Source organism: Primulina huaijiensis, chromosome 11 (assembly GCF_012295235.1).
Source record: "Primulina huaijiensis isolate GDHJ02 chromosome 11, ASM1229523v2, whole genome shotgun sequence".
NCBI lineage: Eukaryota > Viridiplantae > Streptophyta > Magnoliopsida > Lamiales > Gesneriaceae > Primulina > Primulina huaijiensis.
In genome coordinates, this window is record NC_133316.1 from 21,424,398 (window position 1) to 21,485,345 (window position 60,948).

The following is a 60,948-nucleotide window of genomic DNA, read 5'->3' on the forward strand; positions in this document are numbered from 1 at the left end:
ATTTTATTTTTTATTTAAAAAATTGTTGTGGTAGTTTTTGAAATAGAAATAAAGTATTGTAAATTTTTAAAAGAAAGATACAGAAAACCGAACAGAAACCAACAAACGAGACGGTCTCACGGGTCGTATTTTGTGTGAGACGGATCTCTTATTTGGGTCATACATGAAAAAGTATTAATTTTTATGCTAAGAGTATTACTTTTTATTGTGAATATCGGTAGGATTGACCAGTTTCACAAATAAAGATTCGTGAAACCGTCTCACAAGCGACATGCTCTTTGTTTAAACATCACATAAAGCTTATGGCGTAATTGTTTCTTGGAAAGCTAATATGATTTATCGGTTCCATCAACTAATTTAAGACTGGTGAAATAGTTAAACAAATTTTCCATTAAGAATGTAAATATTCAATGTGGAAGCGTTCAGAATTTTAAAAGCCAATTACTTACCACTTACTTAATTAATTGGTTTGTCGTTTTTAATTAATGACTTAGCTTTTATTGTAATTAATTAGTGCTGTTTATACCACTAATTAGGTAGATAGTATCGATAAAATATTAAAAATTTAATTACATGCAAAAAGAAAAATCAGATGGTTCATATCGCCTATACTTCTTCCATTTGACAGTTACTTCTCTTATCAAGTTTTAAAATTATAAGCTTTCAAGAGAGGTAAATGTCAAATATATATTAAAGTGTAGGGAAAATGAACTAAATTACCCAAAAATAACCATCAAATTGAATGTGTGACTTAATTTGTAATTATTCATTTTTTGGTTAATTAATGCTATTTTTTATTAAATTTATTCGTTTTAGTTTTTTATTCCTGTCAAGTGTAAACAACATACAAATAAAATTTCTAATTTTTCGTTATCGTAGGTAATTGTATGCAAATCACTTACTGCATCACGTTATCAAATTTTATAGTGATTTTATCACTCAATTATATACATTAACTTGTAGAAAAATAAAAAAGTTTAGATTAGATTAAAATCATGTTTTGTCATGTAACTAATTGCACATTTCTCGTTTTTTTGTTGTTCTGTCGTATAATTCATGATTTTAGTCTATTAATTATATTTTTAATTCAATTTTAGTTTTTTTATCGAAAGGTTTACGTGAGTCAGAAAATGATGTTGTGATGCCGAAAATTACATATGTAGATCCGGACATTGCTAACGTGTCTATAACAATCAACACTCATGTCTAAAATGACTAAAATTGAAGAAAAAAATACAAATTTGTGAAGTAAAATCATGAATTTGATATCATGACCTAAATGAAAACATGAAAGTTACAAGCCACGATATATCTGTGTATGTGAACTTTTCTTTAACCTAATATTGTAGGAAATGTTCCACGTCTGTACATATTTTTCCCAAAGTCGTGAATATAAATTATTTGACAGCAATAAAAATTAAAATAGTTAAATTTAGAAGTTAATAGCTTATGGTCCAGAAGTGATGGGAAAATCAAAACGGTCAAGAACCCTACGAATGTTCTGGTTAACAACCAAAATAAAAAAACTCCATATTTATTTGATAGATTATATTTATATTAGTGTCTCTCAAACATTTATAAATCTCATTAAACATGTTTTAAAACCCATTCAAAACTCCTTTTTGTAACTAATTGCGAGCCTTAATTATATCTTGTGTTCAAAGGACCATATCCATTTTACTCTTCAAAACTTCACGTTTCATGCATGCAAAAATCTGGAGAAACAATATCAAAACCTTGGTTGGATCCATTTGATGGAAGATTAAATCCTAAGAAAACATAGAAATTTAAGCTCTGAACATTAACAGAAAGAACATCGTTACAGATATATATAGCAATGGGAGAAGAAACAAAAACAAATGAAGATCTGCAATTGCATCTCCTGGAGGAGCAAGCGGCGGCGGCACCTTCAAAACCAGAAAAAACTCCGACTCAAAAGGCTGTCCGGAAAGCCTTCAAGGGCACCGCCCACCTCGCTAATCTGCTGCCCACAGGCTCCGTGATGGCTTTCCAGGTAATGTCGCCTGTTTTCACACATGAAGGCAAATGCAAATCATTCGTCAGCCAAACCACCACCATCGCCCTTCTTGCCGTTTGCACCATCTCATGCTTCCTTCTGTGTTTCACCGACAGTTTCAGAGATGGAAGGGGAAAGGTACTAACACACATGAATACACACGCACACACAAACATATATGCGGTGGCTGGCTGTCATTCCGAAAATCTAGTCGCGAGTTAATACATTTTTGGATAAATTTTTAGAAATTTTCCTATAAAATAATGCTAAAACTTAAAAATTTCCTCCAATGTTGTGCCCTGATAGAGCTAGATTCAATTTTGAATGATCCACAATGTCGTGTGTAGCTATTAATGATTTTAAAAACTAAATCGTCGTACTGAATTCTCTTGTCAATCACTCAAACATTACAACAACATTTTAACGTTGAATGCTATTTAAAAAATGCAATATGTTTTTCCGTTTATTCTCTTTCGTGTACGTTGGCTAAAATTTTCGTCAGTATCCCGAACCAAAATTCGCCTATTTTCCTTTGAAAAGGTAAGGTACGGAGTTGCCACTTTCCGTGGGCTCTGGATCATCGACGGCTCAGCCAGGCTTCCACCGGAGGAGGCTGCAAAATATAGGGTGGGTATCGTGGACTTTATTCATGCCTTATTGTCCATTCTGGTGTTCGGAGCGGTGGCCATGTTCGATAAGAATGTGATCAGTTGCTTCTATCCAACGCCGTCGGAGGAGGCCGTCGAACTTTTGACGGCGTTGCCCGTGACGGTGGGAGTGATTTGTAGCCTGTTGTTCGTTCTTTTCCCTACCAAGCGACACGGAATTGGCTTTCCTCTCTCACGCCTTTAATTTTTCTTTTTCAAGAATGCTCAATTATTTTTTATATATATTTTTCTCATATTATATTATTTGGAGGAATGTTTCAATAGTTAATTTTTTCGATCTTATATGTAGTAAGCATGATTAAAAAAAAAATAAGGTTGTTTAAATAATTATTTGGTATATCTCGTTTTGTACTTGTCAGCATGGTTTAATTTGGCGTGGATGACTATACATTTCCTGATTATACATCTTTATTTCATCTAATTTTGACTCAAATTCTACAGGTTTAGATCGATCCAGAGTTAAAAATTAGTATAATATGAAGCACACGGAAAAAATTGTTTTTATACAGAACACACAATCGAGCATATATTAATATTTCTTTTAAATTATATTTATTATGATAAATTTATTAAAATATATTTTTATAATCACTTTTATTAAATAAAACAAAGGTATTTTAAAAAAAATTGGAAAGGAAAATAAAATGTATTTATATTAACCAACATAAGTGGTATTTTGTTTGGTTTAATTTTGTGTTTTTCTAGACAGGCCTTTTGTTTTTGTGTTAAAAATTATTAAGTAATGTAAGTAATGTGGAGCATATAATAATATACAAACGTGATATATTAAATTTACTCATTAGGAGTATATAAACTTTAAAAAAAATAACAAATTGTAACACATTTAATTTTTTTAAAAATAAAAGGCTATCTTCTGTTGGCCCAAGAAACATACAAAGCCCACAAAGAGTAGTCATTCTATTGTGCAGCACCTCAACAATTTTAAACAGCTTATGGGGTGAAAGAATATACTCTAGTTTTTTTTCAAAAAAATCGTGAATTTGATCTCTCTCGAATTCACAGTTGCAGGGCTTCGATTTTCGTTATGGACAATGTGTAACTATATAAAAATAATTGTTTAAAACCTAAATCTAACCTTTATTATCTATAATCAATGAGTTGTAACTTTTTAGCAAAAACTTGTGTGAGACGATCTCACGGGTCGTATTTTGTGAGACAGAACTCTTATTTAGGTCATCCATGAAAAAAGTATTACTTTTTTATGCTAAGAGTATTACTTTTTATTGTCAATATCGATAGGATTAACCCGTCTCACAGATAAAGATTTGTGATACCGTCTCACAAAAAACTTACTCTAACCTTTTTTAACATGTATTTTTTTTTTTTTTGGATACATAAAAATGTTGGTAATCTCGATGTGGAGCCTACGCCTATCAATTCAACGTTGAAACCTAGAGAACTCCGCAAACCACAAGAATTTTTCAGCCCCTATCAAAAAAGATAATCGACATATTTTTTTTCTGTTAATTCTTTTTTCATATCCGAATACTATTTACAATCATGCTTGAATTTTTTCATAACTAAATGTCGTTTCTTGACAAGATATCATTGTTTATGAATGGAAACATTCGTGGATTGATTTAAGCCATAGAGTGAGAGTCTAATTGTTGATTTTATATTTGAAAAAGAGGCACTGAATCTTCAACTATCAAGACTGGATCTTATCAAAAGACATAGATGGACCATTAATTTTATTTAAAATCTGTTTTACGAATATATATAATTTTTATTATTAAAAAATTTATTAAATCATAAGGTCTCAAATCTCAATCAGAATTCATGTATGGGTTTTGCTACAGCAACAAAGTACGATGGAGAGTCTTATCCAGTTCAATAAATGCATCTAAAAATCACACGTTCATATTAAAGATAAATATGGAAAATTATCAAAATAGTTCTCTACATTTGCTTATTTTTTTATTTAAATCATCTTTGAAAATTTTCATTTGGAAGTTTTTCTTTTTTGAACATACAAGTGGTTTTTCTTTTTTCTTTTTCTTTTTCTTTTTTTTTTTAAAAACACATACAAGTGGTTAATATTGTTGAAAAATTATTTAAAAATGTGAAAAATATTTGTGTTGAAAATGTGAATGTTGAATGTTGAAAATTAGGTAAAATTAGGTGTTGAATATTGAAAATTAGTGTGTGATGATGTAGGTAATGATGTATTTTATTTTTGGATTATTTGTAAAAATTTTCTATAAATAGATCTCTCATTTATGAAGAAAATCACAATTGAATTGAGAGAAAAATATTATAAAGTGTGTAGTGTGATAATTTTAAGAGTTTGAGATTTTTACTTTTTACCATAAATTTTTACTTTTTCACAACAAATATAGCGTTTTAGAAGCTCAATAACCTACTTAAAGTCCGATTTTTTCATCCCACTCAGGAAAAGTTCTGTAAAGTCTGAATATTCGGGCACATTTTTACCCAGCTCAAAGTATGCCAACCTGAACAAAAACCAGAATGGCGATGAATGAAGTTCATTCCTTATAAAACTCTCGAACTATGTTTTACATGATAATGAACGAATCTCGAAGTAGGCATCTTTCAAATTCGTAAATTACTAAAGATAAGATAAAATCAATAGAATTTTAATATTTTAGGAAATTTTTCTTACTAGGGTTCTTCTCATACAAGCTATCCAGACCTTCTTAATTTTATAAATAACAGATATTCTCCATGATTTTACGTATTCACTCCTTACTTACATAAACACTATTATTCTCGCATACTCAAGTTTGTTCTCGAAACTTATTTAAACATTGAAAAGACAACTTTTTTTTTTAATGTCCTCTAACGTTTGTTGTCCGTATAGCTTTTACTCGGTTCAAACCCAATCAACAAAGCTCTGCTCGGTTCACTCCGTACCAATAAACTGGACTTGATTGTTTTAGCTCACCAAACCTAATCATAAGTACCTCAAATTTTTTATATCATCAAAAAGCTTGGTGAAGAAAAATAGTTTGCGACGNGACACTTTCTAAAAATATCATTTTTTTTATTTAAATATAAATTATCATGTCCACATCTCTTCAATTTTTTTCAAATAAAAATTAAGAATGCATATTACTTTATCATAAAGAAAAAACTCAATCACGCTTAAGTTTGAAGCTAGACAAAAACGATCCACTTAAGAGAAAAACAGAAAAAAGCAGTTAAACTGTGGTTTGATCGAATTAAACATAATTAATGCGTTTTATTAAGTGTGTTTAAGCAAATTAATAGCATATATTTATTTTTAAATTTTTTAATTTTGAAGGTATGTCTTTTTATTTTATAATAATAAATTAGGTTTATAATTTATATGTTTATTTTTTAATTTTAATTATGATTATGATTAAACATGGCTGATAATGATTTGACAAATATTTATCATTTTTTAATATGATCTAGTTGCAAAAACAAATAAAGATTGTAATTTTGATATTTTTATGTTTTTATAAATATGAGAATCAATGCATCAGACTTAAATTTATCATATTTATGTATTATTTTATCTATTTATTGGTTTAATATAATTACAATTATATTAAAGATTTAAAAAATATTTTTTCACATTTAAATATATGTTAATCTCTTTTAAGCTTGAAAAGTTTAGAGTTCGACGTACACGTTTCACGTTTGTCAGAACTTGCATTCAAGTACTAAAAAAAAAGGGTGGATTGGCTCCATCAAACCGCGTGGCTCACACATGACCCTTACAAGTACGAACAAAAACCTGAAATCATACGAGTACATCACCATCACGTTCACCAACTGTCTTTCTTATCTTACTTTTACTAACTTGTCTTCACGCCTTCAATGTATTCACACAGATTAAAGACTGACTGCTTCGTATAATTAAATTTCTTCTTAGATTACACTTTGCAAATTGTATAAAAACTAATTATTTTGTTTTTAGTGTTTTTTAAGCCTAAATTTTGCTTATGCTTCTAATTTACTTTCATTCAAATTCAAAAGTTAGTTATATGTTGATTCTGATTAAAGTAATTATGATATTTTGATCAGTATATAAATTAAAACTTTTCTAGACATTTTTACTCTTAGTATTTTTGTTTAATATATGATATTTTATCAAACTCTATCTTTTACAAAAAAAAAAAATTGGTATGTTCTAGTATTAAAATAAATTATCTAATAAACATTCTATTTTACAAAAAATTAGTTTTTCACTTTTGTTTTCAAACACTTTTCGTTTCTGATTTGTTATCACTTTGATGTGACGCACATCTATCGTGTAAATTTATGTGAACATCGATGAGGTGACAGTCACCTATTGAATGTGATGAAATATAAAAAAATTAGACATCAAATAAATGTGCTCCATACATATAAAAAAACTATATATATAAAACTCTCTCTGTGTGTGTGTGTGTGAGTGAAAGAATTTTAGGGAAGGATAAAGTGATAAACCTCATTCTTTTGTTATTTAATTATTTATATATAGGTATTTATATGTAAATATAAAATGTAAAAGATATTCCATATATATTGCCCCACCGCAACTATATCTTTCCACCAATGTCCCTAGATGTCGCTCTTTGGGCTAATTGGACGGGTCCCTGTGATGTGTTGTCAATATATTTCGGTTCCTCTGTTTTATAAAAATTGTCAATTTAAAATGACAATAAAATTGATGACAATCATAACTAATTCTATGTAATATCCAAAAAAATACAATGTGTACAAGGAAGTGTTGATAGAGAGAATCGAATTTTTTAACCATTAATTAAAATCTCATCTACTCCATCAACTCGACAACCTCTTGAATGTAGTTTTTTTTTTTTTTTTACAATAATAGAATCGAATTTTCTAACCATTAATTAAAATATCATCTACTCCATCAACTCGACAACCTCTTGAATGCTGTTTTTTTTTTTTTTGGTTAAAAAAAAACTTTTATGAGTATATGTGACATAATGTGCAATTGATTAAATAAGAGTTACAAAGATGTTTTTGTGGTGTAGCAATGATTCGTCGATTGAACATGGACAGATGGAATTTAAACTTTTTTTCGGTGAAAATGTTCGACATTGTTTCAGATGCTAGATAACATTGATAACACTGTAGATTAAAATTTATTTTAATAAATCGAAAGGGTTTATCTATAAAAACAGAATAAATCGAAAGGGTTTATCCATAAAAACATAAACTTTTTCGAAAAAAAAAATCAAATCTTTAAACTTAGAAACAATGCAAGTAATTTATCATAGAATAGGTTTCATGTGAGACGGTTTCACAAATCTTTATCTGTGAAACGGGTCAACCCTACCGATATTCACAATAAAAAGTATTATTCTTAGCATAAAAGTAATTTTTTTTATAGATGACTCAAATAAGAGATTTGTCTCATAAAATACGATCTGTAAAACCGTTTCACACAAATTTTTACTTTTATATCATATTATGAAAATACTAATTCTTTGATCTCAAGAAAATAAACCGAGCAAAATTCCACAAAAACCAAATCGAAAATCTACGTAAATTGAGTTTTACCCTTCTCATTTTCAATTATTGATCAAAGGTGGGGTACCGTATGACAAGCCTTTTGGATTTTGGTTTCATTTAAGAGAGGGGGACCTCTTTCAATAATATCACATTTAAAGGAGGAAAAAGCTGGACACAAGGGGGACTCCAGAATTTAAATGACATACATTAAATAGTATAATTAAGATTAATAAACATATTTTTTTGAATAGATAGAATGACGTCATTTTAAGAAATATTGTATTTTCAGAGCTTAAATAATATTCATTTAAACACGACTATAATTTTTTTTATTTTTTTTTAGTATATTTATAGTTAATACATATGTTTTTTGTGGGGAAAAAAAAAAGACAACAGGGCCTTTGGAATTGTCTCCACCATTTCCATCTCGAAGAGATTTATGGAGCATTTGTTATAGATGATACTTCTAAATAAGTGATTAAATTTACAGATTATTAAACTGATTTTTTTTAAAAATAAAAATAAAAACTAAAATCACTATATTTTTTTTTTGTTATTGCAGACACTTCTTAATTTACTCGGATATCAACAGTTTTGCGTAAATTTTAAATGTTTTTATATTGATGAAGTCCCATTTAGTTACATTATTTCCAAGTCCAGCATTAAAAAAATTTGTGTCTTTTTTTGAGGTACTAATAAATGGGTCATTTAATGTTGGGTAAAATGGTCCCAAGATCCATATCGTATAAAATGTCCCCACCATTATATCAGATAAACTTTGTTGGTCCATGACAGTTACTCAGCATCTTGCAGACTGTGTGCTACACAAGTTAATTTGAGGCCATGGAATTGGACCTTTTTTTTATATATATAATTTCAATTAAATATTTTATTCAATTATTGTCACTGAAAATTGTGTGTAACGTGCGAGACTGGGAAATTATTACAATTGAAAGAAGTCTAAGTCTCTATCTTACAACGTAATACTCTCTTTCTGTTCCACAATAATACATTCAATTGATCATCCGAAAGAAATTAACCAATCGAACGCGTCGTATTAAAACATACGAGTTGTATTACACTTGGTATAGCATAAAATCAACCAATAAAAAGTTAATTAGTAGATGTGTGTACATCATGTATGTGTGTGTAAAGTGTGAGATTGAGCATTCTATATATATTACCAAAGTATCAATCCAATTGCTACACTTCTATTGTTATTCCAGTGCAAGTAAAAAAATGTATTAACTTGCAACGTGAGAAATAAACACGTGACTTCGACTTTAACACCAACCAATATAAGTTTTGGAGTTTTTTTTTTTTTTTAAATCATGCAGCGCATGTTGGATAAATGAAGAGAAAAGAATACTGAAGAGTGGTGAATGAAAAAAAGAATGGGAGTTGTCCCATATTGAAAAAATAGGCAAGTCAAGTCTCTCTTATAAGCCCAAGTTTAAGCTGAAGGTTTGGTCTTCAAGAGGTACCGTAAGTTTTTCAGTAGCACTTGCCGCCCTGGTGTGTGCCAAAAATGCGCGCACAAGATGTCCAGGTTGCATTCTGATAGAACTAGGTGCACGACTGCGCGTATTGTCACGCGGGTGTGCACGTTGCACTGATTCTGAACGCACCAAACAGTGTACGCGTCCTTTGGCTAAGGTTGCATCTACTCCAAGCTGCTTTTTGCATCAAACAATGTGTCTTTTGACTATTCGCAGAGAGTTGTGACTCTTCTATGTATCCGGTCCGTAAAGTTGTGTCTCTTCTACGCATCCAGTGATCAATTATAAATAATACCTCTCATACATCATTTTTCTTCTTCTTGCCATCTTGCTGCATATTACTTCACTTCGTCCTTGAAAGTTGCTGCGTAATTTTGTTCGCTGCTTTCGAGAGTTTGTAGTGCTGCAATCTCTCGACTTGAAGTCGTTGTATCTTAGAGACGATTGTCTGCTATGTAAGGGTAATTTCGTCTTACGGATAAAGGAATATCTTTGACTCGACTTGTTATTTATGTACTTGTTCAGAACCGAGAGAAAGATCAATAACAACGCATAATGCATTAACGGAATAGAAAACCGCGTCATACAACTTTGTTTAGAAAAATCAACTTCACAATGGATTTGAAATCTCAGCTAGTACTTATTTTCTGAATTATTAGAAAATATTTTCTAATCCACCCAAATATGGAGTCAATTCAAATTAATCTTTCAAATGTCTCCTCAAATCTAAATCTTAATCCAAACGAATCTTTATTGAAAATACGAAAGTATTTTTTTACCATCAGTAAAATGAGAACAAAAATAATATCATTTAGTAGAAATAATGAGCTGAGTCTATTCTCTCTTCTTGATGCCATTTTCATTCTCATTTGGAAAGGTTATAAACGGTAACTAGTATGAGAATCTCTAAAATAAAGGTGATCATTTCTATTATCTGACACCAAAAATGTTGGTCGTATTTGGATAGATGGATTTCAAATGTAATTTTATAGTTTAGAGAAAAAAGATTGCAAACTTCAAATCTACTCACGAATATTCTATGTTTATATATTGTTTCATGTTAATTATGAAGAATCTCAATTTCACCCAATACTAGACGCATTTGAAATTTATTATATTATGTGTAACTAATGTGTAAATGAGTAAAATATAAATTTAAGATTTTATCTATTGATTCATATTGAACAATAAACTCTAATAAAAATATATAGATTTCAAATCTATTCATGCATCAAAATTCAAACTCCATCATAAATATTTAAACATGGTCGTTCTATCATCGAAATCTATAAGATTTTTATTCCTTCAAATGAGGCTGACAATTGGCATTCCTACAGGTGAAAAATCAGAGGTTACTATCCTCAAATTAGCCGCTCCCTGTTATAAATTATAATCCACTTAATGCCACCAAACTTGTTTGCGAAGAAAAATTGAAAATTTCAACTACGTTAAAATTTTCTTTTATATATATTTATATAATATATATATATATGTATATATATAAACATAGTTTTTAAAAATATACAACGTTAAAATGCCAAAAATGAATTTCTATTTCGACAATGAGTTTACATTTGACATTTGAGCACATAATTAAAATTCACAAAACCTCTTGTATGATCGTCTCATGATTCAATTTTGTGAGACAAATCGTCTATCCGACTTGATCCTACTTATGAAAAATATTATTTTTTTATATCAAATATATTATTTTTCAGTACAAAATATCATTTTTTGTTAGTTATGTTATAAATAAATATAGTTTAATATATGTTGATTTGAGTGAAAAATATTACTTTTTATATCAAAAATATATTGTATAATGTATGATGATTTGTGCAGATGTAGACCGGGTCGACTCTTCTCACGTATATAAATATATGAAACCGTTGGACAGACGTCATATTCATTAGAAGTTGTATTTTCAAGCACTATTATTTGAGAAAATTAAATTTACCTTATTTTTGAGATTTTATAATAACTCGAAAAAACTTGAAATACACACAGCCGGAGAAATCATGCTGAATATAATAAATTTATATGGTTAATATAAAATTTAAAAACACCTCCACCGGGGCCCATTGACTCCGGTGACAATTAAATTTACCTTATTTTTGAGATTTTATAATAACTCGAAAAAACTTGAAATACACACAGCCGGAGAAATCATGCTGAATATAATAAATTTATATGGTTAATATAAAATTTAAAAACACCTTCACCGGGGCCCATCTCTCCCGTCACCGGAGTCAATGATCGTGTGGCAGCAATTAATCAACATTTAGTATAATTTTTTTTTGGAAACAATAAGTTTTTTTTTAAAATCAAAGTATAAAATATTTTAAATAATGTAAAAGAACATAATAACTTTATACAAGATAATGACGTATATACATGTGTGTGTATTTTTCTTTTTAGGATTTGATTGATAATTAATTTATATCACTAGGTTGAAAGTTTTTCAAAAAATAGTCACTAAATTTTATTAAAAATAATTCCATCTCAATTTGTTATTTAATTATATTTAAATAGCATGTGAAAGTTTTAAATAACCTCTGCTCTAAAATTTCAAATAATTAAATATTTATAGTCTTTTCGACTTCAATGAAATAAATATCATATTAATTATTTAGTCTTCGCAGACTTTATGCTCCTCCTATTTATGAACGCGATACTTTAATCTAGGCCGTGTTTGTTTCGCTTTGAAATCATAGTGAAAAAAAAATACAATTTCGTTATTTAGCTTACACATTTTTTTATTATTATGTTATTAGTCAATTCATGGTTTTATTTAAATGACTTGTATTTTTTTTCAAGTAAGTTTTTTCACCTAAGATGGTCACGTCATCGATTTTCGGTGACATATTATCATTTTACGACATCGTGTCGGCAATTTTAAAAAAAAACTAAAATTGTAATACAAAANATATATACACACACACACACTCAAACATAATTGGTCTAAAGGAATTTGAAGGGCCAATTTAAAGAATAATACAAAAAGTAGTTCGATAAAATCTGAATTGTATGGTATAAATTTCTGTATTGTAAGAATCTATTATTTTGCGTGATTCTAAATATTCGGAGCATCCTTTTCTGTCTTTTGTCTATATTTATTCAATTTACAGTTCTAACGGTGTTGTGCACATTTTACATATTTGATTAATGAAAATTTGCTAGTACCCGTGACTTTTTGGATTCAAACTCTAATAATTCACTTCAATAGAATAAAAGAAAATGACACTACAACTTATATTATGAGAACAATGTTGGATCAAAACAATTATATAAAACAAATTTAATTATCTTTATAAATACTATTGTAAATATTACATTTAGTATAGAAATAATCAGTTGTGATTTAAAAAAAAGTTTTATTAAGAATCAGTTAATAAGTTTTTGTATGGTCTTATAAATTAAAATTGAAGCTCATCATAAAAATTGGAAAAATTGCAATTTTGTTTATGTTTGTTTATCCATTTGCAATTTTGATCCTAAAAATGAGAAAAAATACAATTTTTTTTGTTTGTCTATTTGCGATTTTGATCATATTTTTTTAACAAATTTCAGTTTTAGTCTTGTATATTTAAATTTTTGGCAGTTTTAGTCTATTTTTGCAGGAGTCTTGATGTGACACTACATATGTTAACGTCATGTTGGTGTCATATTAGCACCACNAAAAAAAAAAAAAAAAAAAAAAAGAAGAGATAACCGGTTGAAACGGGATTTCGATAACAAGGTGTACGACTGAGCAGTCTTCTAAAAAGCCCGCTTAAGCTTGAAGCTCGACAAAAACGCCCCGCTTCGGAAAAAAGCGGTCAAACTACAATTAAGCGTAATTAAGACGTAAAATTAAAAGGCTTAAGTACAATTAATCGCATCTGTTTATTTTTAAAGTTTTTTATTTTGAAGGTATGTCTTTTTATTTTGAAATAATAAATTAGGTTTATAATTTAGATATTTTATTTTTAAATTGTAAGTATGATTAAACGTGTCCGATAATGATTTGACAAATATTTAGTATTTTTTAATGTGGTCTAGTTGCAAAAACAAATAAAGATTGTAATTTTGAGATTTTTATGTTTTTATAAATATGAGAATTAATGCATCAGACTTAAATTTATCATATTTATGTATTATTTTATCTATTTATTGATTTGAGATAATTTCAATTACATTAAAGATAAAAAACGTTTTTTAACGCTTAAGCACGTGCTAATCTTGCTTAAGCTTGAAAAGCTTGGAGCTCAACATCCGCGCTTCAGGGCGCTTCACGCTTTTTAGAACCTTGCGACTGAGTGGTTGTCGCTTTACCAAAATATATAATTAATGGCAACTGTGGAACTTAAATATTTTAAAGCGTACAATACTTAGATCACTACGTTTTGATTACTCTATCAAACAAAGACAATTATTATATCCATGACACAAACGACTAAAATCCCACCAAGACAAAAAATATATGACTAAAATTAAGCTCTTCCCTTATAAATATTGAAATTTGTAAGAGACTTAATAAATATTTAGTAAAACGTCTTAAAATAATTGTAGCTTAACGTCGGATCGAAACTTTAATCAAGTGCAACCGACATTTTAAGTGACGGATGATTACAAAAACAGTGAATAAAATAGAACTGGGACCAGAAGATAATTAAGTGATAATAAACCATGTTGAATATTATTGTACCAACTAAAATAATGCCCATGGGTCCTTATTTTTAATTTTTTATATATATAATAAAAAAAAATCATTATAGTGCTACTGCAGCAAGCATGTGATGCATGTCGTAATTAAGTTTTGGATTTTTAAAACTTACTTAGTCCGGGTAATAAAAGTGGGACCTATTTTAAAACCGCGATCGGATTTATGGATTTAAAGTTTAACATTTCAATTTATTTAATTATTTGGATCAATTTATATCGGATGAATTTCAAATCACTGTCTTTTTTAATTTATACATATGTAATTGCGATAGATTTGAAATGTTATAGTAGATTTGCGTGATTTCAAATTAGTTCTTCAAACTTTATCGACAAATCAAATTCTTTCATGCGAGTACAACATTAGAGTACTAATTTAAAATTTTGCCATAATTCATGATATCGAATTTATTTGCATTGTTAAATAAATTCACATTATCTTTGTTTATACATTCAATGACCACCGCTATTCAACCAACGTATCCGGACACAACGCGACGTGCGGTTCTCTCTTATTTATTGGACTTTACTTTCGACTGAGCCGTTTTCAAAACTAGCGGACGGTTAAACATACATCTCACTAACCCACAAATTACGTAAAAATCACATAATGTCCTTATTTTTGAGATTTTATTCGAAAGTTTTTAACCATGGAGTTTTCTTCCATGGCATGGTCTTGAAGACACACAAGTTACGCCAAGATTCCTCTTCACAGTCATGCAAACACTTCACGCTCTGCGTATGAGCTGATTGACACGTGTTCCTTTATTGGATTCCATTAATTTTTGTTTTAACAGAAGCTAATGATTCCCCTCGAATATTCTCCAAATCAATCCACCCATATCTACGAAATCATTCTGAAAAACACAAATTTATTCTTCTATATACATTTTGAAAACTTTCCGTTCAAACACCAAAAAAATAAAATTTAAAAAACATACCAAAAAAAACATTTACCCAAAAATATAATATTTAAAATCTCAACAAATAAAGGAAATAAATATAGATTTTTAAATATAAAAATTCACATCGAGATACCAAAAAAATTAAATTTGCCCAAAAGATTTAAATTTATTTATATTTTCCACATACAATGAAATTTTTTGGCAGTATAATAAGTTTTTATAATATTTTTAAATTTTCTTTATTTTTTCGGATTGAATATAATAATTTTCAAAATTTATATAGAAGGATAAATTTGTTTTTAAAAGGATTCCATGGATATGGGGAGGTTAATTTGAAGAATATTTAATAAGATTTATTCGAGAGCAATTAGGAAACTATAAGCAACCGTGAAATAAAAATAATCGAAGCCGATAAAGTAACACATGTCAATCAACTATTTGACGTAAAATTTAATATTTTTCACAGATCAGATCAAATTAAAGATTTATCTTACAAAATTATAAGTTATTTCAAATTTGAGTAGGTCTCTTGTGAGACGGTCTCACGAATCTTTATATGTGAAACGGGTCAACCCTACCGATATTCACAATAAAAAGTAATACTCTTAGCATAAAAAGTAATACTTTTTCATGGATGACCCAAATAAGAGAATACTTTTAACATAAAAAGTAATATTTTTCATGGATTACCCAAATAAGAGATTTGTCTCACAAAATACGACCCGTGAGACCGTCTCACGCAAGTTTTTGTCCAGATTAGTGTTAGTTGTTTATGTACTTTTCGATTATTATTAGGTCTGGCAGATAAAATGTGCAAGCTTGTACGAGTTACCCCATCCATCTTTCTATATTCCTTCTAATGGGATATCAATCAAGAATCGAGGACAAAATGTACAAACGGATATCGATCGACATATGCTGGTGGCTATAGAGACAATTTCGTGGAATATCCGTCGCGTAAAAGCGACCCATTAAAATAATAATATAATATAATATAGACACATAAAAATAAAAATAATATAGACACATAAAAATAAAAATAATAGGCCAAAAGCAAATCGAAAAGTCAATTTAAAGATTCAGACAGAAATTAGATCTATAAAATCAAAATTGTATGGTAGAAATTTCTTTAGTTTTGACACCTACTTTTATGTGGTTCTTGATTCTCTTACCATCTCTGTCCATTTTTTGTGATTATTTTTAAATAACTTCACAGTTCGAACAGTTTTTGTTTTTATATAGAGGTATTTGATGATATAGTAAGTTTTTAAACTTTGGATAAAGTGATGTTGGTTTTTTGTAAAAAAAACCTATCTTAAATTGCAAAATAATTTGAATATTTAATGGCTCACATATAAATAATTGTTTTTTTTTTTGGAAAAAAACTTACGAATACTCTCCATCTTTATAATTTTTTAAGTTCAAAATAATGTAGATTAAATATTATAATGTTTTGTAGGTGATGGCTTATTTCAACAGTTGCATGTTCAAAAATCAAAACATCGTAATATGTCCATGACCAACCGGTTTTTAAAATAAATGACATTACATAGCTATTTCAAGCCAATTATACTGTAAATCTAATTTATAATGGCTGAAATCCGCTCACGTAGATCACATGTTTAAAAATATTAAACATACTAACATATGTTTATGTTCGAAAGTTTGTTATTTTATTGAAATTGAGGATTTTTAGTCGAATGTCCGATGCTTCGCTGATGGAAAGAAATCAAAGACGATTGGGATAAAATATTTTTTAAAAAAATTCAAATAGCTAGTGGGACAGTGTTTGAAGCCAGTTGAATTTATATTATGTTAATGGATAATCTTTAGTTTGTTGGACTTCCGTCGGACTACAATATTCACATAATACTGGCTTTGAGACGACTTACTGTATCCACATTACTATACATGTATTTCGGACTGGGAAAAATTTATAATTTGGTCGGTAATGTTGTCAGTTTACTTATCGTCTTAGTCAACTAATTTGTATTTTAATAATTTTAGTCTTTTTTCATCGGAATGATAATGAATCGTCAAAAAAATGATGAAATGACACTGAAAATTGTTGACGCGTTCGATGTCATGTCACAACTTTAATGAAAATAACTAAAATTGAAAAATGGAGTGAATTCAAAACAAAATAACTAAATGAAAACATGTAATTTACATGAACAAAAATATAATTTTTATTTTTCAGACTTTTTTTAAAATCTTTTAAAGTTTTTTTTTTATTTTGTATTTTTAAATTTTGTTTTGTGCTTTGTCATATGTACTAACTTCAGGTAATCTTCTTACCTCAACTGCAAAAGCCAAAAATCAATATGATTTTTTAAATTTCAGATTCACCTTGACTTGAAAATTTAAAATTTTCAGCCTAACGAATATTTTCTAATTAGAAACTTCATACTCGTGTTGAATAAAATCACAGGTTTAAATAAAATTAGTGCTCTTTAAAAAGAAGTTTTTAATGTTTGACGTTTTACGATGTATGACGGGACAAGCTATAATGAGAGATTTCCCTCTCAGAGCAGCTTTTTAGTTTCATAATTCCAAGAATTACTCTCTTTACAATGTAAATTACCTAAAAAATTATCACAAATAGTAGTTTCAAGTCAATTATGTAAGATGAATATCTAATTCAATTCGATCTACGAAAAATATTAATTTTTTTTGCAAAAATATTGTTTTTTTCTACTGTAGAGATGAACTAAATCTACACGTCTCATAAATATATATCGATGAAACCATATTATAAACCCCTTACTCATTGAACAAATGATAAGTGTGTGTTTGTCACAATTAATTGCAGGCAACACCTATTTTGCCATGAGTAATGCTATATGTACAACCAAATTTGTACAATGATTCTTACAACAAAAAAAATTCAATACAGAAATTTCATTTATCAACATCTCATGATAAATTCAATGCAAAATCTCACGATTTATTGTTGTAAATATCATTATACGATATTTTGATTGTACCTTTAACATTATTCTTTTGTCATTTAAACTATTTCAACTTCAACTATACCGACGATCTTTTCCACTGTGATATTTTCCATGTTAACTTTTTTGGTTCTTTTAATTTAATGTTTTCTCATAATAATTTTTTATAATAAAAATGTTATAATCATTTAAAAATTTGAATAAATATTAAATAAAATATTTTAATAGCTTTAAATATTTTGAAAATTGAATATTTGAAAAATGGATATGATAGTGATAATGAAATACATAATATCAAAAAATATATATTTTTTAAATATTTTTTATTAAATAAAATTAGAGTACTTTTATAAGTTTAATAAGTATTGTTGGTATTTTAAAAATTTATTGTGACGACAAAATTAGTTATTTTATGACTCTTGTTTCTAAGACTTAATAATATAACATATATATAATATTAATTATATACTTTTTTTTAAAAAAATTATTATTATTTTGTTTGAATGTTTGAAACAAAAATTAATCATTCAAACATAATAATAATATTAAAAAAAACATAATAATATATATATGTGTGTGTGTTTTACTTCGAAAGTACAGTGAAAGCTGCAACTTGGACATGGACAAGGACAAGAACACGAAGACGTGGACAGTGACATATCTTTGGTCGATATAGACCGTGGAATTTATGAAGCCTATTTACCATCTAAATGTATTCATTAAAAGTTTGACATTGAATTACTTTTTATTGAAATAATAAATTTAATATGCTCATTCAGTTTGGATAAAAAAAAATTTACAATGAATTAAATAAAATCACAGATGTCACTCTAAAATTATGGCAAAACAATCATTTCTCCCCCTTTCAAGAAAGACCCGGGGCCGGGGGAGTCCAAAAGTAGGAAGTATTCGTAATTAGAGTATTTATTATATAAATAATCAACGATATAATTTTATTACAATGAATATTGTGATATAAGTATGTGTTTTTTGGATTTGCGTCTTCTAAGTAGTCAAATTTGATTTTTAAACTCGTAATTTGAGTTTTTTTTTTTTTACTATCGATCATATTTCGATATAGTGCAAACATGAAGCCATGTTTGATGTACTTGGTAAGAGACTCAGAACCTAATTTTTCGATTTGTCAAAATCTACAAACAAAAATTCAATTTATCGACGTTTCAACATATTTTTTTAATGCAAAAATGTCAATCATTTCTCTTTGTTGTAATTAAAATATAAATGATTCAAAATACATTAAATAGTAAACAATTTATAATTTAATTTGATGTGAAATTTGTCAGGAAAATGATTTGTTCTCGCAATTTAATTTCGTTAAAATATGACATTGATAAATATTCATATTTATTTATTTCTTTATATTAATATAATCAGGTATATAGCTTGACACAAAGGAATTTTGTAATACTGAGAAAGGCAAAATTGATAATGTAAATTGTCCTATACTGATTTTGGGTACTCTAATAAATGGTCAATATTTAGTCTTGGCTAAATAATTTATTTTTTGTGCATTTTTAGTTGATTCTTTCCGAATTATTGACATTGTACCAGACACTATCGACACAACGCCGAGTATTGGTAACATGTTCGATGTCGTATTAGTTCTCTGATAAAAATCACAAGAGTGAAAAAAAATAAATTTATTGCAATAAAATCGAATGTTGATCAATTAAAAAAAAAACCAAAATCTATATAGATCAATTTACATGGCTAATAATTTGGTTTGATTAGGTTGTCTATATGTGTATTTTTCTTCCTTTTTTCACTTTAAGATATATTTGTAATTAAATTGGCCGTCGCGCCCTTAGGCAGATCATTTTATCTTTTTAACCGCAAATATATGTCGGTTGCTCGATTATATTGTTTCTAGTTCACAATTTTATTTTGTGTCAACATTAAAGAAATTTAATATATATTTAATGTAGTTTTTTTCGTAAAAAAATTTATGACTTCAGAACCTGCAGTCTCTATATTTTGGTGCACACTGGGTAAATATTCGTACTAACACAATAGAATGCAAAACCATGGGATGGAGATGAATAAATATTTTAAAATATTTTGTGGTTAAAAATTACAATAACTCGTTCTTGAAATGTTCAAAAATGAACCGAGCATAGATAAATTAAATCGAGTTTGATTATCAAATCATGCGTAAGAAACTCAAAATAATACCTCTAAAACGATTAATCATTTTGTAAATCATTTAAAAATATGCAATTTTCAAATAATAAAAACAATTTGATTGAAGTATTTTATCAAACATTTGGTATTTTAGTATTTGAAAGACATATAAAACGCTTCAACAATGCATATTAAAAATAGTAACAATAATTAAATGTAATAAAATAAGAGACACAAATTTGTTTATGATTATTCGGGGACAAAACTCTTACGTTACCCCTTCTTCAACTTAGGAATGATTCATTAGAAAACTTTGATTTATACAACTGTTTGTACAAACTCATTTTGACTTAAAACTTATCCCCTATCTAATCGAAACTCCTGGCACATCTCGATTGTAGGCCGCAACCTCACAATCCGTATAATATTTAATGGATCTTATGTCAAGAATACAAACACAATATTTAATGTCTTTGAGTGAAGACTATCACTCAACTTTTCTTGAAGCTCAACTCTCTTTTGTGTGAATGATTGTGTGTATGAGTAAATTAATCTATTACACCGTATATACTCTCAAATGCATTCAGGTTCCAGTTTTCGAATTGAGGTAGCAACTTCACACTTGAGTTAATATGTTAAAATATAATAACACGTTTTCTTATCATCAAAATCAAGATTGTTAAGATTTCCGCAATTCAACACCTTGTTCTTCAGATAAACTACACTGGGCTAGCCATGTGTGATTATAAGCTCAACAGAGAAGCAATTGGTTGGGAGAATCGAATTCCTGAGTTCTGACTATTGGCAAAACACTCACTCACTCGCTCTACCAACTCGGACCCTTGAGATCATATTTAGGGATTGTTTGGGAGAGATTCTACTTATTTTAAAGTGATTCTACATATTTTTTTTGAAGTAGTGAGAAAAAAGTAGAGAATGTTTGGAAGCAAAATTTTAAAACTAGTACAAGCTAAAGTTTTAGTGTAGAAAAAAATTTATTCCAAGATTTTATAAAAAAAAATTTACAACAATACCCAAAACTTGCATAACATTTATCTTTTTAATTTATCTAAATTTTGATACTCACACCGTCACACAATCAAAAACGTATTTATATAATTATTATTAAAATTTGAACATGAATGCTTGAAAATTTATATAAAATTTAATAAAAATAAAAACAAACGAAAATTTTTGTATAAATTCACAAAATATGTAAAAAAATAAATTTGGAAATGTAAATTATTAAAAAAATGATTTTTAAATATATTATGTTTGTAATAAAATATGATTTTGAATTTAATAAATTTCTTTCGAAACTCTTAAAAACTCATGTATAAATAAAATATAATATATATACATGATATTTATAAAAATTAGAAGTAATTATGGAATATGATAAATTTTTTAAAGATTCAAATATCAAATTGTAACTTTAAGTTATTAACAAAATTACAGAAACAGAAAAATCTCAATTTTATCCTGTGAAAATCCAAAGCAAAAACTAGTTTTCATAAGAATAGGTCTATTGTGAAACAGTCTCACGAATCTTTATTTGTGAGACAGGTCAACTCTATCAATATTCATAATAAGAAATAATACTCTTAGTATTAAAAGTAATACTTTTTCATGAATGACCCAAATAAAAAATCCGTATCACAAAATAAGACCGTGAGACCGTCTCACATAAGTTTTTGACTTTTCCATAAACACCCCAAAATAGTTTTTGCTTTAATTTTTATAATTTTGATTAAAAATTATAAAAATTAAAGCAAAAACTAGTTTTCATACACACCCCAAAATAATTTCATCCCGTGAGAATCCAAAAAACACTTCTTAAAACTCAATCAAACAATCCCCCTCCCAATGTATTCTTAGTTACAGTTGAGTGGTCAAAGCCCATCCTATATTCAATATTTACTGTACTAACAGATAAACACCAGGCTACCTCTATTATTACTTTTCGAACCAAATTCTCTCCCCTTAAGCTACTGTCTGATAAAGCCGTTAACCTCCCCTGTGTTTATCCTCCATGAGAGAACAAAAATAAAATTGAAACTATTCACGAGCAAACACTTCTACGGAGATTTTTCAAACTTCAAAAAAAGGGCATCCACAAATCATAAACTCCATGTTGAGTTATTAATGATTATATATATAGGACAAGCCAAAACAAAAGCTTAAAAACAAAATCTGCATAGCCCCCTTGAGTCAATTTGTGGTGCATATCCAATTCTTCCATTCTCGACCTTGTCACACCTGTACGCTCCCAAAAATAATAAAAGAAAATTACAGCAGCGAATTAAATCCAGACAGACTTATATAAATCTGAGTTTCTTGTTATTTTATTTTATTTTTTTTTATTGTTGTACACAGACACGCAAAACGTACGCACATGTTGTTGATTATATGAGCTGTATTTCATGAAATCTTGCATATAGATTGAGAGAGAGCTTGAGACTTAGTGAATCGAGTTAGTTGAAGCTCTGGAATGCTAGCTGTTTCGCCATTGAGGAGCGCAAAGAATGAAAGGGAAAGTGAAATGGAAGGGTTTTCAATGGAAGAGAACGGGTTTCTTGATTTCTCAGGTGGCAATTTGCTGGACAACATTGATTTTGATGACCTCTTTATGGGAATCAACGACGGAGATCTGTTGCCGGATTTGGAAATGGACACGGAGATTCTTGCTGAGTTCTCAGTCAGTGGAGGCGAAGAATCAGACAGGAACTGCACCACTTGTTTATCAGTTGTCTCGGTTAATCATGATGATTCAGGAAAAGATGAAAAAGTTTCAGTTTCAGTTTCCGCTTCAGCCTCGGCTTCGGACCTTGCCTCAAGATCGTCCAGCTTGATTAATCAAGGAGAGGAAATCGTTAGTAAAAGGGATGCACATGCTGCAGTTAATCCATCCCCGGAGGAAAGCCATGATAATAAGGGAAGAAAGTCATCCGCTCTTTCGAAAAATCCTCTGGGCAAGAGGAAGGTGAAGGTATAAAAAATTTATATTAATTAGTAGATTCAGATCTTCACTTACCGTTAAAAGTTCAAAATTAATCCTAAATCCACGTAAAAAACAAACTAGAACAAGGAATATATGCTGTAAAAACTAGGTTTGCAGTGTTAACTAATTTACTGCAAGTACGAAAAAGGAAAAGAAAAAGAACTCGTTTTACTAAAAAAACTTGCTTATCTATTCGGAGTAGTTTTAGGTCTTTTCCTTTCTTATTCATGGATTTGTCACACAAATCATGGGAGCCAAAGGTCACGTGAATCTGGGGTGCTTTCTATTGAAACCGATCCTATGTAAATGCACCTACTTTTAACTCATTAAAAGCTTATACACAGCGGGATTTATATGGGTTTGATTTGATAAGAATCCGAAATGATTAGATATATATATATATATAACATGAACAAAGGATGAAGAGATTTCTTGAAATGTGTGTTTAGGTGGATTGGACACCAGAGCTGCACAGAAGATTTGTTCAAGCAGTGGAGCAGCTTGGCGTGGATAAGGCAGTTCCTTCGAGGATTTTGGAGCTTATGGGAATCGATTGTCTCACTCGCCATAACATTGCAAGCCATCTTCAAGTATGTATATTAATTAATTCATTAATTCCATCTCCATGATTTCTTTTCATGGTTCATTTTATGTGTTCTCTCAGAAGAAATAGGATCCAAGTCCATAACAAAGTTCTCCCTGCCAACCCATTAATTTAGATCCTGGGTTCGAGCGAGAAGATAACTTAATTCCAATTTCAAAATTTTAAGATTTTTAAAAACAATTTTTATGTTAATTTATTATTTTCTGTATTGATATTTAACTAACTCAGTATACCTTCTGCAACTTAGTATTTTTCTGAGAATTGTAAAAGGGTGTAAATTAAATTAAATTATTTCAATCCTTTTGTATGTTTTGGGGCAAAAAAATTCATGTGCAACATATAACACCAAAATTTATAATCTAGCTCTATCTATATATATGAATTATTAGAGATGTTGAAAGAACAATGAAAGTTTTTGGCATTTCCATGATTAGTCTATCTCCTTTGTCCCGTGTCTTTTGTCACTTCCCACTAAAGCCTTCTTTTTATACATTCAGATTACTTTTCAAATGAACTCAAAATTGTCAAGATTTTTCTTTCTATGGATTGAACAAAAATAAAAAAAAGAAACTTCACTTTAATAATTTAAATAAAGTTGACGTCATGAATTGAATACAAACAAACAATTATTTACGTTTTATGATTGATGAAATCTTCAGTACTCTAAACCCAAACTATATATCCCAATAATTTTGTCTTCCCACAGTAGGTATATGTTGTCCCGTTTCGAGTAATAATTTAGACGTAATTTGAGGATTTTGGATACTTCATATAATTTTCTTCTGTAAATTTCTTAAATATTATGTGAAAACACTTAATACAAAGTTCCTGAACGGGTAGGTTTGATAACATTGGCGTGGCGGTATTACAACATTATAGATATACATATTCAACCAAATTGAACAACTGATTATACAGAATAAACATTGGGATGTTTAGCATAAAAAATTTGTTTTATTCTTATACAGAAATACCGGTCCCATAGGAAACATTTGCTAGCTCGAGAAGCTGAGGCGGCAAATTGGAGCCAGAGGCGGCAGATGTACGGTGCCGGATGTGGCACGGGGAAGAGAGACATAACCCCTTGGATTGCACCCACCATGGGCTTCCCTCCTGTGTCACCAATTCCTCATTTTAGACCCTTGCATGTTTGGGGTCACCCATCCGTCGACCAATCATTTATGCACACATGGCCTAAACATCTATCGGCACCCCCACCACCACAATCTTGGCCTCCACCACCACACCCCTTGCTACGTCCACCATCTGCCGACCCTTCTTTCTGGCATTCCCACCACCATGTAAGTCAAAAGGCATAAAGGTCTCCAGAAAAAAATTTATTTTGATCAGAAAAGAAGTGACTTTATCTGAATCTTGATTTTATATGTACATGTTATTTTCCTACGGGATCCGTGCTTCCATGCATAAGTGTTTATACGAACCACATTCTTGAACTTGTCTCTATAATGCATAATTATATTTGTTTTTGTGTGTACATAGGTGCCAACACCAGGAACCCCTTGCTTTCCACCACATCTGCCACCCACGGTAATAACACTAAACCCTACTACAATTTTTTATTATGGCTTCAATGTTTAGTAGCATATCTCTACGGACTTTGTTTTTGGTCATTCTCAAGTTTCCATGCATGCATATAAATTAAACGTTCGGATACAAACAAAACAATTTAATTATACCAATTCATTAATGTTGCAGAGATTTCCCACAGCTAGAGTTCAAGGGATACCACCACCTCCTGCCATGTACTCAACCGTGCGATCCGGACAAACTCTGCCCCAACCTCCGTCCGATGTCCATCCGGTAAACTTTATATGATTTTTCTCCTTTAATTAGTCATACCCACAATATTAGGAAATATATCATTATTTCAAACGAAATATTTATGTTATATACATATATAATTGGGCGTATATCACTCAAATTTATTTATATAACATCGGCCTTTTTGTTTTTTTGTTTTAAAACAGTCAAAGGAGAGTATAGATGCAGCCATTGGAGATGTACTATCGAAACCATGGCTACCGCTGCCACTTGGACTAAAGCCTCCATCTACTGACAGTGTAGTGTCGGAGCTACAACTTCAAGGAATATCAAATATACCACCAACATGCTCCAACTAAGAAAAGCTTAACTAATCAAGCTCTTTGCAGCTTTTTTTCTTTCTTTCTTTCTTTTTTTTTTTTCTGGAGTTTTTCAGATTAAAAAAAATAAAAACCCTAAAATTCGACGACATTTCCGGCACACAGATCAATGAATTAAAAATCATGGTCTAATGTTCATGTTTTCCTCTTTCATTTGTGTGTGTATGTGTGTGAGGGTGGGCATTGTTCTTGTTCCCATGGGTGCAAGAACATACTGTGTATTGTGGACTTTGGGCGACGCTACTTTTTGTATGTAAAATATTTAATCTAAAATAATAATAAATAGAGTCTCTTTTAACGGCAGATTGATTCTTGTTTCAGTATTGATTGGTTTTTAGTTTAATATCTTGTATGGATACACATTAGTTTATGTTAAGACCAAAATTTTTAATTCAAATAGAGACTAATTCATTTGTACACAATCATCCAACACTATTAGTGAAAGAAATGGTTTGGGTTATTACAAACTAACTAAGACACCGTTTGTGCATGTGATGATATTTGACATCTTTGTATTAACTCATGTTTGGTTCAAATTTTACAACAATTGGAGTTGAAAAATATATATCAGTTATCTTATATTTCAATTTATCATCTCATCTTACGAATCAAACATATGGATACAAATTAAAACAGCCTCAAAAGTTCAATAAACTCATAGTGAATAATCCCATATATTGAGAAATGAGCAATATAAACAATAAAATATATATTAAATTGATCACTTACACTTTTATGGCACACTTTAAAAGGCCTCGTTTACAACTCAATTCGATATCAATGGATTCCTTATGCAAACTTAACCTAGATTAATGATACTCATTTCTTTATCTTGTAAACATTATTTTGATTTATCAGTCAACTTTATTATTCTCCAAATAATTAATAAGTCATAATTTCATGAAAAAATATTTAGGTCTTTTCAATAATATTGATTAATAAAAATAGTAAAATTCAATAATGAAACATTTCTTTAGAAAATATAATACATATTTAATAAATTAAAGTATTAAAAAACCAAATGATCTAACTATATATATATCGCGGTAAAGAGACCATTCAATATATTGACAGCTCTACTAACTATAATGTTGTATTAAAATTGATAGATTTGATAATATAGATTTCAAATTCATAATNAATAAATAAAAATAGTAATGAGGATGATGTGGCCATATGGAAACCACAAACAAAATGTGGTTATTGGGTTTCTCTTATCATCTGTCCCAAATCGCATGTTTCCACAAATATAATAAACAGAATTTTCCCAATCACAGTGAAATGTCACATATTTCGGCGCACAGTCTGAATGCTACAAAATCTATATATTTTCCAGATAATGGGGCCATATCTATATTTTTTTCATTTATTTGTGACTTAATTATTTTATAGTCGATTTTGAAATGATGAATACGTTGAAATGGACTACTGAGAAGAGCTAGGTCCAGCACAAAGGGCCCTAAAAAAAGATGGTGCTTTCTTATGGATACCAAATACAGTGACCAGTGTCTCTTGAGTTTGAACACACATACATAATTGTTACAACGAACCAGACCCGTTACTTGTCAAATAGATGTGTTGAGTTGATAATTTTTTAACTCGTGCAAATGACGAGCTAACACATTCTGCCCCGCTAAATGATGTGTTGTGGCAGGTTGCGGACCAGTCTGTTCCAACCCGTCAAATATAACTAAAAATTGATGAGTTGGTCTCTCTGTCAAATGACGATTGTAGCGGGTCTAATTGCATGCGTTGTTTTGTGTATAATATAATATTTAAATATTGAGATTTTTTCCTTTATTTCACTTGTATTTTATGTATGTGAGCATCTCAGACACTAATATTTCCAGATGTTTTAAAGTATAAGTTTTGTTAGACAAAATTCCCGGGGTGCATGTATATCTTAAGATATATGTTAATTACTAAGAGTAGATATCTGCATGTAACATGAACTAAGCTACCTTATTTTAATTATAAATGAACTGGTACATGTGTCATATTTCTAAAATAGATTTTTTTTAATTCTCGGATATTATATTTTAATTATAAATTTCAAATTAAAAAATGGTAATATAATAAATTTTAATATAAAAATTCGAGATAATAGTTAGATTAAATTTTAAAAAGTTATGAATAATATAAAGTTCATGGAAAAATAATAATTCAGGAATAGCTAGAATATTGTATAGTATTTGTTAGATAAATGAACAATTTTAAGCAATTTATCATCATAGATTTTTTGTTGTAATTTTTTATTTTAAAATTTAAATAGATAATTATGTGGACATACTTAAAAACATTATTAATGAGCTCTCATTTATATATAGCATATATTAGAGTTAGTTTACGTTTTGATGTTAAATTCCAACAATACTGATCATCTACAAAATTTTGATAGAAATATTTTATGCCAATAATTAAGAAGAAAAATTTTATTTCAACAAGACGTTTAATTTGATTTTATAGCTATCTGATATATGATAAGCCCATCATTAAAATTATTAATGCGAATGCTGCTTGATCAAATCTCTTAGTACCTCTTTCAAAAGCTATGTGTATAGTGCACAACCATTTTTAAAATAGTACTATTTTATTTTTTTTTTTATGTTCGTGACATAGCATATTGCACTTATTTGAGTACTAATGAGTCGGGCTATTAAGTCCATGAATTCGGGGAGGTGCATGTCTATCTTCAAATGTTGTCTCATATCCAAATGAGTTTTACATCTTCCCTACCGTCGATCATGTCTCCAGTTGGACAGTATTACCCGTTCAGATCTGACGTCACTATTTTACGGTCCACCTAACCAACCAGATCAAACGGCGTAACTTCAGTAGCTTGATGCACTAAAACTTCTCAGGATATCACTCATTACACTTAAACCAACTAAACTAGCTAGCCACCACCTTAATTGTTACATTAAATTGTGTAGAGAAAAATTTATTAATGGCATCAACACATTTCTAATGTCGTCGAAAATTCGTGATAATGTACTAGCTTGCTACTCCACCCCACTTTTCACCCCACTTTTCTTATGATGCTATTGTCAATTCTATGGTATTCAATGACTATCTCAAATCTTTTAAAAAATTGATTATATATGCTAAATCAAAAGCTTGACATAATTAAGGAATAATTTGGAAGATTGTACAACGAGCATGCTAGCTAGGAAAGGTATTTGGTCTCTAATTTTACAACCATATCAATGATATCATTGTGATTTTATAGTTAAAATTATGAATGAAAAATTTATATATATTTAATGATGATATATCTAAACTTCACAAACCCCTCATTTCGCCTTCAATTATGATTACTGGATTATTGTGTAATAATGTTACATGTATAACTAAATTTGTACAACAATTCTTGCAATACAAAAATTCCATTTATCAAAATCTGATAAATTCAATGCAAAATCTCTTGAAGTAAAATAAAATCTCACTATATAATTATTATAAATATCGTTATATAATATATTTGTTATACATTTAGCATTATTCTAAATCATAAAAATATATAACGTTTAAAAAATACCGAGTACTACATATATCTATCGCATGTATTGTACAAGTTATATTATCTATATTTCTATACGATTTAATGAATCAATAGGGTGGTAAATGTATTTTTAAGTGAACTTTCAAAAATAACCATGCCAATTAAAAATAGATCAAATATACAATTGAGTAATTTCAATTTATTTTCATACAACTTTCCCCACAATTTCCCATCACGTCGGCAAATTTTAGTAACTTTCACCCATGTATAATTGCTTGAGGTTGGTTTCTAATTTTTTTTTAAAATAATTAATAACGTTTACATATAAATGATCTTTTAATATTATAATTTAATAATATACGTTTAATATATAATATTTATTGATTTCGTCGCGTATTCCACTAGTATATATTAAATATAAAATATGAAGGCCAAAAAAAATACCTTCATACTTTTAAATTTCTAAGGTTTATTTTTCCCTGATATATATCACTTATTTTAATACTTGATTATAAAAATCTTCTTTCGCAAGTGACTAAATCACCACCTCAAAACCCTAAAAAGACTGCAAATTTGCCAAATATGGAAATAAATTACAACTTAAAGAATTTCAATTCAATTATTAATCATAAAGTAACTTTTTCTCTTGTGCTGTTATTATTATATTATTATAATATTAATTCATGATCACAAGCTTTTCAGGACACTTACTGGCGCAGTCATGCCTGTTCATAACTCATTAATGATTGTTTGATCGGAGAGATTTTGGAGAGGCGACGAGTTTAGTTCGTGAATCACTACTCCTCAACAATCAGCGTTTAAGTTTGACTCGAAACTCTCTGCTGATCACCTCTACTTGTTCGGGCATCGGCCGTGGCGCGTAGAAATGGCGAGATCTCGTAAGTCAATGTTCAAATTTCTTGCTTTACATAGTGCAGGAGTATTTCTGCTGCCTTATCTAGCAGAATTGTGGCTTGGATTTTTGTTATTATTTTTCTCGTGACTACACTTCTGGAGTGGAGGTTGTGTGGATACCGTGTAATTCTTTTTACCTGTTATTTCGTGCTTTAGTTGGAAGGAGACTTGGCCTAGAAGCAGCTGCTGATCATGGAGAGCTTACATGAACCCGATCCTGTGTTGCAGAAAGTTCTATCTTAAAGCGTGAGGTTAAATCTGCAGTTTAAATTTATCTCCTTTTGTTGAGGACGTCGTTTAAAGTTGAATTCAGTTGTCTAGTACTGGTATATTCTCTTCTTGTTTTTATGAAAAAAGAGGAGCATATCGTGTTTAGGTCCAATCATCTTGTGGATCAATCCTAATTAGAACATATGTATAGAGTATTCAGTAATAGTTTTTGAATTCTTTTCCCTAAAGTGGCTAATTTTGTTTGTTTGGATCCGGATCCAACCGATCTTACATCTTAAAGGCAAAACATCAAAGCTTGTTGTCTGATCTATTTTTCCATTATTTTTCAGACATAAATTCCTTGTACTAGATTCTAGACGACAACTTCCATTTTTGCCTGGTGTGGTTTTAGGATATAACAATTTAGTGTCCATGGCTAACAAATTTTAGACCAGTTAATTTGTTGTTGAACTGGAGTTAATTGCCTCTCGAAACTAGTAGTTATTAATCCTTTTAACTGTTAGTATATAATTGTATTGTGAGCAAAAGCATATCACATCAGTCTCACTCATTCTCATTCGTTACCGTTCTCTGATATGCGATTCCATGTGGCTTAAGCCTCTCTAGTCTTAATATTCTATACAGTACTGTATTCTATCCCATATATTCTTAAATTTCATATGCATGTACGCATAACGTCCCACTACCGAGGAACGCCAAATTTTTATGGCTGAGAGTATAAACTAGTTCTGAATGGATTGGAAAAATTCTTAGACTTTTTAACTGGAATATGCTTGACATTGTTATCTGATGATCTTTTTGTGCAGATTGGGATGACTAGCTGGATATGGAGATGGACTCAAAAACTATTGCTGAAATCTCAGCTTGTGCCGATGAGAAACTGGAAATGATTACTCATGTTAGTACATCAGTATCAGCTGAAAAAATATTTGAAGAAAGCAATTCAAACAAAGAAGTAAAGGCAGCCTCTGTTTCAACCTCAGCCTCAAACCAATGTTCAGGATCATGCTTTATTCGGGGAGAGGAAACTGTGATTAAAAGCAAACGAACATTTGTGGTTGATCCATCTTTTGGAGAAGCTGAGAAAGGAAGTGAATCTTCAGTGCAATTGAAAAATCCTGTAGGGAAGAAGAAAGTGAAGGTAAGCAAATGGAATTTGTAAAACCAGATTGAATTGTCCTGTTATGTCTTCTGTGATTATGGAACGTTTTCTCTATCAAAGTCATACTCGTTAAAATTTTCAACTCATACTATATGCTATATGCATCACCCCATTGCTATTCTGGTCCTTGCTTAAAATTAGTTTATGAACTTTCGGCAAAATGTGATTTTGAATTTTGGTACTTCTTAGAGTTCTATGGATTTGAATGAACTTATTTACGTTTAAGATTTCAAGAAAAGATTGGTGGTTTCTTAATTTGTACGTAGGTTGATTGGACGCCTGAGCTACACAAAAAGTTTGTGCAGGCAGTGAAACAGCTGGGTTTATATGAGGCTGTGCCTTCAACGATTTTGGAGCTCATGGGAATTGACTTTCTCACTCGCCATAATGTTGCTAGCCATCTGCAAGTATGCGCATTTTTTAGGATATTTTTTCGTGGTACTTAATTTATCATTTCTTTCATTATCGTCCAGCGATCACTTGTTCCTTGTCTCTGAAATGGCAATTTTTTTGTAGTTTTTTCAGCAACAGCGGTATGTTCTTCCCCCCATGTAATGTTTTTATTTTATTTTTGTATAAATGTGCTATTTCAAATTGTTATTCAGTTATTGATTACAGCTATCGAGATTGAATAATAATTTACTGAAATAATTACTTCAATCCGTAAATTCGAAGTTTTCTGCTATTGTCGGATCTTGACATGCCAAATGTTGTCCTAAAATGTGTTAAACTTGTCTTGATAGCAGAAAATAATGTTTGCAAAATAATTTAGTGACATTGGCAATCCTTGATATTCTTATTGATGCATGCTGATCTTTTTTCACAGCTAATAAGCTTCAATAGGCTCGTATGTGTTTTTCCTGTTAGCAGAAATATCGATCACACCAGAAACAAGTGCTTGCTCGAGAAGCTGAGGCTGCCAGCTGGAGCCGAAGGAGGCATGGTGTAGCAGGCAGGACAGATGCAAAATCTTGGGTTGTACCTACCACGGGCTTTCCCCCGGTGACAACATTTCCTCATTATAAACCTTTACATGTATGGGGTCATCCATCTGCCGACCAATCATATATGCACTTGTGGCCTTACCACCAATTCCCCTCACCTGTTTGGGCCTCAGGTCATCCTTCGCCGCCATCACTATCCAGCGACCCTAATTTTTGGTATTTCCACCACCGCAATGTAAGTGTACTCAATACACAAATTTGACTAGATAAATTTTACTGGCCTTTAATGGCATGTATCATTTATGTAGGTTCCGGCACCAGGAATGCCTTGCTTTACGACGCCTTTTACACCCATGGTAGTTGCAATATCTTACTCTATATATTGTTGTATAGTTCATATTCATTTGTTTTCTTCCAAAGAATTCATGGACTCAAATCTGTGTGTTGGTGTTGTCCACGTAACAATCATGCAGACATTTCCCTCGCCTTCTGTACAAGGCATACCATCTACTGGCATGTACAGAGTGGACCCTGTTGTTGGTGTCCCGACTGTACACCCTGGACAAACACTACCTGAACCACCATTTGACTTTCATCCGGTAAGATTTCCTTTTCGTGTTTAAGAATTTTAAGAAGCATTTAAATGTCAGAACACTGCATATGGCAGCCACATATACATGGAATTAGCTTATAGATTCTCTTTTAGAAATGCAGTTCACTGTTGCACTTTGATTACTTGTAAAGTGCTGGAAACCTGGAGGTATGGTGGGACGTGCTCCATGGACTGAGAACTAAAAGTAGTACTTCCTAGATTTCAAATAATATCACTTACCAAAAAAAGAGGACATAGATGTTAGGTGAGATTTTAATAAATGTGGGTGGGGCCCACATTAATTAAAATATTAAAAATAACAAATCCCACATCGTGATTCTTTCAAAGTTGGCTTAACAATTTTGTTATAAATTGAGCCTTCCTTGTTCGCTTTTAGTATCCCAAAATCAAAAGCTTTTTAGCTTTGATAAAAAGAGAGTGCATAGAAAAAAAGAGTGTATTTTTTTTTGAGTGCGGGAATTATCTTTGTGTGAGTTAGAGAAATTATTTTCTCGGTATACTCGGGTTGGGAGTGTGAGAAATATTGAGTGTATTGGTGTCTACACTTGTTGTAATATTTCTTCCAGTTATAAAAGTTGCAGTGCTCCGTGGACGTACCCTATATTGGATAAACCACGTAAATCTTTGTGTTCTTGTTGATTATTTTATTCCGCATTTTTGGGTACTATTATCATCGTGATCGGCATCGCTTCGGTGTAATTTCCCAACAATAAATGCATGAAACCGAGCGTGATGAAATGGTTGTCTTGTGATCAATCTAGTCTTGGATATACAGTGTTGAGACCCCATTCATGTGCAGCTTGCACCATACGAAAAGCAAGCAATTTTCTTCGAACGCTTTGATTATGAACTAAAAGTGTGTCCAAAAGTTTTGCTGAACATTACTCTCTTTCTTCCCCTGACTTTGTCATCATCAATGTTTTATCAGCCAAAGGAGAACGTAGATGCAATCATTGGTGATGTTTTATCAAAGCCATGGCTTCCTCTACCACTTGGACTGAAGCCCCCCTCAACTGATGGTGTACTGGTTGAGTTGCAACGTCAAGGGATATCAAAGATTCCACCATCTTGTGCTTAACTGGCTGCTTCATTCTTCGATTTTGTCACGCCACTAACAAAAAACAGACAATTTTTTTGTAAAAATTCAGCTGTGGTAAAATGGAAATCTTTCTGCATATTGGTTTTTCGTGCCGATTCCCCGTTAATTGCACACGGCGAGATGTCAGATTGGCTCCAAAAGGGTGACATTTGTACGTTCCTCTGTCTGGGATTGAAATGTTGTTTTGTAATAAATGAGCTTAATGCTTTAGCTTATAGTAAAATTGAATAGAATAAGTTGGGGAATTACTTATTTTAATCCAAGTTAGAACTGTATTTTAAAAAATTACCTTAATTTTATACTACATAGCTTCTTATAATTTAACGATTCTAAAATACCATTTCTTTATCCTTTTCTCAATCACAATTAACACAAAACTCGTATGAGATCGTCTCGAATATCAATTTTATGAGATAAACATTAAACTCAATACATTAAAAATATTATTTTTTATTGTAAATATGGATCAAAACAATCTGTCTCACATATATTAGATGTTAAAAATAATGATTTCAGAAATATTAATTTTCTATTTCTTTTTTATTACATTAATATATTAATAATTCATAACAAATAAATTAATTAGACTATCATTATTAAGAAATAAACTAATATTAAGAATGTTCCTGCAAAAATAATAATAAATAATAGAAAAATATTGACGATAATACTACTAATGTTACAAATATTAATAAAACTAAGTATAATAATAATAAAAAATTAAATTAGCGAAACTAGGGTTGAACAAATTTATAATAGAACAAAATAACCTGCTAAACTTATTCATTGAAAATTATATATAAATTTTTTTTACAAAAAATAATTGGTTTATTTAGTTTGATTATTGATTATTTTTTATATTAAATCGAATAAACCTATTTTTTTTGAATAAAATTCAATTTTATGTTTGATTTTTCAATAATAATTATGATTAGTACAATAATATAAAAATTAGGGGTTAAGAATATTTCTATTAGAAAACAGCTAATCGATTTGATTAGAAATTAAATTTGGTTTTATTTTATAAAAATGAACTAAATCGGTTTACTCAGTTCGATTTAACCATTTTTATAAAAATGACCGAAACAAAATAAATAAACTGATTTAAATAATTTTTTAAAAAATAATAGCGAATTTTAACTTATTAAGAATATCATGAGGGTGTTGCCATGTGCACTCAAACAATTGATTCTATTTTACTAGTTACATCTTCAGTGGAGTTTCAAATGGTATCGGAATAATACTTGTGTGAGATATAAATTGTTGAAGTGCTTTAAACAGAGGCGGACTTGGGGTGGTCAATATGGGACCACCGCACGAGGCCCCCAGCTAGATAGAGCTTCAATTAAAATGGGGTTAGGGGTATATTGAGTTGGATATTTGGGTTTTGAATTTTATCTTCAAATTTTCTAAAATTTAATAGTGGGTAGTGGACTTATCAATCGGACACTTAAAATTTTCATGTTGACCATTACATTTAAAAAGAACCCACCAAAATAGAGACTATCGAATGCACATCCGACAGATTGATATAACGATATTGATTATTAACAATGTGGAATATAATATTTTTTTATTATAGATATTAGTTTATGTAATCAAATAATGAAATTATTTTTATATCATTAATTTTAGTATCAGTTTTATATAAATACAAAGATTTTTTTTTGCACCGGACCCTTCAAAGTCTAAGACCGGCCCTGGCTTTAAAAGAATACTTTTTACCGAATTTTTTCTTGCTAGAGTTTCTGGAAATTTATTTAATATGTGGTGTGCACTCGAGATAGAAATCATGTATAGAAACTAGGATTAATTCACACCCACACTCATCATGTTTGTGAACTAACATCTCGTAATAATGCAGGCAAATGAAGATTGCAATTGTTACGGCTATGATGCTCGAAAATTAAATGAAGCTTGATGTGTGCACAAAGATCGTGTCTCTGCCATGTAAGACTCGAGTAGCTGCTTTTAACTAATCTTAAGTGCATGCTTATTCTTTCTATGTTATTTAGTACACATCATATACTTTACCAAGATCAAACCTTTGCAGACTGGATATTGATTACTCGCCAACCGGTCGTGAATTTGTTACTGGATCTTATGATAGAACTGTGAGTCCTCGTTAAACTGTCTTTTGCTCTTTTGATATTGTGGCCATATACTTTTCCATGTCCAAGTAGGATGAGGAAGGATAGAGGTGTTACATCTTTCAGGAGCTATTAGTTGCCAATAAAGATCTGAGTTCTGGCTATATTTTATGTTTTGCAGGTGAGGATATTCCAGTATAATGTGGTCACAGTCGAGAAATCTGTCATACCAAGAGAATGCAAAGGTTTTAACATTTCTAGTACTTTCAGACATTTATCTTCCTGTCAATATGTATAAATTATTATAACTTACAGCATTGAAGCTTTACATTATAGTTTAAACCCGTTATTAATTATTAAACATTAAATGTAGCCATGCTGGTGACTTGTTATACAAAAATGTCCGTCACAAGAATAAAAGTTTATGCATATTTTTTGTAATTGGTTGAACCTTTACAGGGTTTTCTGTGTTAAATTCAGTTGATATGCAAGTTATGTGATTCTGGAAGTGATGATACAAAACTTCGTCTGTGGAAAGCTAAAGCGTCTGAGCAATTAGGAGTTGTATGAATTTTGCCATTTTTTACCTTGATTTATATTTTTCATCTAAATATTTGTGGTCAAATGATTGTGGGATAAGAGTTGGGATAAGAGTTTCTGAGCATGAAGACTAATTTTTTCATCTTTCCTTCTCGTGTTTTGGCAGAGGGGAGAGTTTGTGGTTGCCTGATTGGCATTCTTGGCTCTAAATTTTGTAGTGTATATTTTATGTCCTTTATGCATCTTTATAAAGGAGTTATGTTTGCTCTTAAAGGGGTAAATGGCTTCAAATGTCTAGATCAAGCTAGAGAGCAAACTAGTTCTTTCAGTGTTATAGTTGGGTCATGGGTGTGACAGTTCTGTAATTTTAAGTCGATACTCTTACCAAATATTTTATTCTATTGTCTGTGGCTGATGACTCACAATCTATTTTTGCAGCTTTTACCAAGAGAGCGTAAAAAGCATGAATAATTGGAAGCTGTCAAGAATCGATACAAGCATCTTCCTGAGGTTAAGCGCATTGTCAGGTATAACTGATTTGTTTAGATTATCTGGAAGGCTGTGTTTTTATGTACATCTGGATGAAAATCGTTTCTTATTGTAAATTGGAGGATGATAGCTATATTTTGTCCATCTATGAGACTGCTCAGTGCTCAATCTTCTGGTTGTAAACTTTGATTGCACAACAAACATGCAGCAAGCAAGTGTTGGGATTAGAGGATCTAGAATGCTGTCTGTCATTCAGTCAAGTTACACTGCATTTAAGAACATTTCATCCCCATTTTGAGGAATTATCCATTACCCTGATTCATAATCAGGTTCCTATTAGTATATGGAATTCACCACCTTCGAATGAAGTTGGCTCCCTACACAAAGTTACATATTATATGCTTTTCATGTGGTGAAACGTTTTGCCTGAGCATCGGTTCCTTATGTAATGTGAATTTAAAGGCGCAGACATTTGCCTAAGGCAATCTATAAAGCAGCTTCCCTGAGACGTTCCGTGACTGATGCTGAAAGAAACAAGACCGAGAGGAGGAGAGCTCATAGTGCCCTCGGAAGTATGCCACCCGAGTGCCATTGCGCAGAGGAAGAATCATTCAAGAAGTTGAATAAAATTTGTTCTGTTACATTTGACCTGATGTTCTTGATCCTTGTTCATTCTGCTATTGTAATCTATCTACACAGATGAGAAAAATATTTCCACACCTGTCTAAAGACAAGGGGTGATCAAAAGACAATTTTGCTGCAAATATCAAGGCCCAACGACCTTCCCCAGAAAAAGAAATCCTACACAACTTCGTGGCTTTTTAATATTATCTTATGATTTTTTCACAAATTTAAATTATATTTTGTGAATATACGCTTAAAATTCAAGCTTGAACTAGTTGAGTCGAGTTCGAATTTTAGCATTGAATTGTATCCGAGTGAGTTTGGATGGGATGACATAAACTGTGAAATTAAACGAATTAATGAAACTATAATGTTTAGTAATGCAGTGATGTACCATACGATCACGGTCGATGTCATTAGGTCAAGAGATTGTGAATGAGTTCACGAACTAGTTGTAGATAAACATCGTCGTATAAAAATATTTTTATTAAATATTGGGAATATGCTTATAAACTCAAGGCTCGTGAAGTAGATTAATGAGGCAAAGTTTTTCACTTTTTTCTGAAAGAAAATTCCATTTAGACAAATATTTACAGATCATTTTTCACATAAGTCTCTTAACTCCAAAGATGTACGTTTTAATTAATTAATATTAATATTAATATTAATATTTAATACTACATCCCAAAACCCGTATCAAGGGTTTTAGGCCCTGGAAACCCTTCCCTCGGACTAAAATAAATCCTATAATCACTTATTCTTGGACCAAATCTACGATTTGCGCAGAGCAGTTCAGCAAAAGGAAATGGCCATCGCCGCCGCATCAACTGCCGCTAGATCCATATTCCGGTCGTCATCCCTCCGTAAAGCCACCTCTAGACTCGCCTCCCAAACGAAATCTGCTCGCTCGCCGTTCGGCCTCCCTTCCAGGACCCCGCTTAGTCACCGCATCTTTAGGTAATCATCTATATCTACACGTAAAATATTCTGGGTTCAATTGTCTAAAACTGAAATGATTGAGTTTAATTTAGAACTGAAAACGTTCATAATATTATTCTTTCGGTGAATAATTCCGAAAGGTCCCCTGCTGAAATGAGTGCGTGCTTGGAGTCAATGCAACCATACCACACTGCCACGGCCTCGGCCCTGATGACCTCGATGCTTACTGCCTCTCGCTTTGGATACGGTTGGCTTCCAGAAGGTACTTCTAATCGAATTTAATCTTTTTTTTAACTTCTTTATTATTTCGCATTTTGTGTGCTACTAGTTTCGTGCTTAAATAATTCTTTTTTCAGTGCCAAATCAGTCTGAACTTGCCGTACATGCCTATGCTTATCCATGAAATGTTTTAAGTACATTGTTTGATATGTGGTGCATTGTCATGCTATTTTTTTGGTCCTTTATGTATAGTTGGGTGTGTTTGTGATGAATAATGGCTGTTTCATTCTGTATACATGTATGGATTTTCAAATGCTCAAGTTGGTGGATGCAATTTTCAGTGTTTTTTTTATTATATGTGAAGCAATATGATACAATATAGTGATCATTTCTATCTAATTCTTTATCACAAGTTATATGAGCATTGAAAGGTAGCTGTTGGGATGGGGGGTGGGGGATGGAGTAAAGTTGGTGTCAGTTTATCGTCAGTTTATCGTCAGTTCTCATTTACCTGATCCTTTGGTTTGCCTTTTCATCCTGAACAGAGGAAGCGTGGAATAATATTATGTCCTAGTGCCGATAGGCGACAGCTTTTCTTGTACAGTCCTTTCAACTTCCGAGCCAATTTTTTGGGGGTTACAAGTTTACCATTTTACTTAACCTGGAATTCTTGGTTCATTTATTTTCGACTGGTTCATACACTTTAGTGGGTGGGTTTCTTCAAAATATTACTTTATTTTGGATTCGGCGTACTTAGATATTTCTTGACATCTCTGGATTTTATGATTTTTTTCTGGATCTTTCTCCATAAACCACTGTTCGGGAAAGTCCTTTTGGTGCAGCTTTGCTATGCGCAGCTCCTTAAGTTTCACGAATGCCAATAGGTTGCCTGACCAGCATTTTCTCGTTCCTTTATTTAGGTATCTAGCAAGATCTGTAGAGCCATCTTTTGCTGCCCTTGTCCTTCTTTCATGTATCTGGTAAGTTTAATTTTCAGTTGTGTCCATCTTCCACCCAAAACATCATAAAGCCCTTGCATATTTGTGGGATTCAAGCTAGTTTAGTTGTTGCCAGCATTCCCTTCTATATTCTCCTTCTCCTCCCTCCCTCCTCTGTGTAATATTTTCTTCACATTGTTGATGAGATTGAGCTCCTAAAAATGATGATGATTATATATAACATCCACCTTCGATATCTGTTTACCTATGCCTGTTTCTTCGTTTGAATAAAAAAAATTCCTTCTTCATTCTTCCTGTTGTGTAGGCCTTGACAAGACTAGATGAAGACGGAGAAGCAAAGATCATTGCATATGTTATCATTCTTTCAGAACTCTTTAAACAGAAGACAACATTTTTTTCCTTGTTTCGGATATGAATAAAACTTTCCTATTTTATTCCGTGTGCCAAGAGGTGGAATATATCTATTGTTGAATTTCTTTACCAATGTATTTATCTGTTTCTTTTGCTGATGTTCATAGTCTCAAATTCTTTTAACTGCGTCTCTACACTCTTCGAAACAACTGCAGAATTTCCAAACTATGTTTGGGTTAGATGGTTGCTTGCTTGTTGGCTTGGAGTACTTGTGTTTGTGTGTATACCTTCATCGAATTAGGACTCCATGTTTCTGTAGGATCAGTTCCATCAGATAAAACTTTTGAGGGAAGTCAATCAAGGTCGAAACTTACATTTTATCTTTATTCGATCAGCTTGCAATGATGATGTGTGATGAACTTTGGAAGGCAAGGAAATATTTAAACTACGATCTTCTTTCGAACACCAATTGTGGAAAGTGAAGAAGTTTGATTGGCTACGAGAAGGGACAATATATTGTGTCCATGCCTAGAAAACTAATAAATTTCTTGTTGCTCATGATAAAGTTTTGAGTATCATCATTTTCTTTTCCTTTTGGATGTTAAATACATTCGCTCATGAAAGACGAGATCGACTTGCATGAATACTTTATTAAGTGGCCCTTCTTTGGGATTTAATTGCTGTTGGATGTTTGGATCTCTGTTTAAGATGTGATTGCGGTCAAAATTTTGCATTTTTGAAGTATTTTACTGATTTTCCATGTATTAATCAGCTTGCAATGATGATCTATGATCGGTACCATCCTTCAAAGGCTCAAGCAAGGTCTCTTCCAGAAATTGTCTTATCTGAACAAATATTTATGTCCTGGAGAACACATTTGACCCATTTTAAACTGTTGCTGATTCCTCTATTGTGAAATCCAGCCACATGAAAAATATGAAGCAAAATGCATAATAAACGTTACTGCGTGCATATTGTTCGGTTAAAAGTATCAAATGAACTGGAGATATCATGATTGTGTATTTCCTGTCGTTCTTAGTTGCCAATTCTAATAATTCAGAGTGGAAGCCTTACTTTTTATGCTATGCCGGTTATCAAGTTGAGTTTAGATGCTGTTAACATTGTACTTAAACCTGACGTTCCGTCATGTATTAGTAATGCATATCACAATTTTGGCCAATTTGCAATGAAGCATCTAATCAATACCTGTCGAGCGAAAGCAATTGGATCTTTAATGGTCGAGCACTGAAATGTATCCTTTTAATTTTGCCAGGTAGTGACGATGCATAATATGGATGTTATATCAAGCATTACTCTCACAGAGCCGTAATGTGCATGTGCTTCGTGATTTTTTGGCACATGTTTCGATAACTTTGTTAAAAATTTTGTTATAGACGCCACCTTTGGACTCCAGATGTGGTGCTTCCTATTAAATTTCTTCGTAATGAAAGTTATATTGTGTCGATGTTTAATAATTTTTGTTAGTATTGGAGATCTTGATAGTGAAGTACTTCGTCATTTATACGTCTCCTGCCCATGTAATTTCACAAGAAGCAAACAATTTTCTTTTGAACAAAATATAATAATTTGATATATAAATGAAATCAGGTTAAGCCGTAACCCAAGTTTTATATTTTAAAAAGAACAGCAATAAAAGTACAGCCAAGGGATCAAGTGTCTTGAAGTGCGAGAGAGCCTGCTAACCAAACGAACAATGCGGTAACTAATACAAGTGTAGACTGTATAGTAAGTGCGGAATCACGAGCTTCCAAGTATACAACATACAATTGAACGAATTTGAATTTATTGCCTGAATGGATGATTTGGTGTTAGATGTTATAAAGTGTCGTGGTGAGCATGAGAAAGTACGAGCCTAATTCACACACCGGAAACACAAGAAATGAATCATTTCTTGGATTGGATTTCTATGGCAACTGATGCCTGTGTTTGCTGCTGCTCATGTTCCTGTTCCTGTTCCTGTTTCTGTTTTTTTTCTACTGTATCTTCTTCATTCTTTACTTCTGTGTTCTGTCTCCGATATCTAATTATTACAAGGCACAAGATTGCTGCACAAAACCAACCAAACGATATCAATTGTTAATGTACCCACTAGTCTCTCTCGAAGTTTATAGTTAAATCGATATGACTTCATCAGTAATCTTCTTAAGGAATACCAGCAAAAATCCGAGTTCTGATGGCTGTGAGATTCCAAAAAGCAGTCACGAATGATGCTGCCACGATCTTTTTGTGTGTGCAAGCTCCCCATGTTTCCATCGCCCAGGATTTCATATATTCAACTGTTCATTCAACAAATTACTCAGTTTTCTGGCACGAAATGTGACAAGATTAATTAGATTGCACTAGAAAGGATTTACCAACCTTTCTTGGATAATTCAGTTGAGTAAGTGGAATACAGTTTTGGGCAACTGAAGCCAATGAAAAAACCTGAAAGAATCACAAGAACCACAATCAAGGTGTTTGTCATTCATCAAGAAATTCAGACGATTTTCCCGTTAACGAATTTTCAATGAGCTTACTAAGTGCACATAATCTCCATAGGGTAATAAGATGGCCATATTCAGCTCCCACAAGCAAGAAAGGAACAACCTAAATTAGCAGAAAAATGAAGTAATTTAACCCCATTCTCATAATATTTGATTTCACAGAGTTAAAAATGTCAGATACTCACTTTGAGGGTCATGGCTGGTTCTCCTGAGAACACTTCTCTTGTTTTTGAGATTGAATAATTTGCTGCTGGAAGTATTAGTCTGCCAAGTTTCACTATATTTTCTTCTTTCAACTTGAAATCACGCTTCTTATCATTGGCATCCCTTCGAGATCCGCAGCAACAGTTAACAACATAGAAAAAGATACTACGAAAGCATAATTTGGTTCCGAATTTGCTTCTTCAACCATACCTTTTGCGCATGGAATTTGAGAAGAATGACACTCCCAAAAATAGAAGTCCCACTTGAGATAAGAACGAGAAGATGCTACAAGAATTGGGAAGTTTAAGCAATGTTTGTGGGTTAAATTTTTTAGGAAAAGGTGATAATTTGAAATTTGATCTTATTCAAATGTTTTTTTTATTTATGACATTTCTTCAAAAAAAATTTGCAAAATTAAAACATACAAGAAATACAAACACTAAGCAAAGAGCAAAAATGAAGAATGTTAGATTTCAAATTTACGGTTAAACAAATGTCATTTAGTTAAATAATCTCTGTAAAAAAGAAATAAGGAACACGAGAACATAACATACCTAAAGCTCACTCCTTTTGTAAAACAAGAGGACAGGAAACAAAGGAAACCAAAACCGAACCAAAGGCTTGATTTCGAGACATCTTTCCACATAACCAAATCATTTATAAGCTCCTCGATTCGATCAAGATTGTACCCATCACCATCAGTTGTTCCTGATTCATCAATGCACACTCAAATAAGCCAAAAGAATAAACACCTAAAATTGCTCATTATAAAAATAAGATGGCATTATAAAAGGATAGATGATATTCCATACTCGGTGAAGAAGCAGAAGTGACTAAAATCGATTTTTCCTTCTTAGGCCTGCCACCATTCCTCTTCTTTCTTGACTTTGCCATAAGCTCTTCGCCCACGCCAAACTCCCTCTCTTCTCTCATTTCTTGCTCCAATCGTCTCCTCGACTTCCGACTACTCCTTGGAGATGCAGCACAGCCCAATAAAGCATTTATACCATTGCATCTTTTTATAACTCCGCTGGCCGCAACAAAAGCATCATCTGCCTTTTCAAGTCCATCTGAAAGACGTTTTTTTGATCTTTTGGTAGACGAAGGAGAAATCATCAGGAGCTCGCGGAGCGGTAGATTGTAAGGTAGCCTAGGAGAAAGGGTGGAAGCAGGTGACGGAGTAGATAGTTTCGGTGAGTAAGGGACTATTTCCAAAGATAGCTGTGGGATGTCTGCTCTGTAATGACGGAGTTTCGACATCCTTGAAGAGGATTTGGTTCGGGTTCGGGGCTCCGATCGGCGAGAAGGTGGTGTGGATTCCATAGCTCGAGGCAAACTTTTGTGGGTTTCTGAAGTTTCGTGGATTTTCTTGAGATGAGACAAGACAAAACAGTTTTTTTTTTTTTTTTTTTTATCGAAGAACGACAATAGCCGTTGAAGATTGTTGTCGACTTTTGAAGATTTTGAAATATTAACGGCGGGTAACACCATTTTAACGGTAAGGATACAGGAGGCAAGTCCGTTAATTTTTATTGACTTTTAGCAAATTTCTCCTTGATTATTATGCAAACAGTAATATCTTTTTATTCTTAAAAAATGTAATAATATTTTAGTTATCAATTGCATTTAACAATTTGTAATCCCTTAAAGCTCATGGCTATGATAATTGTTGAACTAGTTAGTCATCACTGATAAATTTAGAGTTTGCAACAAAAACGAACGAACACGTTCAAAAAGTTGTTAATCGAACAAATATTGAAAACTACATTATCATATTGGAATGCCTGAAACAGAAAGCTTTGATTCTCTCAAGTCCCTCTTCCAAAGAAGCCAAATCTGCTGCAAAACTTATCCTCAACCAATTCTTGAGTCCCAAAGCAGACCCTGCATTCACCAAACACCTATATATAAACATCATCCTTCATCTACCCAGAGAGAGAGAGAGTGTGTGTGTGACCTGGAACAATAAGAACTGATTCCTCTTGAGCAAGCCTATAGCAGAAATCCATGTCATCTTCTATGCCTTCCAGCATTTCAAGATTTAACTTCACCTGCAAAAACGTGTTCAAGCTTCATTTGAAGCAACAAAGCATACATATAAGTGAAATCCGACATAGAATCGATGTTTCCTGCACTAGCTCTCACCATTGTAGACATGGCTCCTTGTGGTTTATGATGTAAGTCAAGGAAACGAATCTCGATAATCTTTGAATAGCAAGCATCCGCGGCTTCTCTAAGTAGAACCACGATGTTTGATATGAAATCCTTTGGTGTTTTCTCAAGGATTTCAGGAATTGCTCCCTAAATATAATTCATGAGATAAATGCCCTTTAAAGAAACTATACCAAGAGGTTGTTACTACGTGGGGTTAACATTTAAATTTCAGTCAATCTATCGGTATGCTAAATAAAAAGGCACCAAAGAAATTACATATACCTGAATGAGAGTTGTAGAATCCGCCGAGATGTTACGGTAGTTCTTGATGGATTCTGTTATCTGATTACACAAAAAAAAAATCAAGTTTCTATGTACCCATCGCATCTTTAGAAAGTGGTTCTCTGTGTCGCTTAGAAATCCTTAAATTTGTTAAATTGGAGGGGGCAAAGATAGGGGAAAGCTATTAATTACCCCATATTTCCAAAGAATTCCATTCGGATCAGAGAGAGCTATCCAACCAAGCCGCCACCCCGGAACCAGCCATCTTTTCGACATCGTTCCAAGACTGACAACAGGGGTGACTGATCCAAAAACACCCATTGGCACAAATTTTTTGCCTCCGAAAACAAGATCGTAATAAACTTCATCGGAGATCAACATGATCCCAAGCCTTTTCGCGGTCTCCGCAATCTTTTATCCAAAGATTCAACATTTCCAGGAGTTAGCCAACCAAAAAACAAAATTGAACTGCTAAAATATATTAGATGAGAGAGCTAATCAAATTAAACTTTTTGGCAATTCCACTCCATTGAGTCGCTGTGAGCACCAACATTAGAAGTACCAAAACCTTTTACCTTCTGAAGATGTTCCAATGAGAAAACAATTCCACTTGGATTCCCAGGGTTGATGACAACCATGGCAACAGTGTTATCATATGCCAGAGCTTCTACACCATCAAGATCGACCTCCCAGCCTTTCTCCGGAAGCAGATCGAAATGCCGGACCTCAAGATCGATATACGCGGAGTGAGCTTCATAGGATGGATATCCAGGCCTGGGAAGTAAGATGTTGGTACCGGGGCGAGCCAAGACAGTTAATATGAGTTCTATTGCATGAGCTGCACCAGCGGTGATGAAAATGTCTTCTTCGGATCATTCATATGGAAGATCCTTCGATAAAAATCCTGCAACTGCCCTGTCGTTGCATCAACATGCAGCACATATATTATAAACAAGTAGAGATTATAATTTTAAAAATATTGTAACATTATTCCATTCTTCAATGATTTAGGTGTTTTTTAGAATACTTTTTTAAACATTCTAATCTTAGGAACATTTTCAGTAAACATCATGGCCTCAGACTGTGTTCCATGCAAGATATTCAATCAATCTGTGTGAACTTAAGAACCTCCTTGCTTCAGGCAAGCCAGCAGCCGGCGCATAGCCGTTAAATTTAGCCGATCTAAGCGCTCCGTTGCTTCTTCGGCTACAGGCGTAGTTCTGAAACACGAATATGCAGAGGGATCTCCATTCCCGAGATGGATCACCGGCCTTTCGTCATCTTTCTTCAGTTCTTTCTTCATCGTTTCGAGAAGATCTCTAATGGTAAACTTAGCCTCTTTCTGGTTCTTCAAACCCCATTTTCCAAATTTATTCTCCATTTTTCACTGCTTTTATTAGAGATTCTTTTGTTCGAAGTGTATACCAGAGGTGGTGATTTTGCTTGTATTTAACCAGAAAAAAATTCCCGGAGCCAACGGATAGGACTAAATTTTCTTGCCAAAATGGAAATGCTGACGACATTGAATAAAGTCCAGATCGTGCTGGAGATATTACAGATTTTTAACTTTCTGTAAGCCTGTTTTTATTTAATGTTAATATCCTCGTTTCTAGGGATGACAATGGATAGGATATGGGTCGAATTTCATATATTCATCCCCATACCCATTTATTAAATTCATCCTCATACCCATCCATNTTGAAAACTCCGAAAATCGATGGATTGACTGATGAATCTTTAATATAAATAAATATAATTACTATACATCTTGTACGAAAGTTAATAGTATACCACTTCTACGAATAGCGCGTAATGCTGCGTCTTTTCCGAAACCGGGACCTTTTATCATGACTTCTGCTCGTTGCATACCTTGATCAACTAATGTACGAATAACATTTGCTGCTGCCGTTTGAGATACACACACACACACACACACACACACACACACACATATATATATATATATTTAAACGGGTATTCGGGTCGGGTGTGGGTCGGATTATATCAAACCCGCCTCCATACCCGAACCCGAAAATCCCCATACCCGATGACCCAATTATTTAATCGGGTCTAAAAATATCTCCATATCCTCTTCTATTCGGGTCGGGTATCGGATCCTCCAACGAGTTCGGAAGAAATTGCCATCCCTACTCGTTTCAACTCAAGATTTTCCCGAGTCCAACAATGGTTAAAAGAAATCATCCATCAGTTAACTTGTTTCACTATTTTAGTTTTTGATTTTTCATCAATCAATTATACAACTTATTCTTTGAATAGTCAAATTTTGATAACGTGAATGCTCATTAAATAATATATATAAATTATGAAAACAAATAATTTATTTATGTATAGTATATTATTGCAAGCATATCTTTAAACGGTACATAATAATGGTGAAATCATCGAAAGCAAGCCACGTAGTAAATGTGAAACACTTTTTTTTACAATTACTAATAAAAAGTTGTCTTCTACTAAAAAATATTAGTAAAAAGAAATAAAATGAATTACTGATTATGTTTTAATTGTCGAACTACTTTTGGTTACAAGTAATAATTAAAAAAAAATGAAGTGATATTTATAATTGATTTGCTTAAACAATTTGTTATTTGTAACAATATACTTGAAAATAACATAAGAAACTCAACATATAGAATCGAGAAACAAGTTTGAGCAACTGAAAAAAGTTAAACACAATTAATGGAAAAATAAGTTCAAGCAATTCAATCGATAATCGATAAATCATATATTTATTTTATATATTGAAACAGTGATGGTTGTTCAACGTTGCGATATACAAAAAAACGGCAATTCTTACATATTCAAAACCAAGACGATGATCGTTTTCTTTGTCTATTTCATATGCAAAAGTATGATTTTTTACTATAACTAGGAATGTACACGTGCGATGCACGTAGGTGACTAATAATGAAAAATATAATCACGAGAATTACATAATTCGTTTGAATAACATCATGTTTATAAGTATTTATCAATCTAAATATATCAAAACACAATACATAAAAATATATCATGACAATAAATCATATATATTCACTTATTTATATGAAATTTTTTAATCCGCGACATAATACAGCTCTCTTAAATGATAAATCAGTAAAAATATTTTTCATTCAAATATCATTCAAAATGAAAAAAACAATAAAAATAAAATTAACAGAATAGTGAATTTTACCAAAATCAAAACTAAAATTTACTTAAATAGAGTACACATAGACAAACGTCAAATACAATTCTCTTAATTTACTAAATTATCAAAATAATGTTAAAATAAAATCATTAAACTTATTATTAAGGTAAATATCACTTTTACTTTTGCTAACTTTTAACACATTGCGGATTTTATTTAATTTCTATGTTTTTTTTAAAATACATATTATAGATAATTAATTTTATATCAGAATCAATCATTTATAAATTAATATTGATGATTAATAATTTAAGAGAAATACAATTTTAACATAATACCATTCAAATAAATATATATATTGTAAAAAACATATATAAATAAAATAATATGTAATACTCAGTTAAAAAAATTTATATGTAAAATTGTAATATATAACAAATGATAATAAACTAATATAATTCATATTTATTATAAGGATTATATTGATTAAATTTTTTTTTAAAGATTATATTATAAATTTAGTTTAAAATTTAGAAAAAAAAAGAAGAAGAATGTGTATTAGTGTTCAAATATATTTAAGATGGACAATGAATCACAAAAATTGACTAAGAAATGTAAATAAATAATTTTTTTACATAAAATTTAGAAAATAAAGAAGAATGTGAGTTAATGTCCAAATCTATCTAAGATGGACAATGAATTACAAAAAAACTCTTAAAAAGACATATTAATTTAATTTGTTAACTTAAATGAACAAGAGAATGTAAAAAAAATACTTTTTTGGCATAAAATTTAAGAAATAAAGAGGAATGTGTATTAATGTCCAAATTCATTAAAGATGGACAATGAATTACAAAAAAAAAAACCTTAACATAACCCAATAATTTAATTTGCCAACTTAAATGAACAAGGACATATAAGAAAATTCACAATTGAAGTGATATATTTATATGTAAGGAAATTCACAATTGAAGTGATATATTAGAAATATATGATTTTATTAGTTCATATTTACAAATCAACTTGTGAAAAAAATCAGTGTTCTAAAAAGTCTGCTTAAGTTTGAAACTCGGCAAAAACGCCCCGCTTCGGAAAAAGCGGAAAAAGGCGTAATTAAGATGTTTAATTAAGCGTGCTTAAGCACAATTAATCACATCTATTTATTTTTTATTTTTTTATTTTGAATGTATGTCGTTTTATTTTAAAATAATAAATTAAGTTTATAATTTAGATGTTTATTTTTTAATTTTAATTATGATTAAACATGTCTGATAATGATTTGACAAATATTTAACATTTTTAATATGGTCTAGTTGAAAAAACAAATAAAGATTGTAATTTTGATATTTTTATGATTTTATAAATATGAGAATTAGTGCATCAGACTTAAATTTATCATATTGATGTATTATTTTATTTATTTATTGGTTTGAGATAATTACAATTACATTAAAGATAAAAAACGTTTTTTCATGCTTAAGCCTGTGCTAATCTCGCTTAAATTTGAAAAGCTTGGAGCTCGACATCCGCGCTTCACGCTTTTTAGAACATTGGAAAAAATTGACTAAGAAATGTAAATAAATAATTTTTTTACATAAAATTTAGAAAAAAAACGGAAGAATGTGTATTAATCTCCAAATATATCTAAGATGGACAATGAATCACAAACATATAAGATGGACAATAAATCACAAAAAATTGACTAAGAAATGTAAATAAATACTTTTTTTACATAAAATTTAGAAAAGAAAGAAGAATGCATGTTAATGTCCAAATTTATCTAAGATGGATAATGAATCACAAAAAAACTCTTAAAAAGACATATTAATTTAATTTGCTAACTTAAATGAACAAGGAAATGTAAATAAATAATTTTTTGGGAATAAAATTAGGAAAGAAAGAAGAATGTGTAATAATGTCCAAATTCATTTAAGATGGACAATGAATTATAAAAAAAAAACCCTTAAGATAACCTAATAATTTAATTGACCAATTTAAATGAACAAGAACATATAAAAAAATTTACAATTGAAAGTGATATATTTATATGTACTTTAGATTTCCAATACAAATATATCAATACTAATTACTAATAAAAACGAATATGCAGAGGGAACTCCATGCCCGAGATGGATCATCGGCCTTTCGTCATTTTTCTTCAGTTCTCTCTTCATCGTTTCGAGAAGATCTCTAATGGTAAACTTAGCCTCTTTCTGGTTCTTCAAACCCCATTTTGCACATTTATTCTCCATTTTTCACTGCTTTTATTAACAGTTTTTTTTGTTCGAAGTATACCAGAGGTGGTGATTTTACTTGTATTTATATCGTAAAATGAGTGATTATCAGTTAATGAGGTATCACTTTACAATAAACAAATTCCCGGAGCCAATGGATAGGATTAACCTCTTTTCAACGCAAGATTTTCCTGAGTCCAAGAACTGGAAAAAGTATTTTTTTGGGATAAAAGAAATTATCACAATCATCCTATCATTTAAAATTTTTATCTTATTCTTTAAATAAGTAAAATTTTGATTTAAAAAAGAAAATAATTTGATTTTTTTATACTTTTCAGTATTTTATAGATCGAAATTTGATGTATATTACTGACGGCTCTGGAAATTGCAAAAATAATATCCATCAACACCTCGTAAAACTCATTATGATTATTAAATGCAAAATGCTTGTAGATTATTTATTTGCAACACTCATGAATTTTTTGTGCTAACAAAATTCACACGAAGAAAGTTGAAAACAACAAAAAAATTTTAACAATTATAGCATCGTTCTTGGCACGAAGACATACAGAGCAAACAGCGAGCACTGTTTGAAACATTATTTCCTAGAGTTCAATAGATATTGGAAATGAAGAAAAACCTTATTTTCTTTGCTTTAGTTATCTTCCATACTTGTTGAACCGCGGAATCCAACGGCTAGTTGCATCCACAAATTACATAACATACTATCCAAGAAACAACTTTCATTGTTTCTTAGCATGCCTCTGGTGGAAAGCTTTTATTCTTCGAAAACCATCGTCAAGATATGATGGCTCGACGGCAAATGTTATTCGGACCCAATTCTTGAGTCCTACTGCAACCCCTGCGATTGCAAATGAAATTTCTCTCTTTATCAAGCTAGCTAGTAAATAAACTAATCGATTTTTTGCTCGATCAGTGATAAGTGTACGTTGAGTAATGAGAAAAAATTACAACAATGAGATAAAGAGGTATCCAACTAAAACTCGTAGATATCACAGCATAATATGCGTGCTAGCATTTTGCAGAGATCATTACCAAGAAAGATAATTATAGATCGGTAGATTTGCGACACATACAGCAGCAACGGCACTCGAAGTACTCTAGTAGTCTATGATTTTTTATATTTACCTGGCAGAACTATCACTGATTCTTCTTCAGCCAGCATGCGGCAGAACTCCAAATCATCATTAATTCCTTCCAGAAGGGGTAGATTAAGTTTGACCTGGCATGCAATAACTCATTACAGATAATACTATGGACCGATTCTTAATTATTTAGGAAAAAAGAATAAAGCTGTTCTCGCTTACCATCACGAACATGGATCCTTCAGGCTTGCTTGGGCATGTTAAGCAAGGAATTTCCTTGATTCGATCATACACTACATTTGCACATTCTCTAAGTACATCAATGATTTTCTCAAAGAAATCAGAAGGGGTATTTTCAAGAATTTGTGAGAGTGCCCCCTGTTCAAGCAAAAATGAAGTGTTACTAATTGATTAAAAGACGATCTCTGATTCACAGTTTGGTTGGACAGTTGGTACTCCTACTCTCTAGCAGTATGATCACTGGTCAACAACCTTGGTCTTATTTATGTAACCCAGGGGGTATCTTCTTTGAGGTGAAGTCAAGCTGTTGCCCACAAGAATTTTTTTAAAATTATATGATTTTACCCATAATTTTCTTTTATTTTGTAACAAAATTTTATAAAAACAAAAATTTTATATTGTCCACCGGATATATTTTGCCCTCCTGATTTTGAAATTCTGGTTATTCCACTTGTTTGTAACATTTTGTGTCAGTCAATGCATCCATCAAAATTTCTTGAGGGCGAAAGTTAAAAAGGATAATGAAAGACAAAATAGATAGAGTAAGAAGTTACGAGATACACGAATAATATCAACTGTCGAGGAAAGAACCTGACTAAATGTTGCTGGGTCAGAGGAAATATTCAAGAAACCTTTGATGCTATCAACAATCTGCAGACACAAAAAACTTTTCATTATTTTCAGAAATCAGTTAAGATGGTTCACAAGGAGAAAATTACTTTTCGATGTGCTTAAATTATTTTAACAAACAAGTAAAATATATACATCAAGAGCACTGCTATCAAGTTGCACATCAATCATAGTAAGAAGCTTGAGAACTAACTGTTCATTTCAATACACAAAGCATAAGATTCTTTCATCCTTCAATGACTACGAGTGTGATCTTTACTTTCGGTTTGGCTTAGACTCCAGTCCAAGATGATATCAAAATGGACTCTTGCTTTCGGTGGCTATATAAACCGAAGATCAAAGGCCGAGTACATTACTGATTGTGACGCAACACAATGTCAGTGGTCCAATTTTCAATGCACACTGTGCCTATCAAGTATCAAAAAGGGAAAATGCTAAGCTGCAATGGTTGATCTCTCTGGGGAGCCATTGGATACCCTAGGTCCCACATGGTTTTGTGTTAGTCCCACGCCATGATGTGGGGTCCAGTTCCAATGGCTTATGCTCCACCAGGTGGAGTATAGTCAATCCCTGATTCTGGCAATCAGAATACCAACACTTGCGTGAGAATTTTTTCTGGATGGCATGAAAGCAGTAGTTCCAGTATATAAATAAGTATGGGCAGTAAGTCAAAGTATACCTACTCCCAAAGAAGCCAATTATTTTACTCCCTCACGATAACGAGAAATGATATTGTTACAAACCACAAAAGACCCTGCTAAACGATGTTTAATTTCAAAATCACTTTACATCGGTAAGATAACTACAGATTTATCAAAAAAACTACTTTGTTCACAGAAAATTTGAAGGTTGCAATTCCAACGTTAATTTTTAAAATTATCACGTACTCAAAATGAAGAATTTGCAGAAAACAACTGATAAGGAAGGAAATATAGAATTTGAGAGATGAAAAAAGTACCCCTTGTTTCATAAGAATGCCATCTGGATCATTAGTAACAAGCCAACCAAGTCTCCACCCAGGAACAATCCATCTCTTTGATATTGACCCTACTGTAATAACTGGAACAATGGACGCGAAGACCCCCATGGGTACAAATGGGCTACTTCCAAATGTAAGGTGGTCGTATACTTCATCAGAAATTACTAAAATTCCAAGCCTTTTAGCAGTCTCTGCAATCTAGGAAATCACGTGGACAGTTCGAATAGCGAGACCATCAGCCATGCATTCATTATAATATTTTTCGATGCCATAACCATAAAGAAATTGCGCACCTTCTTCAAGTGTTCATACTTGAAAACATTACCACAGGGATTTCCAGGGTTAATAATCACCATGGCAACTGTATTTTCATCTGACAGACCCTCAACAGCATCCAAATCAACTTCCCAGCCTTTTTCTGAAACAAGATCAAAGTGTCTGACCTCGAGATGAGAAAAACCTGCCCTAGCTTCATAATAAGGAAAGCCTGGTCTTGGAAGTAAAATGTTGGATTTCGGACGTGAAAGGACAGTGACAACGGCTTCTAATGCTTGTGTGCATCCAATAGTCAAGAAAACATCGTCAGGGGACAACTTGTGTGGAAGATCTTTAGAAAGGTAATTTGCTACTGCACTGTAAAGAGAAAAAGAATAATGTATCCAATAATATCAGGAATGTGGAAACTTAGTATATTCACTTAATTCTCCTACTTGGGAGCCTTATCAATTGGTCACAACTATCAAGTAATCAAGACAAAATCACAAGGACCAAATCTATGAAATATTAAAAAAAATTACATAGAATAGGACCATAATCCATAACCAAGTCAAACATAGACTACCTGTCACCCAAATTTCGAACTCAGGGAAAAGTAACTGAAGTTAAAACCTCAAACAAGGGAGGCTAAAAAAACTAAAGGGCTCCGCCTAGCTAGTTGTCAAAAATAGAAGGAACTTTTCTGTTATCATAATTGTCTGTTATCATATTCTTCTCCTGGGAAGTATTGCATTTTGCAGCCGACAAGTGATCACAGAAAAAATAAACAGTTAAAGCTACATGTCGAGCTCTTGAATTCACACAATGAAAAGGGAACAATCAGCTCTAAATAGCAAATATGAATTAGAAGGATTTTTCCACATCTTAACTTGCTGCTAAAAAGTATTATCAGCTTACAGCTCATTTGGCAAGGTCACAAATCCGGGACGAAATCTCGGCTTTGAGCCCAAAAACATAATAATTATCCTTAAATTCAAAACATATTATTAGAGTCTTTTTATAAAAACAAACAAGCATATTAATAAAGCAAATATTATAAAATAATTATATACTAATTCATTATGAAATTATCAACTTTATGAAAGTATTATTATTAATATACATGAAATGAAGAAAATATAAATTTGAAAAAATAAATAAAAAAATGTAAAAATGAAAATGGAATTTTCCATTAATCTTATCCTAAAGAAAGATAAATAGTGCTTAATGATAAATTTATTTCACTATATTGGAAAATAACTTTTATTTGAATTGCTTGATTATGAAAGAATTTCGAGAATTGACACTATTAGAGTTTCGTGGAAAGAAAATATCTTGGAACCACGAAATAAGAGATATAGTTAGCAAGGTTATTTTTAAAAAAATTTCCAGAAATTATAATATTACACAATTTATTTATGTTATGTAAATCCAAAAATTTCGATTTCGTAAAATTTTTAAAGTGGTTTTGTACTCAAAATCTAAATATCTTGTTCGGCCAACTCGATTAACAGTACTTCTACTTTTCTTCAAATAGACTGAGTGGTATGGTGTTAAATGCTTGAATAACTAAAATGGAGGGAACAATCTCAAAGCCAAAATGGAATGAACTTAGCACGGGCAAGTTAATGTTTAAACGTCCATCACATGTCAAAAGTCTGTTTAAAAAAAAATATATCTTCTCCTCCTAATTTGTGGTGAATAATTGAGATGATGATAAGGGTAAATGAAGGATATTCAGGATTTTAATTACATCGTATTGAATAAATGATAGCCTTTCCACATGGGCAAGAAAAATAAAAAATTCCAAAAAATAGGGGATTTAACCAATTCAAACCCAAACAAGATAGATTGTTAGATGTGTATTTAGGTAATGCATGTGCGAAAAACTTGGAGAAAATCAAGAATTCGGTCAATAGAAGTACACCTGCGCGCAGCAGGAATTCCCACGGTGGAGGAATAGCCGTCGAACTTGGCGGAGCGGATGGCGGAGCAAAGGGCATCGACGGCCGAAGTGGCGGTGCGGAATGAAGGAAAGGGTGATGGATCGCCATGGCCGAGTGGAATGACGGGCCTGGAATCATTTCCGTTGAGATTACCCATAAGCATATTGAGCACGCCTCTCACGGTTATTGCCGACGCCTTTGTCAGCTCCTCGTTAGCTCTGAACCGCCATTGATTTCTCGATAATCCACCGTTCTCCATCGTAAAAGCAACAACGTCAAGCGGCGCACAAGTGGGTGTGTGTAAAATCACTATTATATAGAAGATATATGGTTGTCAGCTTCTAAAAGAAATAAAATTTTAAGTATATAATTATATTAAGTATTAAATAATTTGTATTATTTATGAAATAAGAAAGAATGAGAAGATCGAAGATAGAAAATTACTGGGAATAAAAGTAATAGGTTTCATTAATATAAAAAAAAATAGCTAATATAAATATTTAACTTAACTTTAATAAACTATATAGATAACAAAATAAGATATAATCAATTTGTCAAAATTCTCGATCAATATCCTAAATAATTACTCATATATTTTTTTGTGAATAATGCTAAAGTTACAACCAATATATCGTTACAGCGATATTTACAACCATTATATCGCGAGATTTTACTGTTATATCGCGAGATTTTGTATTATATATATATAATGAAATTTTGACAAATTAAATTTTTACATTGAATTTTTTGTGATGTACAAATATGGATGTACATGTAGCATCACTCTTTTTCTGTGTAGTTATTCGTACCAAATATCGTCTTTTATTTTAAAATTGAACGTGAACAAGTTGATTGGTGTATTTTAAAAATGGCATGGATCACATGTACATTATTCTTTTTTTATTATAATAATTATAATATGAGTGTCTATATTTATTATATATATAATATAAATTATTTGAAAATACAGTCATTTTCAGTCCCCTAAAAATTTTGATCTCTTGTAATAATTAAGTTTTTATGAGTGTCATTAGTCCAAACTCCAAAATTTGCTCCATGTATTTGAATAAAACTACTATTTACTATTATGGTTTTTGATATGTATTTTTTTCAAATTCAAATTTTATTCTTTTACACATTCAATATGCTTTAAAAAAAATTAATAAAAAGAAACTAACAAATTGGTTTTTAATAAACGAGGACGGAAGTCCGTGAGGTAACACATGACGTCACAATTATTTTAATCATAGTATCATCGATTTGTTATTATTATATAATGTAATAAATAAAATATGAATGTTGGAAGAGAAACACCTCAAAAATAAGTCGTGCCGTATCCAACCAGTGCCTTACAGATTGATATCGTGGCCTCCAAGACAATTATACAAAGGAATGTTTTTATATTTATTATTTTAAAAATTATTTTTGAGTAGTGGGAAATTTAAAGTGAAAAAGTGCTTGAAAATAAAAGTTTAATGTTAATATATTGAGTTTTCGGGAAAAAAATTTTTTAATCTTGATTTTTAGTTAGATAATATTCATATCTTTAAAATTAGTTAAAATTTGATATTCACGATATTAACAATGTGTTTATATAATTATTGTTACGTTATGAATATTGTATCAAAATTAATTTATATTTTATAACATGCTTGAAAACATATATAAGATTAACAAAAATAAAAATATAAAAAAAATGACAAAATTTATATAAATACACAAAATATATAAAGAAAATTCTGGAAATGTGAATTATATAAAAATACAAAATATTATTTAAAATAAATGTAATATGATAAATATTTTAATGATATAAATGTCAAATTGTAATTTTAAATCCTAAAATATGCAAAACAAGAAAAAATATTATATTCTAGCTTGTAACATTTCTTCAATTGATTTACTTTCTTTTTCTCTCACGTGGTATGAATCTAGGTGCTGAAACCTTTGGTATTAGGCAGTAACAAATTTGAATTGGTTTGGACAGTGACCAAGATTGAGAGAGGAAACTGATTTATTCAGAGAATGTGCCACTCGTTTTCTAAGCCCTTATGTAGTAGGAAGAAATTTGAATTGGTTTAGACAGTGACAAAGATTGCAAGAGGAAAGTAATTTATTTAATGCACGTATGGTGGGCGATAAATTTTAGAAACGATTTTAAATTAAATAAATATTAAAAAATTGCCAAAAACTCCCAAAAAGTAATAAAAAAATCAGAAAAAACATAGAAAACTTATATAAAAAAATCTTAATATATGTGTCTTAGGCCCAAATTGTGTCAACTCAAATAATTTGAAGGCCCATGAGATTAAAGTCCATCAAGTCAAAATAATTGAGCGGTTGAGGGGTTGGCCCACGAATGTTCGAGGAAGTTGAGAAAGATGAGCCACGACCCATGTCCAGTGATCATGGAAGATGGAAAAATTGCTCTGGAGAATTAAACAAAAAGAAAACAGAAACATCAGAAACAGACACAACAAACACATCCAACAAAAGCAACAGCAAAGTTTTTAAAATTTCTCTCAATATTTTATCTATATTTTTCTCTAATTTGTAGTATTTTAGTTTCTTCAGATTTTGCATATTCCTTCAACTTTCTTGTGATAATGTCGTTTAAATTCATAACAACGTAATTAGATTTGATGTTGTTAATGGATTCCTCCTGTAATTTCATTATATTCTTTATTTTATTTTTGCGTTTTTGAACAATTTCGAAAGAGTTAGAACTTACGATCGAATCGAGACCTACAACGTTAGGTTAAAGGAGTCAGATCATTTCACAACTTTGGCACGATCACGTGCCTGGCACGCCCCGTAATTTTCGTGATAAACAATGTGTATTTTCGTTTTTCTAATTGAGTGGGTCTCATGTGAGACCGTCTCACGGATCTTAATCTGTGAGACGGGTCAACTCTACCCATATTCAATATAAAAAGTAATACTCTTAGCATCAAAAATAATACTTTTTCATGGATGACCCAAATAAGATATCCGTCTCACAAATACGACCCGTGAGACCGTCTCACACAAGTTTTTGCCTTTCTAATTATGTGTTTTTTAATTACCACGGGCTTTCAAAAAAGATTTGATGGAAGATATTTGAAGTTTACATAAAGATATATAGTAAAATTCATCCACTTTTTAATCATGTGTATTTTATTAATTATACGTATTTTATAATGATCTGTAGTTTTTAATTATGTGTAACTGTCTTTTATTTAATTATATGTATTTTTATTTATTTTAATTAATTTGTATTTAAATGCAATAAAAAATTCATATTCCAACATACAAGATCATTTCACCACTGCAGTACCATGAGATAAAGTTATCAACACTAACAATATCAAAAAATGATCAAAGTTATCAACTTCATCACCCTTTTAACATGCTCTTATGGTATTTGATGGCAACTTGGCTAAAAAGAAATTAGGAGAAAGAGTNTGGTATAGCGGTCGGGAGAAAATAATATGTGTAAAGTGAATTGCATAAATATATCCACAATCGATGAATTGATGTGATCCGTTGATAATTATGTTTTTTGTATTGGTATAGCGGTCGGGAGAAAATAATATGTGTAAAGTGAATTGCATAAATATATCCACATCTTATCGAGGATTCGGAGCCCATAATGGATGGTGTAGAATTTTAGTCAATATAAGATTTTATTATATAAAGATAATTAGATTCAAAATTCTGAAATATCTGTAAAATACAATTAAAAGTTTGGTAGATTTTTACCATGTCACCATATTTTTAAATGATTAAATTATAAATTCACATAATGTGATTACATGGTTATTTTTCATAACTTGTTCGTATCATTGCTGACATATTATACGCTACAGTTAGCACGAAATTTAGGTACCGTTTGGTTCGATATATTATTTATCCATATTTTTGTCTAATCTAATGGTGCACCATATTATTTATCAATTAGACAATCATTTATCTTACATCAATCAAATCATCACTCATTTATCTCATATCAATTAAATCATTGAATTGAAATTACAATATTATCTTTAATAAATAATATTGTAAATATTTTAAAAAAGACAAAACGATAGTATCACATTATCTCACATCAAATCTAACATTATATTACCTATCATTTTTATATATTTTATTATTAAAAATTATCACTTATTTACGTACTATTTATCTAATAACACGTACCAAATGGTACCTTATCAGTATAAAAGTAGATTACAAATTAATACTATTTCAACAATATATTGTTAGACAACTGACCAGTATAAAAGCTGCCCACGTATCCAGACAAGCTGACCATAAGGTACATTAAACAAAATACTAAAAAGCTAGTTTTTAATATTAATTTTTATGATAACTGTAATGTCCGAGATTATATCACTGTACTTAATCCTGAATGAATTGACAGAATTGTGATTAATGAAGATATCGGTAATTAAAGTGCATTAGAATGAATTTGATTAGTAATGC

The 60,948-nt window shown here is 31.1% G+C and overlaps 6 protein-coding genes and 1 pseudogene across 19 annotated transcripts; 4 read left to right on the forward strand and 3 right to left on the reverse strand.

Annotated features, from left to right (window-relative positions):
• Positions 1 to 1,837: 1,837 nt before the first annotated feature.
• Positions 1,838 to 2,869, forward strand: LOC140988482 (protein DMP7-like). The gene is made up of 2 exons (XM_073457490.1): positions 1,838 to 2,155; positions 2,558 to 2,869. Exons 1-2 carry the CDS (start codon positions 1,838 to 1,840, stop codon positions 2,867 to 2,869), a joined length of 630 nt encoding a protein of 209 aa, XP_073313591.1.
• A 19,606-nt stretch (positions 2,870 to 22,475) lies between these two features.
• Positions 22,476 to 26,428, forward strand: LOC140987484 (probable transcription factor GLK1). 2 transcript variants are annotated; one of them, XM_073456006.1, is made up of 6 exons: positions 22,523 to 23,347; positions 23,809 to 23,949; positions 24,932 to 25,264; positions 25,464 to 25,511; positions 25,680 to 25,784; positions 25,952 to 26,428. In XM_073456006.1, the coding sequence occupies exons 1-6, from the start codon at positions 22,850 to 22,852 to the stop codon at positions 26,102 to 26,104; spliced, it is 1,278 nt and encodes a 425-aa protein (XP_073312107.1). In that variant the 5' UTR covers positions 22,523 to 22,849; the 3' UTR covers positions 26,105 to 26,428. The 2 variants fall into 2 exon arrangements, with proteins under 2 accessions (XP_073312108.1, XP_073312107.1); XM_073456007.1 differs by lacking the exon at positions 24,932 to 25,264 and having other exon boundaries at positions 22,476 to 23,347.
• Positions 26,429 to 30,382: 3,954 nt separating this feature from the next.
• LOC140987485 (probable transcription factor GLK1) lies at positions 30,383 to 34,806 on the forward strand. 6 transcript variants are annotated; one of them, XM_073456008.1, is made up of 8 exons: positions 30,383 to 30,526; positions 30,699 to 30,793; positions 31,580 to 31,914; positions 32,202 to 32,342; positions 32,803 to 33,114; positions 33,188 to 33,235; positions 33,353 to 33,478; positions 34,421 to 34,806. In XM_073456008.1, the coding sequence occupies exons 3-8, from the start codon at positions 31,600 to 31,602 to the stop codon at positions 34,568 to 34,570; spliced, it is 1,092 nt and encodes a 363-aa protein (XP_073312109.1). In that variant the 5' UTR covers positions 30,383 to 30,526; positions 30,699 to 30,793; positions 31,580 to 31,599; the 3' UTR covers positions 34,571 to 34,806. The 6 variants fall into 6 exon arrangements, with proteins under 6 accessions (XP_073312109.1, XP_073312114.1, XP_073312112.1 ...); XM_073456013.1 differs by having other exon boundaries at positions 32,806 to 33,114; XM_073456011.1 differs by lacking the exon at positions 30,699 to 30,793 and having other exon boundaries at positions 30,408 to 30,526.
• Positions 34,807 to 39,037: 4,231 nt separating this feature from the next.
• LOC140988212 (protein NUCLEAR FUSION DEFECTIVE 6, mitochondrial-like) lies at positions 39,038 to 42,324 on the forward strand. 8 transcript variants are annotated; one of them, XR_012177313.1, is made up of 4 exons: positions 39,038 to 39,291; positions 39,414 to 39,535; positions 40,413 to 40,472; positions 42,076 to 42,324. XR_012177313.1 is itself a non-coding variant. In XM_073457205.1 (3 exons), the coding sequence occupies exons 1-3, from the start codon at positions 39,140 to 39,142 to the stop codon at positions 42,090 to 42,092; spliced, it is 291 nt and encodes a 96-aa protein (XP_073313306.1). In that variant the 5' UTR covers positions 39,038 to 39,139; the 3' UTR covers positions 42,093 to 42,324. The 8 variants fall into 8 exon arrangements, 4 of the variants coding, with proteins under 4 accessions (XP_073313306.1, XP_073313302.1, XP_073313303.1 ...); XR_012177312.1 differs by lacking the exon at positions 42,076 to 42,324 and adding an exon at positions 41,575 to 41,861; XR_012177311.1 differs by lacking the exon at positions 42,076 to 42,324 and adding an exon at positions 41,198 to 41,539.
• A 97-nt stretch (positions 42,325 to 42,421) lies between these two features.
• Positions 42,422 to 44,936, reverse strand: LOC140988210 (reticulon-like protein B17). Its single transcript, XM_073457200.1, has 8 exons — positions 44,323 to 44,936; positions 44,065 to 44,218; positions 43,721 to 43,795; positions 43,492 to 43,633; positions 43,340 to 43,409; positions 43,182 to 43,247; positions 42,977 to 43,099; positions 42,422 to 42,868 (listed from the first exon to the last, which is right to left on the reverse strand). The coding sequence occupies exons 1-8, from the start codon at positions 44,831 to 44,833 to the stop codon at positions 42,708 to 42,710; spliced, it is 1,302 nt and encodes a 433-aa protein (XP_073313301.1). The 5' UTR covers positions 44,834 to 44,936; the 3' UTR covers positions 42,422 to 42,707.
• A 261-nt stretch (positions 44,937 to 45,197) lies between these two features.
• LOC140988211 (nicotianamine aminotransferase 1-like) lies at positions 45,198 to 47,348 on the reverse strand (annotated as a pseudogene).
• A 4,496-nt stretch (positions 47,349 to 51,844) lies between these two features.
• On the reverse strand, positions 51,845 to 56,793 carry LOC140988743 (tyrosine aminotransferase-like). The gene is made up of 7 exons (XM_073457798.1): positions 56,466 to 56,793; positions 54,577 to 54,916; positions 54,263 to 54,481; positions 53,266 to 53,325; positions 52,657 to 52,812; positions 52,478 to 52,571; positions 51,845 to 52,190 (listed from the first exon to the last, which is right to left on the reverse strand). The coding sequence occupies exons 1-7, from the start codon at positions 56,741 to 56,743 to the stop codon at positions 52,072 to 52,074; spliced, it is 1,266 nt and encodes a 421-aa protein (XP_073313899.1). The 5' UTR covers positions 56,744 to 56,793; the 3' UTR covers positions 51,845 to 52,071.
• Between the last annotated feature and the right edge of the window lie 4,155 nt (positions 56,794 to 60,948).

Bases quoted from the DNA above. Each gene is read 5' to 3' on its own strand.
- LOC140988482 (XM_073457490.1), top strand. From the start codon at position 1,838: ATGGGAGAAGAAACAAAAACAAATGAAGATCTGCAATTGCATCTCCTG. The intron at 2,156-2,557 runs GTACTAACACAC...TCCTTTGAAAAG, and splicing joins TCAGAGATGGAAGGGGAAAG to GTAAGGTACGGAGTTGCCAC.
- LOC140987484 (XM_073456006.1), top strand. From the start codon at position 22,850: ATGCTAGCTGTTTCGCCATTGAGGAGCGCAAAGAATGAAAGGGAAAGT. The intron at 25,512-25,679 runs GTAATAACACTA...TTAATGTTGCAG, and splicing joins CACCACATCTGCCACCCACG to AGATTTCCCACAGCTAGAGT. The intron at 25,785-25,951 runs GTAAACTTTATA...GTTTTAAAACAG, and splicing joins CTCCGTCCGATGTCCATCCG to TCAAAGGAGAGTATAGATGC.
- LOC140987485 (XM_073456008.1), top strand. From the start codon at position 31,600: ATGGAGATGGACTCAAAAACTATTGCTGAAATCTCAGCTTGTGCCGAT. The intron at 32,343-32,802 runs GTATGCGCATTT...TTTTCCTGTTAG, and splicing joins ATGTTGCTAGCCATCTGCAA to CAGAAATATCGATCACACCA. The intron at 33,479-34,420 runs GTAAGATTTCCT...ATGTTTTATCAG, and splicing joins CACCATTTGACTTTCATCCG to CCAAAGGAGAACGTAGATGC.
- LOC140988212 (XM_073457201.1), top strand. From the start codon at position 39,140: ATGGCCATCGCCGCCGCATCAACTGCCGCTAGATCCATATTCCGGTCG. The intron at 39,292-39,413 runs GTAATCATCTAT...TAATTCCGAAAG, and splicing joins CTTAGTCACCGCATCTTTAG to GTCCCCTGCTGAAATGAGTG. The intron at 39,536-41,574 runs GTACTTCTAATC...TGTATTAATCAG, and splicing joins ATACGGTTGGCTTCCAGAAG to CTTGCAATGATGATCTATGA.
- LOC140988210 (XM_073457200.1), bottom strand. From the start codon at position 44,833: ATGGAATCCACACCACCTTCTCGCCGATCGGAGCCCCGAACCCGAACC. The intron at 44,219-44,322 runs GTATGGAATATC...TTGATGAATCAG, and splicing joins CACTTCTGCTTCTTCACCGA to GAACAACTGATGGTGATGGG. The intron at 43,410-43,491 runs GTGAGTATCTGA...CTGCTAATTTAG, and splicing joins AACCAGCCATGACCCTCAAA to GTTGTTCCTTTCTTGCTTGT.
- LOC140988743 (XM_073457798.1), bottom strand. From the start codon at position 56,743: ATGGAGAACGGTGGATTATCGAGAAATCAATGGCGGTTCAGAGCTAAC. The intron at 54,482-54,576 runs GTGCGCAATTTC...GTGATTTCCTAG, and splicing joins AGTATGAACACTTGAAGAAG to ATTGCAGAGACTGCTAAAAG. The intron at 53,326-54,262 runs GTACTTTTTTCA...TTGTGTCTGCAG, and splicing joins GCATTCTTATGAAACAAGGG to ATTGTTGATAGCATCAAAGG.